This window comes from Triticum urartu, chromosome 5, assembly GCF_003073215.2.
Source record: "Triticum urartu cultivar G1812 chromosome 5, Tu2.1, whole genome shotgun sequence".
NCBI lineage: Eukaryota > Viridiplantae > Streptophyta > Magnoliopsida > Poales > Poaceae > Triticum > Triticum urartu.
Genome location: NC_053026.1, coordinates 183,482,295 through 183,553,418, shown reverse-complemented (window position 1 = coordinate 183,553,418; position 71,124 = coordinate 183,482,295). Strand labels below are relative to the sequence as shown.

The 71,124-nt window shown below is 44.9% G+C and overlaps 4 protein-coding genes and 1 non-coding gene across 17 annotated transcripts; 3 read left to right on the top strand and 2 right to left on the bottom strand.

The window, feature by feature from the left end:
- The first annotated feature begins 15,475 nt into the window (after window positions 1-15,475).
- On the top strand, window positions 15,476-20,265 carry LOC125508335 (stearoyl-[acyl-carrier-protein] 9-desaturase 5, chloroplastic-like). 12 transcript variants are annotated; one of them, XM_048673024.1, is made up of 6 exons: window positions 15,476-15,696; window positions 16,328-16,429; window positions 17,412-17,569; window positions 17,703-17,757; window positions 18,779-19,268; window positions 19,565-20,265. In XM_048673024.1, the coding sequence occupies exons 3-6, from the start codon at window positions 17,476-17,478 to the stop codon at window positions 20,123-20,125; spliced, it is 1,200 nt and encodes a 399-aa protein (XP_048528981.1). In that variant the 5' UTR covers window positions 15,476-15,696; window positions 16,328-16,429; window positions 17,412-17,475; the 3' UTR covers window positions 20,126-20,265. The 12 variants fall into 12 exon arrangements, with proteins under 12 accessions (XP_048528981.1, XP_048528982.1, XP_048528980.1 ...); XM_048673025.1 differs by having other exon boundaries at window positions 17,394-17,569; XM_048673023.1 differs by having other exon boundaries at window positions 15,476-15,731.
- A 2,581-nt stretch (window positions 20,266-22,846) lies between these two features.
- Window positions 22,847-28,227, bottom strand: LOC125508332. Its single transcript, XM_048673016.1, has 3 exons — window positions 27,790-28,227; window positions 24,998-26,765; window positions 22,847-24,433 (listed from the first exon to the last, which is right to left on the bottom strand). Exons 1-3 carry the CDS (start codon window positions 28,154-28,156, stop codon window positions 23,353-23,355), a joined length of 3,216 nt encoding a protein of 1,071 aa, XP_048528973.1. The 5' UTR covers window positions 28,157-28,227; the 3' UTR covers window positions 22,847-23,352.
- A 114-nt stretch (window positions 28,228-28,341) lies between these two features.
- LOC125508334 (phosphatidylinositol N-acetylglucosaminyltransferase subunit A-like) lies at window positions 28,342-32,515 on the top strand. 2 transcript variants are annotated; one of them, XM_048673018.1, is made up of 11 exons: window positions 28,342-28,495; window positions 28,583-28,639; window positions 29,070-29,204; window positions 29,615-29,860; window positions 29,933-30,187; window positions 30,485-30,639; window positions 31,278-31,368; window positions 31,460-31,576; window positions 31,685-31,788; window positions 32,043-32,133; window positions 32,210-32,515. In XM_048673018.1, exons 1-11 carry the CDS (start codon window positions 28,394-28,396, stop codon window positions 32,300-32,302), a joined length of 1,446 nt encoding a protein of 481 aa, XP_048528975.1. In that variant the 5' UTR covers window positions 28,342-28,393; the 3' UTR covers window positions 32,303-32,515. The 2 variants fall into 2 exon arrangements, with proteins under 2 accessions (XP_048528975.1, XP_048528974.1); XM_048673017.1 differs by having other exon boundaries at window positions 29,615-30,187.
- Window positions 32,516-38,756: 6,241 nt separating this feature from the next.
- On the bottom strand, window positions 38,757-42,204 carry LOC125508331. The gene is made up of 4 exons (XM_048673015.1): window positions 42,037-42,204; window positions 41,886-41,939; window positions 41,714-41,765; window positions 38,757-39,117 (listed from the first exon to the last, which is right to left on the bottom strand). Exons 1-4 carry the CDS (start codon window positions 42,132-42,134, stop codon window positions 38,944-38,946), a joined length of 378 nt encoding a protein of 125 aa, XP_048528972.1. The 5' UTR covers window positions 42,135-42,204; the 3' UTR covers window positions 38,757-38,943.
- Window positions 42,205-42,237: 33 nt separating this feature from the next.
- TRNAS-AGA lies at window positions 42,238-42,322 on the top strand. The gene has a single exon. It is a non-coding gene; the product is annotated as a tRNA-Ser (tRNA).
- Window positions 42,323-71,124: the final 28,802 nt, after the last annotated feature.

The following is a 71,124-nucleotide window of genomic DNA, read 5'->3' as shown; positions in this document are numbered from 1 at the left end:
GGGCCCCCTTCTTCCTCTTCTTCCTTGACCTCCTCCCTAGATGGGAGAAGGGTTTCCCCTCTGGTCCTTGGCCTTGGCATGGGAGGGGCGAGAGCCCCTCCGAGATTGGATCTGTCTCTCTGTCTCTCTCTATTTCTGCGTTCTCAGATTCTTCCCTTTCACCGTTTCTTATATTCCTGGAGATCCGTAACTCCGATTGGGCTGAAATTTTGACACGATCTCTATCCAGAAATTATCTTTCTTGCAGCGAAAGAAGGGCACCAACCGCCTTACGGGGTGGCCACGAGGGTCAGGGGCGTGCCTGACACCCTGGGGCGCGCCCCCCTACCTCGTGGGCCCCTCGAGCATCGTCTCGCGTGGATTCTTCTTCCCAAAAATCATATATATTCCAAAAAAATCTCCGTCAGTTTTTATTCCGTTTGGACTCTGTTTGATATGGATATTCTGCGAAACAAAAAACATGCAACAAACAGGAACTGGCACTGGGCACTGGATCAATATGTTAGTCCCAAAAATAGTATAAAAAGTTGCCAAAAGTATATGAAAGTTGAATAATATTGGCATAGAATAATCAAAAATTATAGATACGACAGAGACGTATCAAGGGACTAGTGCCCTCACTCATGTGAACCTGCTCCTCTGACTTGTTCTGACTGTCATTTTGATCAGACATAATGCAATCTCTGACAGCTGACCCTGTGAATAGATTACAGATGAGGTAGAGTGGATGAGCATCACAAAATACAGAGGTTTTTGCAAAAGAATGAATCAAAAACTTAGTTTTAGTTTTCCTCAGAAAGCATTTCGGATCAACCGATTTGTAAACTCGGTGATACTGAAGCAGCTGTTGGAACCTAAACTAGTGAACTCGGTCAGACCGAGTCACAGTTTGGTGGCACCGAGACTGCTAGGGTTTCACAAAGTCCTGAACTCGGTCACACCGATTTTCAATTCTCGGTCAGACCGAGAATCACATGTGCAATGGCCTGAGCCGAATCGGTGGTACCGAGTTCCACAACTCGGTTGGTCCGAGATGGTTTCGGCGGAAACCTAACCCTAAATTTTCAAATCATCTCTAATCTACGGAGTGTTTTGACTAGATAAGATAGTTTCAATCGTGGCAAGATTCATGGCGAACACAATGTGCTAGGAATCAGATAAGGATAGCACAGTGATCAAGTTCATACCCTAATTCAGCGATGAACTCGCTACGGCGGCAACGGCGGGGATGATTCCCGTTGACGGCGGCGGAGACCAGCGGCAGGAGGCAACTGGCAACAAGGAGGACGATCCGGAGACCCTGGAGGCAGAGTGGGCTAAGCGCGGGCGAAAGAGTTCGGAGAAAATTTCCAAAATTTTGCCCGTGGGTATATATAGCCCAACCCTGTCAGTGTGACCGGGTGGAATAACTCGGTGGCACCGAGATGCATAACTGTAAGCAGTTGCTGCAACGCGGTGTGACCGAAAAGTTCAAATCAGTTGCACCGAGATTGAAAACCTAGATCGACTTAGTGATCTCGGTATGACCGAAATGGATGAATCGGTCAGACCGAAACGCACAAAGAAGTTTTGGAAGTTTAAGTCTATGACGAATTGGGGACTCCGAGTGCTCCTCACACAGAGTGGTTCGAATCTGACTAGATCAAATTTTGTGATGTAGCATGAATAGAGTTTGAGACGAGAAAAGCATAGATAGCTAGAGAAGGTTCTTAGGCATTCTTGTCCATCCACTTGGCAAGAGAAAAAGAAACCAATCAATCAAAACAACAAGTGTATGTCCTTGAATGAGTAAATTATGCAACCAATATGCTCACACAATAAAATGGCAATTGAAATATGTGGCAAAGCATCCACAACCAATTCTAGCAACTATCAAGCAATTGGCGATGACTAGGTCATCTATATATGAGTATATTGACTTAGGAGTCAAATGAGAACATTTGATCATAGGCCATACTCATCGTTTAGGCACAAGTGGGGTTACCACTTTTACATAAAGCGTTGTTGTTTTCACACCATTAGAGTTGCTTTAGCTCAATTCTTAGAGTAAAGCTCCCCCTAGATGTGAGATCCCCCCTTAAGAGGGATGAACTAACCTTGGGTTTTGTCGATGATGACTTCATGTAAATGTTGAAGATGTGGATGCTCAATGTTGATGTAGATCATTTGGAGCTATCCTTTGGAGTGAGTTGCACTTTCAATACCTACACGGGTTAGTCCCACAAGGAACAAACAAGGATATCCATAGGCATAGAGTGATGCACACACAAGATGATGTCTATGAAAGCTTTAGGTTACCTTGTCCCTTGTATTACCAACAAGAGGGTTTGTGACTCCTTGAACTAGTGCAAGATGTGGAAGTTGATTGCACTCGTTCTTGCCAAAATGATAAGAGTGAAGTATGTTGGCGGAGTCACCCTCAAGAACTCTCTAGTTCTTCTTCTTCGGGATCCACACCATCTTGATGGGAATCCTCGGAGTTGTAGTTGTACTTGATGAAGTGGAACTTGATGTAGTCTTGGGAACCCACTTGACCAAGGCCTTAGGAGCTTCTTCAAATGCATCAATTTCCTCTTGAAGCTTGTCCTTGCCTTTTTGCTTGTGGTCTTGTGGTGAAAGATCATCTTGAGCTTGTGTCCCTTTGAAAGAAGTAGGATCATACTTCTCTTGTTGAGGAACAAACTTCGTCTTGGGGTATTGATCTTCTTCCCACTCAACTCCATTGGCATTGAACTTTCGTTCAAAACCAACACCTTGGTTCTTCCGATGCCTTCCTTGCTTGCGTACAATTTCCTCGAACTGCTTACTCCCAGCAAGGCTCTTGTAGACACCTTTCTCTATAATTCCCTTCAATAAGCTATTTTCTTGCTCAAGTGTAACTTGGCTAAGAGAATCATTAGTGGAATCAAGAGAACTACTAGAAGCAACAACATTGGATTTAGCATGATTATTGTTACTACTAGAGGAATAATCTTTCTTGTTCTTGTTACTAGGCTTGACTTGAGGCATGTAAGTGGATAAGAGTAAACGCTTGGCAATGTAAGAAGGACTTTTCTTGCGAAGATCATCATTGATTGCCTTCAAGAACTCATGCTCTTGCTCAAGGTTGAGCTTTTCAAAACGTAATTTCTCACGAGTCCTTAAAAGTTCTCGATGATCTCCTAAGATAGTTTCATGAGCTAACTTAAGAGTGTTTAGTTCTTTAGTTAGAGACTCAATCTTCTCCTTATCATTGTCATTCGTTTCATCTTGATTAGCATGATTAATTGATGTTTCATCATAGTATTCATCACTAGAGTTGTCAACAAGTAAATCATCATCACCTAACAAGTCATCTTCATCACTATTGAAATCAACATACTCGGGGTGTGATACCTTTGGACCTTTGGCCATGAAGCATCTTCCAATTCCTTCATTTGGTGAATCAAATATGTCGTAGGAGTTGGTTGACACAAGTGCTAGACCGGCAACACCTTCATCTTGAGTATATTCGGAGTCGGAGTGATAGCTTCTCTCGGAGTAATTGTCGGAGTCGGAGCCAGATACCCATTCACCAACATGAGCTTGATGTCTTCGTTTTGTGTAGCTCCTTGATGACTTGTCCTTTCTTTCCGAATCCTTGCTTCTCTGTGAGGGTCTTCGTTCATAATGATCATCTCTACTCCTTCTTTCTCTAGGTGGTGATTCTTCTCTTCTACTTCTTCTTTTTGGAGAATCTTCTCTTCTTTTATGGGGTGCCGTACACTCATTGGAATAGTGTCTAGACCTTCCACAATTGTAGCAGTTTCTCTCTTGACTAGAAGATCTTTTGTCATTGTAGGACCTTGACTTGGAGCTTCTCTCTTTGCTTCTACTCTTGTAGAATTTGTTGAAGTTCTTCACCATTAAGCTCAATTCTTCAGTGAAGGTTTGTTTCTCACTTGATGATGTGGGGGCTTCGCATGAGGCTTTGTAAGCACCACTTGATTTGTTGTGAAGTTCCCCCTTATCCTTGAGTGACATCTCATGAGCAACAATTCTTCCAATGACTTCCGTTGGCTTGAGATCTTTGTAATTGGGCATCATTTGAATCAATGTGCACACGGTATCATATTTTCCGTCCAAGGCTCTTAGAATCTTCTTGATGATGAATCTTTCGGTCATCTCTTCACTTCCTAAGCCGGCAATCTCATTTGTGATAAGAGCAAGCCTAGAGTACATTTCAGCGACACCTTCACCATCCTTCATTTTGAACTTGTCAAGTTGACTTTGAAGCACATCCAACTTGGATTCCTTGACGGAGTCGGTACCTTCATGCATGTCAATCAAAGTATCCCAAATTTCCTTTGCATTCTCAAGACGGCTGATTTTGTTGAATTCTTCGGGGCACAATCCGTTGAAGACGATATCACAAGCTTGAGCATTGTATTGTAGCATTTTCAACTCTTCCGCGGTGGCTTCACGATTCGGTTCTCTCACATCAAAGAATTCACCTTGCAAGCCAACACACACAATAGCCCAAACGGCGGGGTTATGTCCAAGAATATGCATTTTCATCTTATGCTTCCAACTAGCAAAATTAGTACCATCAAAGTAAGGACCTCTACGGTGATAATTTCCCTCGCTAGACGCCATACTCTCCTAGGTTGTGAAACCAAGGCTATGACCACCAAAAGCTATGGAAATCAAAGCAAATGGAGACCAAAGCTCTGATACCACTTGTAGGATCGAAAGTATGTCTAGAGGGGGGGTGATTAGACTACTTGACAAATTAAAAATCTATCCTTTTCTCAATTTTAGTCTTTGGCAGATTTTAGCTATCTTAGCGCAAGTCAAGCAATCTTAACACAATTCAAGCAAGCATGCAAAGAGTCTATGAGCAGCGGAAAGTAAAGCATGCAACTTGCAAGAATGTAAAGGGAAGGGTCTGGAGAATTCATACGCAATTGGAGACACGGATGTTTTTTTTCATGGTTCCGATAGGTGGTGCTATCTTACATCCACGTTGATGGAGACTTCAACCCATGAAGGGTAACGGTTGCGCGAGTCCACGGAGGGCTCCACCCACGAAGGGTCCATGAAGAAGCAACCTTGTCTATTCCATCATGGCCATCGCCCACGAAGGACTTGCCTCACTAGCGGTAGATCTTCACGAAGTAGGTGATCTCCTTGCCCTTACAAACTCCTTGGTTCAACTCCACAATCTTGTCGGAGGCTCCCAAGTGACACCTAGCCAATCTAGGAGACACCACTCTCCAAGAAGTAACAAATGGTGTGTTGATGATGAACTCCTTGCTCTTGTGCTTCAAATGATAGTCTCCCCAACACTCAACTCTCTCTCTCACAGGATATGGATTTGGTGGAAAGAAGATATGAGTGGAAAGCAACTTGGGAAGGCTAGAGATCAAGATTCATATGGTGGGAATGGAATATCTTGGCCTCAACACATGAGTAGGTGGTTCTCTCTCAGAAAATGTGTATTGGAAGTGTAGGTATGTTCTGATGGCTCTCTCCATGAATGAAGAGCGGGTGGAGGGGTATATATAGCCTCCACACAAAAACTAACCGTTACACACAATTTACCAATCTCGGTGAGACCGAATTGAGAAACTCGGTCGGACCGATTTAGCAAACCTAGTGACCGTTAGGATTTTCGGTGGGACTGAGACGCAACTCGGTACGACCGATATGGTTAGGGTTAGGGCATAACGTAATCTCGATGTGACCGATTACACAAACTTGGTGGGACCAATTTTGGTAATAAGCTAACCAGAGAGTTGGTCAGGTAAACTCGGTGGGACCGATTTGCTCATTTTGGTGGGACCGAAATGTTACAAAAGGGAAACAGAGAATTTACATTGCAATCTCGGTGGGACCGATCGCTCATCTCGGTAGGACCGAAACGTTACGAAGGGAAACAGAGAGATTACAACCCCATCTCGGTGTGACCGAGATCCTATCGGTGAGACCGATTTGCCTAGGGTTTGTGGCAGTGGCTATGACATCTGAACTCGGTGGCGCCGGATAGAAAGAATCGGTGGGGCCGAGTTTGACTTTTGGTTTAGGTCATATGTGGATGTGGGAAGGTAGTTGAGGGTTTTGGAGCATATCACTAAGCACTATGAAGCAAGAACCTCATCAAGCAACACCTCATCCCTCCTTGATAGTATTGGCTTTTCCTATAGACTCAATGTGATCTTGGATCACTAAAATATAAAATGTAGAGTCTTGAGCTTTGAGCTTGAGCCAATCTTTTTGTCCTTAGTATTTTGAGGGGTCCACTTTCCTCATCCATGCCATGCCATTCATTGAGCTTTTCCTAAAATATTAATCTTGGAATAATGTTAGCTCAATGAGCTATATGTTGTTAGGAATTACCAAAACCACCCAGGGATAGTTGCACTTTCACCCTCCCCATTTATAGCAAGAGAAGGCCAACTGGCACCTTCCATGATCACAGGTAATGATGGTTTTCCTTGCATGTCGCAGGGACTCGTCAAGTCGTGCAGTTGTCGAGGCAGCATGGGGAAGCAGAGACGCCCACATCCAATTAAACCACCACGCGTCAACCGAGGCTGCAGGCTTTGGGGGCCCGCGATGCTCCGTACTTGGCCCTTGGCTTCACCGCGAAGCCAAGCCCGAGCGCTCCTTGGGCCCGGGGGCTACTGTCGGCGTCCTGGGAATGGGGGTCCCCAGGCTTGCCTGCCTGCAGTCCGCGGCGTGGCTAAGCTAGCACGCCGTACGGCCCACCTTCATCAACAAGGCATCCAAGACCCTCGCGAGGGGCCAAGCCTCGCGAGGCGGATGACACAAGACCTCCTCTGGAGCGGCCTAGTTAGGCAGGCTCACGAGGAGCGGAGATATCAAGGCAAGGTGAACCTCGCGAGGCTCTCGTGACGTGAGCCATGACGATCGACACCAGGCGGGCGCCAGCGCGCACAGCGTCCTTGTTTCCTCTTTGGTGCTAAGGAAACCAGCGCAGACGAGGAGTACCGAGGCATCAGGCAAAGGTTGCCATTTTGGTGCAACAAGACCGAGACCAGAAGGACGGCAAGACGGAGGTCATCATGGAGCCCAAGACGGCGTCACCACCAGAGCCTTTGGCAGGCGAAGACCACTTTTGTCAGGATAGCTCATACTAGCTGTCCCACTTTAAATTTTCCCGCCATTGCTGGCTCCCTTCCCGCTCAAGATTTGGGAAGAGGACCAGGGCCTCTATAAGTAGGACTAGCTACCACCATAGGGCAGAAAAAGAGAGATCTGGGATCACTCTCACCCACACAAGTTAGCCAAGCACAAGAACACCTCAACCTCAGGAGGCTATTCTTCCCATTGTATTGTTCATCATCAGCCCAAGAGGCAATCCACCACCACCACACTGGAGTAGGGTATTACACCACAACGGTGGCCCGAACCAGTATAAATCTTGTGTCTTTCCGCGTTGCGAGTTCATCGAGTTCGTCCGCGAGATCTTATCAAGCTAGGGCGTAGATCGGTGGGAGGAAAAGACTTCGCGCGCACCCCAGTGTTCGAACCTTAAGAGTTTGCCGGAAACCCACATCCGACAATTAAGAATAAATGGATCTTCAAGAGGAAGACTGATACGTCTCCGTCGTATCTATAATTTTTGATTGTTCCATGCCAATATTATTCAACTTTCATATACTTTTGGCAACTTTTTATACTATTTTTGGGACTAACATATTGATCCAGTGCCCAGTGCCAGTTCCTGTTTGTTGCATGTTTTTTTGTTTCACAGAATATCCATATCAAACGGAGTAAAAACTGACGGAGATTTTTTTTTGGAATATATATGATTTTTGGGAAGAAGAATCCACGCGAGACGATGCTCAAGGGGCCCATGAGGTAGGGGGCGTGCCCTAGGGTGTCAGGCGCGCCCCTGACCCTCGTGGCCACCCTGTAAGGCGGTTGGTGCCCTTCTTTCGCCGCAAGAAATCTAATATCCGGATAGATATCGTGTCAAAATTTCAGCCCAATCGGAGTTACGGATCTCCGGGAATATAAGAAACGGTGAAAGGGAAGAATCTGAGAACGCAGAACCAGAGAGAAACAGAGAGATAGATCCAATCTCGGAGGGGCTCTCGCCCCTCCCATGCCATGGAGGCCAAGGACCAGAGGGTAAACCCTTCTCCCATCTAGGGAGGAGGTCAAGGAAGAAGAGGAAGAAGGGGCCCCCTCTCCTCCGGTGGCACCGGAACGCCGCCGTGGCCATCATCATCATCACCGCGATCTTCACCAACACCTCCGCCATCTTCACCAACATCTTCATCACCTTCCCCCCCTCTATCTATAGCGGTCCACTCTCCCGCAACCTGTTGTACCCTCTACTTGAAGATGGTGCTTTATGCTTCATATTATTATCCAATGATGTGTTGCCATCCTATGATGTCTGAGTAGATTTTCATTGTCCTATCGGTGGTTGATGAATTGCTATGATTGATTTAATTTGCTTGTGGTTATGTTGCTGTCCTTTGGTGCCCATCATATGATTGCGCGCGTGGATCACACCCTAGGGTTAGTTTGTATGTTGATAGGACTATGTATTGGAGGGCAAGAGTGACAGAAGGTTCAACCTAGCATAGAAATTGATGCATACGGGATTGAAGGGGGACCAATATATCTTAATGCTATGGTTGGGTTTTACCTTAATGAACATTAGTAGTTGCGGATGCTTGCTAATAGTTCCAATCATAAGTCCATAGAATTCCAAGTCAGGGATGACATGCTAGCAGTGGCCTCTCCCACATAATACTTGCTATCGGTCTAGTAAAGTAGTCAATTGCTTAGGGACAATTTCGCAACTCCTACCACCACTTTTCCACACTCACTATATTTACTTTATTGTTTATTTATCTAAACAGCCCCTACTTTTTATTTACATACTCTTTATTATCTTGCAAACCTATCCAACAACACCTACAAAGTACTTCTAGTTTCATACTTGTTCTAGGTAAAGCGAACGTCAAGCGTGCGTAGAGTTGTATCGGTGGTCGATAGAACTTGAGGGAATATTTGTTCTACCTTTAGCTCCTCGTTGGGTTCGATACTCTTACTTATCGAAAACTGTTGCGATCCCCTATACTTGTGGGTTATCAAAGACGGACGCTGATAGTAGTGTTACTATCTACAAAGCTCGAATTGTCGCAAAAACTGTTTTCGACAAATTCAAGGTGTTGACTACGATGAGATTTTCTCACTTGTATTGATGCTTAAAAGCCTGTCTGAATCATGTTAGCAATTGCCGCATTTTATGAAATCTGGCAAATGGATGTCAAAACTATATTCCTTAATGGATTTCTTAAAGTATAGTTGTATATGATGCAACCAGAAGGTTTTGTCGATCCTAAAAGTGATAACAAAGTGAGCAAGCTCCAGCGATCCATCTATGGACTGGTGCAAGCATCTCGGAGTTGGAATATATGCTTTGATAAAGTGATCAAAGCATATGGTTTTATACAGACTTGCGGTGAAGCCTGTATTTACAATAAAGTGAGTGGGAGCACTACAACATTTCTGATAAGTATATATGAATGACATATTGTTGATCAGAAATAATGTAGAATTTTCTGGAAAGCATAAAGGAGTGTTTGAAAAGAGTTTTTCAAAAAAAGACCTCGATGAAGCTGCTTACACACTGATCATCAAGATCTATAGAGATAGATCAAGACGCTTGATAAGTTTTTTCAAATGAGTACATACCTTGACAAGATTTTGAAGTAGTTCAAAATGGAAAAGTCAAAGAAGGAGTTCTTGCCTTTGTTGCAAGGTGTAAAGTTGAGTAAAGACTCAAAACCCGACCACGGCAGAAAATATAAAGAGAATGAAAAGTCATTCCCTATGCCTCAGTCAAAGGTTCTATAAAGTATGCTATGTTCTGTACCATACCTATTGTATACCTTAGCATGATTTTGGCAAGGGAGTACAATAGTGATCTAGGAGTAGATCACTGGACAGCGGTAAAAATTATCCTTAGAGGACTAAGGAAATATTTCTCGGTTATGGAGGTGATAAAAGAGTTCGTCGTAAAGAGTTACGTCGATGCAAGCTTTTGACACCGATTTAGATGACTCTAAGTCTCGATCTAGATACATATTGAAAGTGGGAGCAATTAGCTAGAGTAGCTCTGTGCAAAGCATTGTAGACATAGAAAATTTGCAAAATACATACGGCTCTGAATGTGGCAGACCCGTTGACTAAATTTCTCACAAGCAAAACATGATCACTCTTTGGGTGTTAATCACATAGCGATGTGAACTAGATTATTGACTCTAGTAAACCCTTTGGGTGTTAGTCACATGGAGATGTGAATTAATCACATAAAGATGTGAACTATTGATGTTAAATCACATGACGATGTGAACTAGATTATTGACTCTAGTGCAAGTGGGAGACTGAAGGAAATATGCCCTAGAGGCAATAATAAAGTTATTATTTATTTCCTCATATCATGATAAATGTTTATTATTCATGCTAGAATTGTATTAACCGGAAACTTAGTACATGTGTGAATACATAGACAAACTAAGTGTCACTAGTATGCCTCTACTTGACTAGCTCGTTGAATCAAAGATGGTTAAGTTTCCTAGCCATAGACATGAGTTGTCATTTGATTAACGGGATCACATCATTAGAGAATGATGTGATTGACTTGACCCATCCGTTAGCTTAGCACGATGATCGTTTAGTTTGTTGCTATTGCTTTCTCTACAACTTATACATGTTCCTATGACTATGAGATCATGCAGCTCCCAAATACCGGAGGAACACTTTGTGTGCTACCAAACGTCACAACGTAACTGGGTGATTATAAAGGTGCTCTACAGGTGTCTTCGATGATGTTTGTTGAGTTGGCATGGATCAAGATTAGGATTTGTCACTCCGATTGTCGGAGAGGTATCTCTGGGCCCTCTCGGTAATGCAAATCACTTTAAGCCTTGCAAGCAATGCAACTAATGAGTTAGTTGCGGGATGATGTATTATGGAACAAGTACAGAGACTTGCCGGTAACGAGATTGAACTAGGTATTGAGATACCAACGATCGAATCTTGGGCAAGTAACATACCGATGACAAAGGGAACAACGTATGTTGTTATGCGGTTTGACCGATAAAGATCTTCGTAGAATATGTAGGAACCAATATGAGCATCCAGGTTCCGCTATTGGTTATTGACTGGAGATGAGTCTCGGTCATGTCTACATATTTCTCGAACCCGTAGGGTCCGCACGCTTAACGTTCGGTGATGACCGGTATTATGAGTTTATGTGTTTTGATGTACCGAAGGTAGTTTGGAGTCCCAGATGAGATCGGGGACATGACGAGAAGTCTCGAAATGGTCGAGACATAAAGATCGATATATTGGACGACTATATTCGGACATCGGAAAGGTTCCGAGTGATTCGGGTATTTTTCGGAGTACCGGAGAGTTACGGGAATTCGCCGGGGAGTATATGGGCCTTATTGGGCTTTAGGGGAAAGAGAGAGGGGAGGTTGCGCGTCCCCCAAGGCCTAGTCCGAATTTGACTAGGGAGAGGGGTGGCGCCCCCTCCTTCCTTCTCTTCTCATTTCCCTTTCCTTCTCTCCTACTCCTACTACATGGAAGGGGGAATCCTACTCCCGGCGGGAGTAGGACTCCCCAGGGCGTGCCATAGTAGAGCCCCCCCCCTCCTCCACTCCATTATATACGGGGGAGGGGGCACCCCATGAACACACAAGTTGATCAGTTGATCTTTTAGCCGTGTGCGGTGCCCCCTCCACCATAATCCACCTCGGTCATATCGTAGTGGTGCTTAGGTGGAGCCCTGCATCGGTAGCATCATCATCACCATCATCATGCTGTCGTGCTGTCAGAACTCTCCCTCGAAGCTCTGCTGGATCGGAGTTCGTGGGACGTCACCGAGCTGAACGTGTGCTGAACTCGGAGGTGTCATACGTTCGGTACTTGGATCGGTCGGATCGTGAAGACGTACGACTACATCAACCGCGTTCTTATAACGCTTCCGCTTACGGTCTACGGGGGTACATAGACAGTACTCTCTTCTCTCGTTGCTATGCATCACCATGATCTTGCGTGTGCGTAGGATTTTTTTTAAATTATTGTGTTCCCCAACAAAAACGCTCGCGCATCTCGCCCCAGAAGGAGATCGATCCCGCGGGCAAGTTCAGGAGCCACGAGCGCGCGCCATCCTTGAGGGCCATGGGAAACCAGTTTGCCATGACCTTCTCGTCTTCGTTGGCTGCCTCGATGCTCAGCTCATAGAGCTGCAAAAACTCTGTGGGGTCGGGGGTGCCATCGTAGAGCGGAGGCAGGTCTGGCTTGAACTTTCCTAGCCAGACGATGGTGCGCAGCTCAGGAGTAAAGGCACGATAGCCTGCAGTAGTCACCGGAGCCCGTCACGGTGGCGGAGCCTGATCCTGATATCCACGCACCGCCATCGCCGGCGGCGCGCGGTCTTGACGTAACGTTGCTGGGAGCGCAGGAGCATTTTCTTGCGGCCTCGCGACTTCTTGGCAGCTCCCTTCTTTGTGCGCGGGCGCCCGGCGTGGCGGTTCACGCCGCGGGACCGCGCGCCTTGGTGCGAGGACGCCGTCTTGATGCAGAGGCGGCTGAGGCGCTCCGTGAGCCGCGCGCCTCGGTGCGAGGGCGCCGTCTTGATGCGGAGGCGACGGAGGCACTCCGTGACCTACGTCGCCTGCGGCTGGAGGTGGGCGAGGCAGCGAGAGGGATGGTGCAAGAGAGCCCCCGGCAGCACTGACAAGCTCGGTGATGCGGTCCAGCCAGTCGTCATAGAGGTCGTCGACCGGGCGCTAACGCGGTAGCTCGCGTGCCATGAGAAGCGCGGCCTGCACGTCCGCAGGCGTGACACGAGCGTGGGATGACAAGCCGGCTGGAGTCAGCGACGGGGTGGCGGTGCGTTCGTCCCGCGGCACGGAGGGGTGCAGCGATGAGACCTGCTGCTCGTTAGCCGTCGGGCCGGTGACGGCGTTGGCAGCGGGTGACGGAGAACGGCGGAGAGGTCCGCTAACGGGCGCCGTCTGAGCGACGCCGGTAGCGAGGGCGGCCCGACGCTCAGCACTGGCTCGGCGAGCGTTAGACATGGATGTGGTGGAGCAGTCGAGCGCGAATCAACGGAAGAAGGGCTTCAGCGCACCCCTACCTGGCGCGCCAAATGTCGGATTGTGGGTTCCGGCAAACCCTTGAGGTTCAAACACTAGGGTGCGCACGAAGATCTCTCTCTCCCTCGCTCGCTCATGCAACGATCTCTAGGCCTAACTCGCCAAACCCAAGGAACAAGTGACACGAAAGTTTATACTGGTTCGGGTCACCGTTGTGGTGTAATACCCTACTCCAGTGTGGTGTGGTGGATTGCCTCGAGGGCTGAGGATGAACTAATACAGTGGACAAACAGCCTTATGAGGAGAGGTGTTCTTGAGCTCGATGAGCTGGTGAAATAGCCTTGGTGGAGTGGATCCGATTCACATGAGACGATCCTTGACTACGGTAGTGGATAGCCCTATTTATAGAGGCCCTGGTCCTCTTCCCAAATGTTTAGGCGGGAAGGGATCCGAAGACGGTCAATTTCGAAGGGAGACAACTAATACAAGTTATCCTGACAAAAGGTGGTCTTCGCCTGCCAAAAGCTCTGGTGGTGACGCCGCCGTGGGCTCCGGGGTGACCTCCGTTCTGCCGTCCTGCTGGTCTTGGTCTTGTTGCACCGATATGAAAATCTTTGCCTGATGCCTCATGATTCCTCACATGTACCTGCTTCCTTAGAACCAAATAGAAAACTGGCATCTTGTGTCCGCTGGCGCCCGCCTGGCCTTCGTCGTCATGGCTCACGTCACGCGGACCTCGCAAGGTGCACCTTGCATATAGGGATGGCAATGGGTCGGGTTTGGGGCGGGTGGAGCTGGTCCACATCCAACCCATGACCCATCTTCCTACCCTCTGCCCATCCACCAAATTATCCATGGGCACAACTTGTGCCCATGCCCAAACCCGCTGGATACCCACATACCCACGGAGCTCCATGGGCATAGAAAAGTCAGCATGAAGCCTTCCCAAAGGTCAAATTAACTCATCATCATTCACTCACAAATGACAACATAAACTACATGCAAAAGTAGGCAACAAGTAATACAATGAGCCCTCAAGTGTGACATATCGGAGGTTGATTCTGTAGCATATAACTTATGGCACCAGTTGCATATTGCCTTCCATTTCCCATTGATTCGCTCTTTCTACTGTCACTGGCATATGGCCCCACATGTCATACATGTATCCATTGGATATCCATGGAGCACAAAATATAATCGTGCCCAACCCGACTGTTCGTGGCTATCCATATCCATGAACCCATGGGCAGAAATGCGCCCCATACCCTTGCCCAACTGGGTCGGGTATCCATGGGTAACCAGATCCATGGATAAAATTGCCATCCCTACTTGCATAGATATCTCCGCTCCTCAGGAGCCAGCCTAGCGAGGTTGTCCCGGAGGAGGTCTTGGCGTCGTCCGCCTCGCGAGGGTCTTGGGTGCTTGCTGGTGAAGATGGAACATACCAGACCGTTGGTGGAGCCACGCCCTGGGCCGCAAGCAGGCAAGTCTGGGTACCCCCGTTCCCAGGACGCCGACAGGGGGTACTGGACGGCGGCGAATGCGGTGAGGGCGTGCGCTGGGCGGGTAGCCATGCGGGAAGGTGATGTTGGGGTTGAACCCGCCGTGTGCGTCGCCGTCGGCGTAGCCAGTCGAGGGCGCGCACCCCCAGGGGTGTGTCGACGGCGAGAAGCCGGCCGGCGACCCGACGCTCTGCTGGCTCCAGGGAGCGTGCAGGCCGTGGCCGCCGGGTGGATTCATCATCTCCGCGCGAGACACCTCTTCTTGCTCCGCCGCACGAGACGCCTCTGCCTGCTCCGTCGCCGCCCTATCCCGGGCCCTCTTGGCGTTGAGCATGTTCTGCCGGTCGGTGCTGACAGCCTCCCGGCACTGAGCCTCCGCCTTCCAGTCGGCGTTCGACATGCCCGGTGGTTTGGACGGTGGCGCCCTCGGCTTCCTCTGCTTCGGTTGGGTGACATCGATAGCGGTAGCGGCATGAGGGGTCGTGTACTTCTTCGGCGGCGGCGGACGGATGGAGGGGAGATGGAGGAGAATGGCGGGAGAAGAGGGGCAGAAGGGAGGAATGGAGGGAAACGGAGACCCCCGGGGGTTTGGGTTCGGCTCGGGTTCGCCGGCTATTATTTCGGCCCAAACTGGCGATAAACAAGACCCTGGGACGCGACTGGACCGATTTTTCGATACCGACGCTTAAAAAAAAGCCGTGAGGGGCATATTAAAAGCGCGAGTGAAGATGCTCTAAGGAAGAAAAGAAAAACTAAAAGAAACCCGCGGATATAGCATTGTCCATGCGGTAGACAAATTACGTCAATCCGTTGAGATATGATATACGAAGTGAATATTTGGTACATACTCTCGAAAGAAAATTGCGAAACTCTTTGCCCCGTTTGGCGGCGGTGGGCAAATGGGTGCTCGCGTGGCCCTCGTGAGGCGCCGCCACCACCGCTCACCTTCCGCTACCCCACCACTCTCCCCGTGGACTCATTCCCTCGCATCTCCGGCTTAGGATCGGTCGGGCGCTCGCTCACCTCCCACAGTCCCTGACCAGGTGAAAGAGAAGAGGAGCAGCTGCGGTCCAGCCGTGGTGAATTTCTCCTCCTCCTCCTCGACAACACACAGGTGCTGTCGATGTCATGTGCTCGCTGATCGTCTTCCCGCGACGTCCGTCGGTTCCTGCTCGCCTCGGGCAACCGCTGTGTGTTGTTGCCTGTTGCTGCTGAGTGCTGGGCTGTAGTCTGTTTGCTGTTGATGTATGATTCAATCCAGTAGCATGTACAGTACTCCGGAGTACTCGTAATTAGCAAGTAATCCGGTATGCTGTTGATGAAATAAACATGTACTCCTGCATATATCCCCAATGGCTGTTGATGTACGATCCATGAAGCTCTGCTAATGAATTAGCTACTGGTGGATCCTAGGAAGAAAAAAATTGTTGCACAGAATGCCCAAGGGTAGTTATAAAACTGTTGCAAACGATGCTCATAGCAGCTCAAGAACAAGTGAAATTCACCTAGGCCAACCAATTCCATATTTAGGTATTTGCTGGGTTAAGTATTTGGTCCCCAAATTTTCACGCATTATGGTGGTGAGCTAAAACCATCATAAGCGAATTATTGCCAAATTGGTAGAAAAGGAAACATTAGTACTAAAAAAACACACACAGAGTTTATGTCTGGTTGGACCAAGTGGTTTCTGATCATGCATTCTTGATGCAGGTGCAAGCAGGAGGCGAACGCAAGCGTATGTTGGTGTGTAGAGGTGACCATTTTTGGCTTCTCAAGCAACCTGCAAGCACGCATCACACTATTTCAGTGAATGTATGTGTAAGCATCCTAAGAATACGTCCCACTGTGCAAAGGTTGTGTGAACATTGGTCACTCTACTCTTATCTAGGCTGGGCCGGCAATAGATTGAATGCAAATCAAATATTGATCTTCATGTGTTTGCAGGCATATTTTAATTATGATGATTACCAAATGATTCCTGCAGTTGTTTTGTTTCGAATGCGATTCTTGGATAGAGATTGAACTCGTACTCCAAACGAATGTACGCTGGGTCTGGTCGAACTGCAACATCTGCCTAATTTATTTTCACATTAAACGCAATTCAGCATTATAATACGATGTATTATGCTCATAAAACATGTAGATTCTAAATTACAATGACTTATGGCTGGTTAGATAGTCTACAAAAAAAACTCAATGTTCAATTTGAATTCGGAAAAGCATAGAGAGACGCTCCAAACAAGAAAATTTAGAATATACTCAAATTTATGTTCTATTGTCGGATTTTAGCACAAATTATTATTTTCTGTTCATGTTTGTGAAAATTTTATTTGCATTCTACAGGATTTGGATACTTCTTACTCCCTCCGTTCCACAATGTAGTGCGTATATATTTTTTCAAAAGTCAAAATTTACAAACTTTGACCATATTTATAGAGAAAAATAGGTACATCTAGAATACCAAATACATATCGTTGGATACATCATGAGCTATATTTTCATAATGTACATGTTTGGTATTTGAAATATAGATAGTTTTCTCTATAAACTTGGTCAAAGTTTGCTAAGTATGACTTTCAAAAAAATCTATATGCACAACATTGTGGAACGGAGGGAGTACTATTTATTTCTGCACCTACCTGTAGGTTACTCTGTCATACTAGATATCTTTGTGTTTCAAGAGCTTGTATTCAAATTTCTGAAGGGCGTATTTTCCCCCCACGCTAGAGGAATATATATTGGCGTATTTGGGACTCAACTAACTTTAATCCCGTAGGAACTGTTTCTTTTTCAGTGCAACAAAAAGAGGTTGAAAACCTTGCACAAGCCGTCAGGTCAGAAGTAACAAGAAAAACAAAATGAAATCAGTCTCCTCTCCTCCATTTAGTACTAGTACTAGTCCGACTACTAGTACTCCACTCCAACTGCTCACTCTACCTCCCACCTCAGCTTGTACGTAAGTGTGGGCAGAATCAAAGTATTGCCAAACTCTAAACTCAGCGTTGAAAGTGATGTTGGTGGATTGATAAGTTGATGTATCTAATGGCATACATGCCTTCCTGCGGCACCTTCCATGCACCTTTAGTGTCTTCTTGCCTGAGGAGGAAATTCACAGTGGTGGCCACGGCTTCCAAGGCCAAGTGAGTTCTGTTCTTCCTCTTCATCATGCAAAAACTTTGTGGTTGGTTATATATTCCTGTTCTGTTCTTGAATCTTGCTCGGAGTGCTTGTGTCGGCTCCGTGATCTTGGTTGAGCTGATATTTTGCTACTTGGACACCAGAGATGGCGAGTGGTTATTCTGTCTTGGGAATGAATGAATCTTTGATTTTTCCAACGGGCTTCCTGTAGGTTCCCTAGATTGAACTGAATTTGGTCATAAAAGAATATGTTCATTGTTTTCGGTCATTTATCTGTTTGCTGATGCTTTTATCATCGTAATCTTGCTTTAATGTACTTGTGGATATTGGAGAGTCGAGTTTTGAGAAATTTTCACTCTATGCCTTATTTCAAGCTGATTTGGTTATTGACAAGTAGTTTTCTCTTCTATTTTTGTTTTGTTTTGTTTACGGAGCGAGCTATTATTTCTTGCATACAGTGTTTTTTTGCTTTGTTGTCTTTGGACAGATGTATGTTTAAATCCTACAGTTCAGTTGCATGGCATGCAACTTTTGTGTATGCCCTTTTTTTTATTTTGTTAGTTGAATGATTGTGAGAAGCAGATTGGGTGTTATTTGCATTTTTTTTTGCTGGTCTCCTGCTCGGTTCTGTAGTCGTGGAGGCCAGATCACTCACCTGCAGGCCATGGCATTCAAAAGGCGTGAAGTACTAGTGTAATGAAGTTACGTGCTTGAGCTCATTACGTTTTCCTCTTGCATGTAGTTGCAAATAGCATGCCATGCTGCTCGAAAAGAGTATCTGAGTAGCATCGATGATTTATTTCATGGAAATTAGCACTTAGTTTTGGACCCATTGGCACAGCTCACAAGCTCTTGAATTTGCATGAACTAGTGTAAATTTGCTGGGAGTAAAAACATACTAGGTCTTTCATCAATCTGGATAGTCTTTCTTTTTCGAGCTTTAATCTGATTATTTAGTTGTGTTATATTACCCATTTTCCCATTACTCTTGTGCATTATAAGTTACTTTGTCTGCTTACGAAGGGTTGGAACTCCCAAAAAGGCCTCCACTCAAGTCCGATTCACGCAACCATTCCCACCTGAAAAGAAGGAAATTTTCGATTCATTGGAACGCTGGGCAGAGGAAAACATCCTGGTCCTGTTGAAGCCAGTAGAGAAATCATGGCAGCCGCAGGACTACCTGCCAGACCCTTCCTCGGATGGATTCTATGATGAAGTCAAGGAGTTGAGGGAACGGGCCAAGGAGATCCCGGATGACTACTTGGTCTGTCTGGTTGGAGACATGGTCACTGAGGAAGCACTCCCTACTTACCAGACAATGCTCAATATTCTCGATGGCGGTGTCGGCGACGATACTGGCACCAGTCCAGCCAGCTGGGCTGTCTGGACGAGGGCATGGACGGCCGAGGAGAACAGGCACGGTGATCTCATGAACAAGTACATGTACCTCACTGGGAGGGTTGATATGAGGCAGATTGAGAAGACCATACAGTATCTCCTTGGTGCTGGAATGGTAAGCACGCACTTGGTGTCTGATTCCTGAATTTCCTTTTTTATCTCAACCTCCATTTTTCTTGCTTCCTTTTTGCTGTCAAAGAAGGGAAGGTAACAAAATTGCTATTGTCGAATAACATTTGGGACCCTTGCTGTATTTATTTATTTTTATAATTGGTTCACAAAATTAATCACAAGGATTACAATTATGTCCCGAATGGGGAAAGACCCACAATTTGTCAACATATGCATACACTTGCTAGTTGAATGGAGTGCCATTTTGTTGTTGTAAGTTACCTTGTGCTCTTCTTGTAGGATCCAAAAACCGAGGGCAACCCATATGAGGGTTACATCTACACATCTTTCCAAGAGAGGGCAACCTTCATATCTCACGGCAACACTGCAAGGCACGCCAGGAAGTACGGGGACCTGAAGCTGGCTCAGATATGTGGCACCATCGCGGCCGACGAGAAGCGCCATGAGACGGCCTACACCAAGATTGTGGAGAAGCTCTTCGAGGTCGACCCCGACTACACGGTGCTGGCCTTCGCCGCCATGATGAGGAAGAAGGTCACGATGCCCGCCCACTTGATGTACGACGGGCAGGACGACAACCTGTTTGAGCACTTCAGCGCGGTGGCTCAACGGCTGGGCGTCTACACCGCCATGGACTACGCCGACATCCTCGACTTCCTGGTCCAGAGGTGGAACGTGGCCAACCTCACTGGGCTGTCCGGGGAAGGGAGGCGGGCTCAGGATTTCCTCTGCTCACTGGGACCAAGGTTCAGGAAGCTGGAGGAGCGAGCTCAGGGCAGGGCGAAGCAGTTACCGGTTGTTCCTTTCAGCTGGATCCATGGCCGGCAAGTGCAACTTTGAGTGGCATTGCTAAACAATTATAAGACAATTTGTTCTTCTTATTTTCAAAATATGAAGCAACTGTTGACTTGTACTACTATAAACATATCTACTCTGCATGTGCCAAAGAAGCTTAAAATAACATAATTATATCATGAACACATCCAGACTTTTTGTTTGTTTGTTTGTTTGTTTGTTTGTTTCAGTTGTCCATTTTGAATATTGGATTTGGACATGTATAGTCATCTAAGAGCATCTGCAGCAGCTCCCATCTACCCAAATGTTTTTTGGTGATCACCTAAAAAACTTCTCATCTTCCCCTAATAACCAAATTGACATTGGCGGGAGCCAACCACCCGAGACTTCATGCCACGGCACGCCCGCAGCCATGGCTGCCTCACCGCCGACCATTGTAGAGAGAGGGGATACAGGCTAAGTACTCCCTCCGTTCCAAATTACTCGTCGCAGAAATGGATGTATCTAGAACTAAAATACATCTAGATACATCCATACCCGCGACAAGTAATTCGGAATGGAGGGAGTATATGTGAAGTTGTATTGGGGATATGCTGCGGCTACACACCTTTCAAACCCAATAAATTTATTACGAGAGCCCCAATAAGCATTTATAGGGGAAGGTTTTTTGGAAAGCTGCTGGAGATGCTCTAAAATTTGACTAGTTCTCGACAGTAACATGGGCAATATCAGGTGCTCCCAAGCCTCCTGTGCTCCGGTCATACAAGCCCACGTGGGTCGTTGGATCTCAGATGAAGGGTTAGGGATGGAGCTGCTAAACTTGCACATAATTACTGGACTCTTGCGGAGTTTTCTGCAAAATTGCGAGAGCTCGATCCAATGGCCGAGCTCCTTCGGGAGCACCTGATATTTCAAAAACTCTGAGCCCTCACAAAGGGTACATCTTTACAAAGTAGGCGAACTCCGAGCCAAGTGGTTGAAGGTTATCAAGTGACTTTTAATCGTTTAGAAAATGCACACCTTCAAGAGTAACAGAGCAAAACAAAGGCATTTGGCAGAACTCTTGAAAAGATCTTTCATCAAAGCTTTCTTCAAGAACACATACCCGTAGGATCTCTCTCACAAAAAGGATATGGATGATGTAAGAGGAGAGAAACTTTGTGGTGATTCAAGAAGAAGAAAGGAGCTTGATCTTCAAAGAATCATGCAAGTGTTATTAGAGAAATTTGGCCATAAGCCATTTGGTAATTTGTTGAAAAGGAGGGGGGTCCACCTGCCATTGAAACTACCACAATGTTCTTGGGACCACCCACAATTTTCTTTCTTTTTTTTCTTGCCTGGGGACTCTGTGGACTTAAACTTGTGCCATTTGGAATGGAGTGAAATGGAATGAGGTGGTGAGTTGCTTTCCACAACTAAGGGGATATGCAAGTCTACATATAGAGAGTGGCAGAAATCTAGTCATTACTTGAAAAAGTAAGTAGCGCAGAAGTAACATAGAAATCATCTCGGAACTAATGGACACATTCAAAAATTGAATGGACAAAGCATGTCTAGGAAACCTTAGAGAAAACATTATACTCGAAAGTACCGGGGTAAAAAGAAGCGAAGATTCCTGACATAAAAAAGGTGGCTCTTTTTTTGCAGGAATGGGATAGACTTAGAAGTACTGAGTAAAACAAACTTCTTAGTAGTACCATACTAAACTAAATAGTTCTCAACAGAAAAATAGTGGATAAATACCATGTCACAACTCAAAAAAATTGGACTTATACCATGATTAGATACAAAGACAAACCGAAATGGCTCGAAAGTGTCGTGGACAATGTTATGCTCGAAGGAGTCAGAGCTAACAAGAAGGGTTTTCAGTAAAAACACGGCTCACTAGAACAAACATGGACGGTAGTTCCAACCTATGACCATAATTGTCGAGAAGGGTTAACTCACTCTATATGGGCTCGGTAGTACCGAGTAGAAAAACACAATGGTACTGGGGGTGTTTAAAAATATAGATAAAGTGGTTAACGTGAATTCTTTTAGGAACTTTAGATCTTTACTGTGGATCTTGTCTTGGAATTCAAACCAACTTGCGGTTGCTTGTGCCCCCCAATTGATGCCACTAATCAACAAAAACCCAATAGCAATTACTTCAATAGCAATGGTCAATGTTATGCTGCGCCTTCACACAGTAAGGCCAACCTAAAGAAACAACAACTCTCCATAAACCAATATAAGAGCGTTTGGATCACTATTTAATGATTTAAATGCTCTTATATTAGTCTATAGATGAAGTACGTACCTAGTTGTAGCATTGTCAAAATAACCACCTGCTCAGGAAAAATATTAGAGTTTCATTTGATCATCAGCTGTCATTTCGTCGTCCGAGTGTGTGTGTGTGTATGACGCAGGCACCTGTTGCCCTTTTTTTTGACGGGTAGGCACCTGTTACCTTTACTACTAACTAACACTCCCATCGTAAACTAATATAAGATCGTTTAGATTACTACGTAACATAGTAATCTAAACAATCTTATATTAGTATGCAGACAGAGTACTATTGTGATGGGTCATCCAAGTCCGTCCATCCACAGATCCAACAAGAGCATCTCTGATGGTCCACGGGCATAGTAACAAAGGTGGGCGCAAAGAACTTCTACGGCACAAGGCTAACAATAAGATTTCACACGCACCAAACCAAGCTTTTGATTACCAAAGGCAACACTGGTACCCTAAAAAAACAAAGACAAAGGCAGCACTGGTAACTCAAGACCAATCAACTGCGTATGTTGACCAAATCAAATACAGTCAACCGACGTAGCGAAAATATAAGAATCAGCAACAAAATATTGCAGTTGCAACAAGCCAACTGGAAACAACTATTTTTCTCTGACCCGATGTAGAAACTCAACCTTATCATATAGTACTCCCTCCGTATTAAAATATAAGACGCTTTGGTAGGCCCAGCGAGGCCTACGAATCGCAGTGCTCCAGTTTATTCGATACTAGTGAACCCTCAGCAAACTAAAAAGACCATGCTAAATGAAGCTCGTCGGGTTAGCCTTACAAGAATAATATAAATACCCTCTAAACTAAGGAGATGAAATGTATATGGCCGCCGCGCCGCCCAACATGTCGTGCTGATTTGAGGAGCTGACGACGAACATAATCGGGACGAGGAGCATGCCAGCTATCAGTATGGCAACGGGGTAGCTGCTGCAATTTTGCCGCTCAAAGAGAAAAGGAAAACAGGCGCTGCTGCGATTACCAGCTCATCAATTAGACGCCTTTGCGCCTCGAGCTTTCTGCAGACTGCCCAAGACGCTGTCCACAAGCTTATCCTTGCTTTCATCCTCTTCCAAGTCTGATGAAACAAAGGAATACTGCTTCTGTGTCTGCTGCTGCTGCCTTGTGGCCCTCAGAGTGTCAAGGTAACCTGGACTGCTCCTGGAACAATCCATGACCCCGTCAATCTCTTGATGTTTCTTGCCAGAGCCATCCTTGCTGCCGTTCCAGGAATCAATGATTTTCAGGAGCGAGCTCTGCTCAGCGCCTCTTCTGGGCTCTTGCTCTGCTTGATTCTCATCGTCAGAGAAATCGTCTTCTGAGCAGGTGGGAGGCCGGTAGCAAGTTTCTTTATCAACCCCTTCAGCAGTTTTGGCAGTGGCAGATACAGGACCAAGTTCCCCCCAGATGGAATCATCGCCATTACTTTGATTTCCATCGCCCTTACTGCCACCCTGATCATTCCCATTTTCTGCAGGCAGAACCCTTGGAAATTTTACCCTTATACCAGGCATAATCTGCAACAGTGACTCAATGTCTGCATACCCAAGCTTCTGGTGGTCAAGCTCGTACCCGTGCTTCTGAGCAAAATGACGCTTGAAAATGCTGATGTTAAATCCATATTTGTATTGCACGAGAAGGTCCTTCAATAGCTTGTGGCAATCAGACAATGTTTCCTCCCTGTTCGGAGTCCTGTTTGTCCTACCTTTGTCACCACCATATTTACCCTGCTCCAATGGCTTGACATTAAAGAGAGAACTCAGATCAAACTTGCTAGAATTTGGTGGAGTGGATGTTGTGCTAGAATTTGGTGGAGTGCATGTTGTGCTAGAATTTGGTGGAGTGCATGTTGTGCTAGAATTTGGTGGTGTGCTTGTTGTGCTAGAATTTGGTGGAGTGCGCGTTCTCTTTTGAGGGAGTGTAAGACGGAAAGGAAAATCGCTAGAAGGAGTTTCCTCGATCCATTTCTTTTCTGAAAGTAACAAATGAACCAGATGACTGACATCTTTCTCGACAAGGCCTTTGAGAGGCCAACAATCTAAATTCTGCAATCCATGTACCAACTCCTCCCTGCCAATAAAAGAATCATGTAAGAATAGTCACTCTTAAAGTGATCGAGCCAAACATGATTTGTAGTATTAGCTTATGTGAATCTGGGTTGGATCCATTTGTTTGCCTGTATTAGTTCTGGAGTAGACAACACATGCTCATGAAAGATATAGGTGCTCCGACTACTAAACTAACTATTTGAGCAACAATATTTACTACAACATGATCATAACACATCCAAACAAATTAATGTGAAGTTTTAAAGCAGCAAGGCAAAATTGCAGAACTATGTTATCAGGCTACAAGACCTCATGCAAGCAAACCTATCTATAAATGGGCATATTTGTTGGCAGCACAAGATATAAATCTGTTGGCAATGAATGTTATTTCCTTCTCCTTAGTTGAACTGGACAATCTACATACTGTATATTGTTTCAGACACACAAACAGAAATACTATAAATCTAAAAAATATTTTACATGCAAGACTTCACTGGTAAAATCTTCAACACTTTCTGTTTATAATAAGTAAGAACTGAAGTGACTACAAGGCATGAAATAAAATTATCAGTGTTAAAAGCTTTACCTTGTCTTTGCTTTCGAAACAAGCTCAGACCCAATGGGCTTCGATAGCTGTTTCCCTAGAACATCCCAAAAGTAAAATCTTGTGAATATTTTATTAACTACTTGCTGCTCATTTCCACAAGTTGAAGCCTTCAAAGATTGAGATTCCTCAATTATGTCTGTCTTTACTTCATCAATGCCATTTTTCATGGCTATACTGTTATCTCCATCCAATTTTCCAAATTTCCACCACCGCATTACCCAACTAAAAAAGCCCTTACTCATCTTGGAGGTATCACCTCCATCTTTACACAATGGAACAGATGCAGGTCCAGTAGATGGTTTCGAGTTCTGGAGAATAGGCGGATCCCTCTTTAACTTTTCTGTCTCTTCTGCATGTTTTTCAGAATGGTTATGGTCAGACAAAGTTGAAAAGTTAACAGTCATCGCTGCAGAGCCATCTGTTACATCTGAACTTCTGTTCTGGGAAGAGGTCTTATGGATCCTATTCAAAAGCCTGCTACGTTGATCAGTATTGCAATCTTGCTGAGGAGTTCCCAAATCAGCGACTTCAGCAGAAGTGCCTTCATGACATGGAGAAACCTCATGATTAGCACTCTCAGGGCCATTCCATAGTACCCAGATCCTTTTTAATAGTCCGTCACTGTCAACAGTATTTTCCACCCCTAAGAAAGAGGGAGTTCCAGCGGCATCAACTTCCTTGTGGTTGGCAGATGATTTTGGCCTTGTGGTTGGCCTTTTTAATAGCCCATCACTGTTAACAGTATTTTCCACCCCTAAGGGAGAAGGAGTTCCAGGGGCATCAACTTCCTTGTGATTGGCAAGTGATTCTGGCCTTGCATTCATATCAGCTGCTGGGCACACCTTTTGATCCTCAGGTAAGACATCTTGTGGGGAAGATGATACAGCAGATGCAGCTGGGTTCTCAGATACAGTCTGCTTGAAGCTTCTGTCCCCGATGATACTTTGAGAACTTAGGGTTTTACAGTTTTGTTCAGGAAAAGAAGTGGACACGGAGGATGGAGGCTTCTTATCATTGTGTGTTGCTCGACCGCAGTTATTGTCCTTGACATCACTTTCAACAGAACTCAGGGGCTCAAAACATTGTTCAGCAGGTTCCAGTAATTTTTTGTTCACCCCAACTACACATGGCTCTCTTAAAGCAGATGAACGAGTAACAAACTTCACAATATCTGGCATTGATAGGAGAAGGCAAGACAACTTTTTGTGGCCAAAGAAATCATTACCAAGAGGCACATTGTTCTTTTTGAGTTGTTGAAGAAGAATTGAAAGCTTGACCCCACTAGGATACGAATTCAGTGTCTCTCGTATCCCATCAACCACATCTTTGGGGACTGCAGTAACTGCATTTTTGGGATTATGGCATAATTTTGCATCAGATGGTACTGGTGTTGCAATGGTTTCTTCTGATTCAGCTTCCACGAAGGGGTCGTCAAGGGCTCCTTTGTAGTGACCATACCAAGATCCAGATAAACCATCTGGTGGGTGGTTAAAACGCTTTGGTGAGAAATTTTCCCCTTTCACTAAAGCTTCCCAAGGCCACATAATCGTCGCTGCATTGCACAGTACACTGGTAGTTTTACCAGGACAAGCAAGTAGTATGTTATAGTTGCTCATTCGCAACCGATGCAAAATGTTGGCGAAATCTTTATCCCCAGATATGAGGAAAAAATGAGCTGGTGGAGGGTTCTGAGCAATCCAGTAGACAAGATCAGCCATAAATGACCGATCAGAGCTGTTCTTTCCACCTACATTATTGAAATAGCATTGTTAGTATTACAAGAGAAACCACAATAGCACATCAGCAAAGAATCTGAAAAGGAATAAAAGATAATACAGAACGCCAAATTTGAAGAAATTCGAGAGAACCAATGAGGATGCTAATATTGTTACTTAACAATTGTTAGCAAACAAACTCCTAGCACCCCAATCCAAGCTTCAAAATACTAGTTCATCATATCGGTCTGGTCTTAACAGACTGATACGACAACAATATCATCTGACATGACCGATACTGCGGCGGATATGACCGCTACAATAGCTGCAAAATCCTATATCTAGACCAATTCCACAATGCCATTCATGCAGTGAACTGTCAACCTAATCACATGATAGCAGAGTTGCCTAAAATTGAGGAAACATCGCTCCAGCACTGCCTAATATTTTATCGATCCAAAATATGTATTAAGAAACATCATGAATTTTCCCCATAAAATTTGAAGGAATGACTTACAGATTACTACGAAACGAATGATAAAATCCATATAGGTTATGCTTCTATAAGATCATCAAGCAGTGAAGATGTTATCAAATCTAGTGATTGCAAATCAAATAATCATTTCTCAGAGTCCTCTAATGTTGCTACGCTATAAAAATGAAGCACATTTCCCACAAATCTGAAGCAATATCAAAGCAAAGTCCTAACCTTTCTGGTGCTAAAGAAAACACACACACGCGCGCACACATGGTTTCCGTTGTTCAATTCGACTCTATGCAACCCAAGTGTGTTCCATCCTGTCAAAGTAACTCATTCGTGGTATTCAATTATGTGAATGAAATAGTACAAATAAACAAAACTACACCGTGCAATTCATGACCGTCAATTCAAGCATACGTACTAACAACGCAAAAAACATGGCAATGCATCGCAAACGAGCAGCAGCAGTGAATCACAACAAGCGAAATGCACATGATTTTTTTCCCCAAATAATAGAGAATCGCACAGAGAGAAGGGAGTGTAACGGAATAGGAGATGGGACGGGAGGACGCAACTGCTTGGGACGTGGGAGATGACGACGCCGGTGGCAACGAGCGCCTCCTGCGCGGCGCGGGAGAGCTGGACGACGTCCCCGAAGGCGGTGATGGAGAGCGGGCCGCGGACGCCGGCGGCGCGGAGCGCGGCGGAGACGCGCTGGGCGACGCGGCAGACGTTGACGTTCTGGGGGACGTGGCAGTTCTCGAAGTCCCACCACACCGACACCTTGACCGCCTTGCTCTCCTCCTCGTGCTGCCGCCGCCAGCCGGGGCCTCCCGCCGCCTCCGACGCCGAGCTGAGGCGGCGGCGGTGGGCGTGTCCCTGGTAGCGGCAGAGGTGGGCGCCCGCGGAGGGGAAGCGGCGGAGGAGAAGCTGCGGCGCCATGGCTGGGGGTTCGGATCGGCGCCGCCTCTCCCTCTGGGCCGGGGTGGGCTTGCGGTTCGTGCCAGGGTTTTGTTAAACCCCTTTTTAACAGCAGTCGAAAAACGGCCACCGTCCGATGCGCTCCGGACGGCTGTGATCTGGCGGAATGGTCACACCACTCAGCGGTGCCAAACGCATTTCTCTCTGTGTGTTTTTTGAGCACAAAAACGCATTTCTCTCTGCTAGCCATCCCGGTGGATGCCCGCTTATTCCCTGGGCCGGATCATCAACCCCTCCAAAGCTCCTGTCCGCTCCGGCGACGGCGACGGCGGTTGCCTTCCTCCTCCTCCGTCGACAAAGGTTGGCCAGCCCCCTGTTCCTCCTCTTCCACCTCCCTTTGCTTATCCGTCTTCATCCGGCACCACACTGATGAGCTCGTTGCTCCAGATCCACCAACGCCAGCACTGCCTCATCCTCTTCTTTCAGCTACTCGTCACATCACCGGTGAGCACAGCCTCCTCCTATCCCCTGGATCTTGCAAGCAAACCTCTAATTTATTTTGGTTGGCAATAAACATTAGATATTTGATACCTTATCATGTTCAAAATTATTATAATTGGAGTTGTGGCCGCCGGTTTTGGCTGCACCTGCGAGTGTGATCTCCTGTATGTCTCTAGGTCTACGTAATTTGAGTTGTTTTTTACCTGCAAACCCCCGTTTGGGAGCATTGAACTGTTACGTTGGTTTCTTCTCAGTAATGGAACCGGGGATTTAAATCCATGTTTATCTAGTACTACAAAATATATTGTATAATTTAAAACCTTTCATGCTCAATTCTTTTCCCAATTACGCTAGTGATTAGTCATGGTGTGCCAATATTGTAAAAATAAATAAGATGAATTGGTTATATGATACATAACTTATGTTATTTCAGATTTCACACGCAATGGATGGGCAAAGCAGAAAGCATAGGATTTTGATGGTGTCCGACTTCTTCTTCCCAAACTTTGGTGGTGTGGAAAGCCACATCTATTATCTATCGCAGTGCCTCCTTAAGCTTGGCCATAAGGTTTTTCCCTAATAAACTACTCTTTATTATCCTGCTTTCGTCATTTATGGTTCAAGAATGTAAGATAAGCTACTGGATATGCACTTCATTCGTCCACTCTCATCAGTCGAACAGCGGAGACAGGCCCCAGGCAGCCTGGGCCGTGAGGCCCAGCTCTGCTACAGTGCACGAAGGCGGCCTGGGGCCTGGCACATTCCTGGCACCGCCACTGCTCATCACTCTGTATGAATGCATCATTTTTACGGGATTTTTGGAGCATGCACATATACCGAGTTTCTGTTTGAGGATGTACTGCTTGGGAGACCTTACCTTCTTATGAACACAATGAGCATAAGTCTGTGCAAAGTAACTTATGCTACTATTTCTGGGTTGTACAAACTTTTGAGCGAGTTCAATTTGTTATTCTATAGGTTGTTGTCATGACACATGCATATGGAAAACGTTCTGGAGTACGATATGTTACTGGCGGCTTGAAGGTTTATTATGTGCCGTGGAGGCCATTCCTGATGCAGAATACACTACCTACATTATTCATGACATTTCCAATCATAAGGACAATTCTTATTCGTGAGAGGATATCTGTTGTGCATGGACATCAGGCATTTTCAACACTGTGCCACGAAGCGTTGATGCATGCTAGGACGATGGGGTACAAAGTTGTCTTCACAGATCACTCGCTTTATGGTTTTGCTGATGTTGGAAGCATTCACATGAATAAGGTGCTGCAGTTTACTCTTGCAGATATTGATCAGGCCATATGTGTGTCTCACACAAGCAAAGAGAACACTGTCTTGAGGTCAGGGATATCTCCGGACAAAGTTTTCATGGTTCCTAATGCAGTGGATACTGCAATGTTTACTCCCTCCTCCAACCGCTTAAGCTGTGATGAAATAATTATCATTGTGATAAGTAGATTGGTATATCGAAAAGGTGCTGACCTTCTTGTTGAAGTCATTCCAGAAGTATGCCGTCTATTTCCAAAGGTGGGTGATAGCTAGTAACTACAGCACTCTTTGCATGAGCCATGCATGAGATAGGAAAAGTTTAACTGCATGTATGTTAAAGGTGGGACACGTTCGTAATTCAGCATATAGGCATACTATTTTCATCACTGTCATCCTTTCTGGTCTGATACATATAATAAATTGCCTGACAATTCAGCTTGATAGAATGTTTTGGTTCATATGTTATCATCTTGCATCTTTACTTTCTTACTCTATGTTGTTTTGGATTTATAGTGGATTATGTTCCCTCAGTCAATAAATCTATGGATTTGTCAGGTTCGCTTTATTGTTGGAGGTGATGGTCCAAAACGTGTGCGACTTGAAGAGATGAGGGAGAAGTTCTCCCTTCAGGATAGAGTTGAGATGTTAGGGGCTGTACCTCATGCTCAAGTACGATCTGTTCTGATATCTGGTCATATATTTCTGAACAGGTACCTTTCTGAGTTTTCATTCTTTCATGTTCAAAATATCTAGATTGTTGGTTATATATGTGCCTTTTTCTGTTCTTACTGTATTTTTACTTTACTGTCTATTATTGTATACTCTGGTGTGTTGAAATAGTCTTGTCAGGTTCCTTTAAGCTTTTTGTTGCGACAAAGGAAGTTGCTTTTACTACACTGTCCATTGAATTCTAAAAACCCAAGGCGTCTGTGGCAATGATCACTAACATTAACAGAGTAGCCAAAATTGTCATATTGGAACATTTGAAATGATTAGCGCTCTCCTTGAACAGATACTTTGAGCCGCTTTGGATCTTTGTGGTCATATTTGTACCAGATTATTGAATTGTTGCTGTGTGCTTCTGGTTCTTCCAACATGCATGTAGAATATCATTTGATAAAACATACTGATGTTGTGGGAGTATTTCTTGTGAAATTATAAGTATATGTTTCATGGATCTAATGCAAACAGAAAGAAAAGAGCTTTTGGTTTCGTTTTTATTTTCACTTAATCCTAATATTATTTGGAAACTAGAAGGTGTATAAGTTAACCTTGTTTATGACAATTGTGTGGAGTGCAATTAACTATAACAATACTGAGACATGAAACTTGACCTTTGCTGTTGTAGTTCGCTTACAGAAGCATTTTGCATAGCCATTCTGGAAGCAGCAAGCTGTGGGCTTTTGACAGTAAGCACTAGAGTCGGAGGGGTTCCAGAGGTATGCCCTTTTATGATTTCAAAGTTTCTTTTGTAGAGAGCCATGAATTTCAGCTATTTGGACAATTTGCTGACAAATTACTCCTTTTCAGGTTCTACCAGATGACATGATAGTACTTGCAGAACCAGATCCAGAAGATATGGTACGGGCTGTGAGGCAAGCTATCGACATACTTCCTGGTATAGATCCCCAAATTATGCATCGCCGGGTGAGTTTCAACTCTATGCACCTAGCTGACCTTACTGCACCAGCTTTTTTAGTAGAAAATTGACATGCAAGTTCTCTTGGGCTTATTCAAATCTAATGTGCATTGTAGATGAAAAAACTCTACAGTTGGGATGATGTGGCCAAAAGAACAGAGATTGTCTACGATCGTGCAATGCAGTCATCAAACACTAATTTGCTAGATCGTCTTCCCCGGTGAGTATAAGGCAGAACACGGACTGTAAATTCATCTTATGTCACTCATTTCAGAGTAGTTATAGCTGAAGATAGGTTTTTCTTTTGGATCGCCACCTGTCCTTACATATATTGTATGTCAAAGTGCTAACTCTCCATTTTCTATATTTCATATAATGATTAGTTCTACTGGTCAAAGTGTGGGCAATAGCACCACAGTTTTGCATGCAAACGTGAAAGGAAGTCACTGACGTTGTGTTTCCGTAATATTGTAGATACCTCACATGTGGAGCTTGGGCAGGCAAGCTGTTTTGCCTCGTTATGATCATAAATTACCTTGTGTGGTGCCTTCTAGAATTCCTGCAGGTATTTTTTTTTTACCTTGGCATTTCTTATTTTCTGGAGATTGATGAGATTATAACGGGGTTTCTCTCCCTCTCAGCCTGCTGAAGGTATTGAAGAAGTCCCAGATATAGGGCCACTGCACATTCATTCGGATTCAGTAGATGACCAGTGCGAAGCGCAACGAAATTGAACTGTTTTGCAACCATTGTGGCATGGATCATATCGGAGGTCGTGATATCTATTTTAGGCTGGCTCTGACTCTGGAATTACTCTCGGTGTTTCCTGGTCCTGTAGTGACTGTTTTGAGAACAAGTCTTTGGCGAATGAGATAACTATGAAATCATTTCATCACACCAAATACTGGAATTTACAGTCATGTTGCATAAAGTTAATGGTGTGAGTACTTGATGTCATTGCCAACTTTTCGTCTGATGTGTCTCTTGTTTCAAGAGTGAATTGCAGAAAACATCGACATCGAAGGCTAGGCAGTGGCGTAGCTAGGGGGTGGCCATGGACCACCCTGGAATTTCCCCATAGCGTGTATATAATGTAGTAAAATAAACATTTCTTTGAAAAATAAATAACTTATGTTAATATTTCTATTAATGGACCACCTTGGTGTATTGGGCTGGCTACGCCACTGAGGCTAGGGTTGCAGAAACCACACTTCTACGGTCTTGTGCCAAAAACCACATTCTAAGGCTAATTTTTGGCAAGAAGCACTAGTCCAACGGGAACCATCTGTTATAATCATGCTCAAAATGGGCTAAGCTGTTGACTGGTGGTTTCTGCAAAAAATTAGGCTCAGCACAAAACCGTAGAAGTCTTCAATGTCATTGTAAGGGAAAATATATTTAAAAATGTTCACAAATTTAAAAATGTGTCTATCGATCAGCGTAGGAGCACGTTCAAGTGTGAATAAGCACAACCGCAGCCCACAACTGATCCACTCCTTAACATGTGGGGCCACAAATGCAAAATCTTCCTTGATGCACCAGAAGGCTCCATTCGTGGGGAGAACTTGAGAGATTTTGAAGTTTGTTTTGTCCTGAATTTGGCTCGCACAGAACATGGGGAGTTTGTGTTGATTTGAGCAATTGATTCTTCTTGTTCTTTTTTCTCTCTTGAGATAGCTCCCGCTCTTTTCAAAACCTCAACGTATCTGTGAAGTTAGAATTGGACGTGACATCACATGTGAAGTTAGAAATTCAACGTGTCTTGTATAACTGCACAATGCATGGAGAAACACCGTGCTGCTTTCAGAGGCGACCTCAAAATGATATCTGAAGCAGTTATAAGGTATAACTATTTATCACCCTTCCAATTCAATCCAACATTTTAGGTTTCGAAGTAGATTTTGTGCAATAACTAGTGGCCAGAGCACAACGGCGCCTCTCAGTCGGCACAGGTCCGAACCTCAATTTCGACGTGTGTCTCACTGTCTCTCTTAATTAAAAATGCCATCGGGGCTCCTCCCGCTACTGGTCTAGTTTTCTTTTAGTTGTTGCTACATCTCATTTTCAAAACTACTTTATGAGTTTCAAAAAATGTAAAATATACATTGTGAACCTGTCGAAAATCATTGAAAAGTGCGACTTATAAGGTGTGACCCTGGAGTGAACATTTACTAATTTCATAACTAGGAAATGATGCAGTTGAGAAAGAAAAGTGCAGTTGAGAAAGAAAGTGATACTCCCTCTGTGCATTTCTTTAGAGAGTACAAATTATTGGCCCCCTTCCTGTTGGGGAACGTAGTAATTTCAAAAAATTTCCTACGCACACGCAAGATCATGGTGATGCATAACAACGAGAGGGGGAGTATGATCTACATACCTAGTAGATCGACAACGGAAGCGTTTGGTTGATGTAGTCGTACGTCTCCACGATCCGACCGATCAAGCACCGAAACTACGGCACCTCCGAGTTCTAGCACACGTTCAGCTCGATGACGATCCCCGGACTCCGATCCAGCAAAGTGTCGGGGAAGAGTTCCGTCAGCACGACGGCGTGGTGACGATCTTGATGTGCTACTGCTGCAGGGCTTCGCCTAAGCACCGCTACAATATTATCGAGGACTATGGTGGCTGGGGGCGCCGCACACGGCTAAGGAATAGATCACGTGGATCAACTTGTGTCTCTCTGGGGTGCCCCTGCCTCCGTATATAAAGGACCAAGAGGGGGAGGCCGGCCGGCCACATATGGCGCGCCAGGAGGAGTCCTACTCCCTCCGGGAGTAGGACTTCTCCCCCAATCCTTGCTGGAATAGGATTCATGAGGTGGAAAAGAGAGAGAGAGAAGGAGGAGGGCGCCGGCCCCCTCTCTCCTTGTCCTATTCGGACTAGGGGGGAGGGGCGCACGGCCCAAGCCCTGGCAGCCTCTCCTCTTCTTCCACTATGGCCCATTAAGGCCCATATAGCTCCCGGGGGGTTCGGGTAACCTCCCGGTACTCCGGTAAAATCCCGATTTCACCCGGAACACTTCCGATATCCAAACATAGGCTTCCAATATATCAATCTTTATGTCTCGACCATTTCGAGACTCCTCGTCATGTCCGTGATCACATCCTGAACTCCGAACAACCTTCGGTACATCAAAATGCATAAACTCATAATATAACTGTCATCGTAACCTTAAGCGTGCGGACCCTACGGGTTCGAGAACAATGTAGACATGACTGAGACATGTCTCCGGTCAATAACCAATAGCGGGACCTGGATGCCCATATTGGCTCCTACATATTCTACGAAGATCTTTATCGGTCAGACCGCATAACAACATACGTTGTTCCCTTTGTCATCGGTATGTTACTTGCCCGAGATTCGATCGTCGGTATTCCAAATACCTAGTTCAATCTCGTTACCGGCAAGTCTCTTTACTCATTCTGTAATACATCATCCCGGAACTAACTCATTAGTTGCAATGCTTGCAAGGCTTAAGTGATGTGCATTACCGAGAGGGCCCAGAGATACCTCTCCGACAATCGGAGTGACAAATCCTAATCTCGAAATACGCCAACCCAACATTTACCTTTGGAGACACCTGTAGAGCTCCTTTATAATCACCCAGTTACGTTGTGACGTTTGGTAGCACACAAAGTGTTCCTCCGGCAAACGGGAGTTGCATAATCTCATAGTCATAGGAACATGTACAAGTCATGAAGAAAGCAATAGCAACATACTAAACGATCGGGTGCTAAGCTAATGGAATGGGTCATGTCAATCAGATCATTCACTTAATGATGTGATCCCATTAATCAAATAACAACCACTTGTTCATGGTTAGGAAACATAACCATCTTTGATTAACGAGCTAGTCAAGTAGAGGCATACTAGTGACACTTTGTTTGTCTATGTATTCACACAAGTATTATGTTTCCGGTTAATACAATTCTAGCATGAATAATAAACATTTATCATGATATAAGGAAATAAATAATAACTTTATTATTGCCTCTAGGGCATATTTCCTTCACTTCCAAGCTTTTACAAGTCAGTTGTTAGCTCAACCTATTTGCAGAGTCAACAAGACTCACAATGGTCTTTATGGGGAAGATACTGCTAAGAGCATCTTCAGCTGCGCCCCCAATAGGCCCTCCCCAGGCGATCTTTCAGCATCGGCGCCCAAAAATCGGTCCAGTTGTGTCCCCGGGAGGCCGTTTTTCGCCGGTTTGGGCCGAAACTGGCGCCGGCGGATCCAGGCCGAACCCTGTGCGCTACGGGACGCCCGAGGGCGCAGGGGCGAGCGTTTTTGGTGCGAAAGAGGGTGGGCCTGCCGAGTCAGAGAGATGCCGCTTCGTCATCCTCATCGCCTCGGTTCTCGCGGGAATCAATGCGAAGGCTGCCGCGCTGCCGCGCCGGTTAGCCTCCATTGATGCCTCACGGGCGACACAGTGAAGGCGTCGCGAGCGCGCGTCCCGCCCTCTCCTGCCACGCGTCGTCCGGCATGCAGCCCGTCGCCGCCGCCCGTGAGCCTAGCTGCGGCTATAATAGGCGAGCTCCCCGCCGGTGGACGCCACAGCTCTCATTCCCCCCCTCTCCGGCATAGAAAGCAACACTCTTCCCTCTTCCCGTCGACGAAAAGATGGCCGAGAGGTTCCCAGGCGACGGCGCGGCGGCGAACGGCTTCGGGCGCCGCCACCTCCAGGAGCTGGAGGCGCGCCTGCTCTACGAGGCCGAGTACCCGGCGCCCTCGGACATGCGAGTGCCGGGGGCGTGGAGGCTGAGCGCCGGCCGTGTCCCGGTGCCCGAAGGGGCGGCGCAGGCGCAGTGGGCCGAGATCGCCCGCATCCGCTCGTCCCTGACGGAGGAGCGGCGGAACGTGCCGCGCTACGCCGCCGGCAGCCACATCCTCTGGACCATGTACTTTGAACGCCGCCGTGAGGAGCAGATCGCCTCCACCAACGGCGTCATCCCCCGCGGCCGTCTCAATGCCGACGGGCGACGTGAGTGGTGGGCCGTGCCAGGCCGCACCCTCGAGGCCGTCCTCGACCACATCGAGACCGGCAGTGTGCCGCGCCTCGAGTACCCGTCGCGGCTGTCCTTCTCTCGCCGCCGGGGTAGCTCCTGGACGCCGCGGCGGATGGAGCCGGAGGAGACGCCGCTCGGGCGCCGCACCCGCAGCGGCGTCCTCGTCATCAACGAGGGTGACCGGCCCTCCCCGCGCGGCTCCCTCCGCCTGGTCCGGCCGAAGCTCGAACCGGGGCTGCTCCCAGTGAAGCCGGAGCATGTCGAGATGGTGGCCCCCGACGACGAGTCCGTCCTCAAATGGGCGAAGGAGGACTACGTCCGGGAGCAGGTGCGCCGCCAGTGTCGGGCGTACGCGGAGCTCCAGGCCCGGTGCCGCGGGCGCGAGGAGGGTGGCGTCATCGTCCTTGACAGCGACGAGGAGGGTGAGGCTGGGCCGTCCTGCGCCCCACCGCGCGTCGGCGACCCTGGCCAGGGCTGCAGTAGGGACCGTGGCGGCACAGGCGAGGCACGCGACGACGACGACGACGGCGGCGACTACACCCACTTCTATAGGCTTCTCAGCATGTAGACGACGACGACCGTGGCGGTTAGGCGTAGTTTCTCGTAGTTTAGGCGTAGTTTTCGTGTTTTCATGTTTTCTATACAAATTTCAATGAAATCTCACCGAGTTCGTGTTAAAATCGCCGAGTTTGCATATATTTGTACGGACTATCGCCAAAGCCGGGGCGACCTATAGACTGACGACTGGGAACAAAATCGCACCCACACGCCGATCAAGCGCCGGCTCGCCCCAGGTGGCTCCTTTTCGACGCCCTGGGGGCTGAACGACTGGAGATGCTCTAACAAACAATACTCTGTCCACATGTCAACAACTAGACTATACTGTGTACAACATGTAAATACCGAGCCATATACCAAAATAGGATCTCAAGAGCATGAGTCAAGACCGATAAAGAGAGCAGATCCGCTTGAACCCTATTCAAAGTTACGGACCCCAAGTGTGACTTTTTTTTGAAACTTTCGATCTATTCATTTTCAATCATGTAGTACAACAAAATCTAGCGATGATTACAAGCATTGAAGCGGGTCGAGTGCATGCCACCGTCATCGTCCCTCACTAATCGGACAAAATCTTGTTGTAGTAGACAATTGGAAAGTCGTCGTGTTAATGTCTCGAAGGACACCACCCAAATAAAGACGAACATAGACTGGATCCAAACAAATCGATCAAAGACCAACACCGATCGAATCTCGCAAGATCTGTCAGTGACACACCACCACACTGCCCTACGACGACACTAGAGGCGGGGAGGAACTTTTTCCATCACCAGGAAGCCGCCGCCACCGCCTTGCCCCCCTAAGGGCATGGCCAATGCTCCAGCATGGACTAGTGCCCCAGCTGCCACGTCTGTCTGAAAGAGCCCAGCTCAGCGAAAGGTGTTGCCTGCAGACCAAAGGTGATGCTTGCAGAAGAGCCAGCCTCCTCATGTGAAAAGCAAAGAGAGAGAAGAGAAAGAGGAGTATGCACAGAAAAAGCAAGAGAAGCCCCGGTGTGCTTGACGTAGGAAAGGAACAGAGTCACTGGAAAATCTGGACCATAGACTAGTGCCTCCATTGCCCAGAATATTGCAAGACCGTGGTTTCATTCCTTCAGGCTTGCATGGATTCACTGGGGCATATGCATGATGATGCCTCCACCGTACATGCGCAGGAAACAAACCCTAACCGAAAACTTGTAACTAAAAATGGAGTTGAAGCCCTCCAGGCAAGAGTCGGGTCCACCGTGCCTCTATATCCCTAAGGCCTGCCTCTATAGCCCTAAGGCCACCAGAGACGAGGCAAACAGCGGCAGCGACAAGGGAGACAGGGAAACCTAATTGCCTTGTTGCCCAAAGACGTGAGGCAACAAACAAAATGCTCGTGGGTGTATCAATAGTTTTTAGTATGTTGGTAGGAACATGTCTAACATCTAGAATGAAAATAATGTGTGTGTCCCTGAAGCTCAGCAAAACCAAATGTATCTGTGCACGGATGCAGAATCAACGCATCAAACAAATGTGTTTGTGCACAGATTCCGAAGACATAAACAATATGCCATCCATGTGAGTGCAGTTTTTGTGTGTTCCCGGTATTTTAGGGCACACAAAAAAAAGCCCTCAACCCAAGCAGGACGAGAAATTAATCCAAAAAGTATTGAGAAGGATAATATCAGAGATACACGGAAGTAATAAAAACCAATTGCACAAGACCAGGCGAAATCTTGCTAGCATTTCAAGATTTTGACCATGCTATCTTTCGGACATTGTTAGGAAGCCACGCGTGTTTCGCCGACAGAACTGACTTGTGCATTCTTTCCATATTCCGCTTACAGAGTACTACATGGTATTAACTTGGTATCAGCTACGACTCCAGATTGCTCAAGTCCGTCGAACCAAGTTTGTTGCTTCCTATGCAATTGCAGGTGAGGAAGATATGCCAGTGGGGAGAAAATGTCAGGGCGTTTAAGAGCTGCGCTAACTGAATCGGTTGCATAGTCAACCTGTAAAAGAACACAAGTCCAGTAGTTAGCTACTGGTTGGTTAAGCTTCTGTACAGGGGTATCTGAGAAAATGACAAGAATGCATTGCATTGGTAACCTAATCGAATGGCATGTTAAATTTAATTTAACTAATGGACACACATGTGAAAGTTGTGTGCTTCAGCATCTACATTGACAACAATATTGTCGAGTATTATTACGAAACAATGACTAAAATGCGCAAATGATCTGCATGGTTGATGACATGAATGGTCAACTAGCAATATTCAATATTCATGGAGAAAAAGGATCATATTTGTCTTATAATGTTTACAACTTTGTGTATGGTACATATAAAGTACTACTCACTCCGTAGTGATCTAAACGCTCTTATATTTCCTTACAGATGGAGTAACATCTACCACAATCTGACCACAATAATGTCCTTCAGATATTAACAGGACAACATATACATTTAGTTCTTGGGCAAAGACATGGGTAGAAGTTCTGTTGATACTGTATATTGGGCAAAAGCATGGAGTCATACATTTTGTAAACTGGTGACATATAAATGGAATTAGCAGATGCCCAATTTGCTTTTCATCAACATATTGAGTCAAAGTTAAAACAGCTGGCCTGAAAAGCACGTACTGACTAACAAGGAGCAACTGAAAAGGGAGTACTGCATCATCTAAGCTAGCGTAGTGACTAGTGAAGGAAAAAAAATGTAATCCAACCAAGTTGATCCAGAAGAAAAAGGTCTAATTTTTGTCCCTCAGCCATTAACACGTCTTATTGCAACCCAAGTTTGAATACATTTAATTTTCCCCCTAAATTCTCAATACCGGTGCAGTGACTTGAAGGTGTGATCAGGGGCCAAGCCAGTGGTGGGACAGGCGTATTAGGGCTGGAGGTGGATGAGCAACTAGATGCAGTAGTGGCAGACCAAGGGTTTCTTGCGATCTGCCACCATGGATAGTACCGTTGGCGACAATGGGATTTGCGGTGGCAGGCTGGGTGGTAGTGATGGCAAACTTCTTCAGGTGCACTGGCACTGTAAGTATCTTCTGAAAGTTGGTTGGCAGCTGCCATGGATAATGGCAGCAGTGTCCATGGTGAAGACTGAAAAGAAAGATAGTGTCCATAGAGTGGAGAGGCTGATAAATGGATCCATTTGTTTAATACATAATGTTCGTTTGCTGATTCACCACCTATATACTTACTAGTCAATAGCATGCCACATCATAAAAACCACAAATGAGCCGGCATCGGGATCTAATTGGATGGTGTTGATATATGAGGGTGCAGATAAAATGATGTTCTAACAGAAGAGGGAAGTTAAACACTGGCAATAGTTGAGAGTTCAAGATTAAACTTTCCCAAGATGAAACATGAATATGAGTATCAGCCTCTCCACTATGTATCTCTATCTGTCTCCCTTTTCTCTATCTGTCTCCCAAGATGTTAAAGATCTGTTAATCTTTAGTGAACATTCACCAAATGAAACAAGAATATGAGTATCTTTAACCTCAGAAGAAATTCAATTGAAAATTGTTGAGTCGTGTGGTGTTCTGGTTATTATGAAAAAAAGACTAAGATTAATTTCTAATTTTAAATAGAATTAGAATTTTTCTAATTCTTAACTATGTATGTCCACCGATTATCTCTTAACAAGTTAACATCATCCCATGCTGACAAGCCAGCCCAGCTAATCTCTTGCTTCTTTTAATGCCAAGTACGAAAGATGATCGATGAGTCTGCCACGGCACTACAATATAAGGTGCGAAAGACTATGGAAACTACACTGATGGTTACTACCTTTTTTTGTGAGGGATTGGTAACTAACTACACTACGAAGCAAGTATTTTTTTTAGTAAGAGATATAGTTAGGTTATGAAGGACGGGCGTCATGCAGTGGTAGTCTCTCCACTTGTGGCCTGGTGGTCCTGGGTTCAAACCAACCTCCTTGCAGAATTACTATGCAAGGGTAAGACTGTCTAGAAATTCCCTTCCCTAACCCCACCTTGTGTGGGAGCTTTCGGCACTGGGTACGCCCTTTATATAGTTAGGTTAACTTACGTATATGTGCAATATCACAACGCAACCTACTTTTGTAGGAAAGATAACCTACGTATTGTTAAAATGTTCATTGGGTACTTCACTTTTGTGAACTTACTAGAACATAATTTTGAAAGCAACCATAGGATCATATCTTGTGCACATAGTATATGTTAAATCTAATCTTGTGAGCTACAAATGATACGCAAAATACTCTGACTGTAAACCTAAGAATCCTAACAAATCTGGAAACCAAGTGAAACGTTGACTGTAAACACCAAACAAAAAACTACTACAGTAGTAATGACAGTGGAAAACTCTGCTTATCTGATCCTACCAAGTATCAAACCAAGTAACTAATAACAAAATCATTCGAGAATCAATCAATCAGGTCACTGGGTGGTTTCTAATCTTAGGTTTACAGTCAGCTCGCTCAAAGCCCATCAAAGGCCGAATTGAGCAAGCAACCAAACAAAATTATAATTCGGCTAAGCTATTCGCAAGAAAATAAAAAAAGAATCAGCACGCTCGTGTTTCTAATCTGTACAAAGTCGTTTACCGAATATGCGGCCGCGCTCATCAGCGACTGAGCCATCGGGAGTACGCAGAACCTGGAACACAGGAGTGAGCAAAGAATCAGGACACGTGGACATTGGGGGTAAAATTTAAGGACTTGGAAGAAGGCCGCCGTAGTGTGCTGGAGTGCGGGCGGACGGCGAGCGAATACCAACATTCCCCTGCCACCGGAGAGGGCGGCGACGGCCGGGTCCGTCCATTCGTCGAAACTGAGGGGCGGAAGCAAACGAGAGGGTGAGCCAAAGCGCAGCGGGAGCAGAACCAGGAGAGAGAGGGTAAAAGGGTTAGAGGTCGGTATACTCGTACATCCATCCGTAGCGCCGGTCGAATACGAGGCGGCGCTGGCGGCGGCGGAGGTCAGGACGCGGCGGATTGGGGGAGGAGGAGGCTTCTGCTGCCGCCATACTCTTCGATGATAAGTTACAGCAGTAGAGGATGGCCTTGTCCTCTTAATGATGGGCACGCTGTCATAGATATTAGAAGTAAAAAGATTAAATGAGCATATGAGTGGTCGTGCCGGAGTGGTTATCAGGCATGACTAGAAATCATGTGGGCTTTGCCCGCGCAGGTTTGAATCCTGCTGCCGACCACGTTTCTTTTGTTTTTTTATGTATGCATTTTCTTTTAAATTTGCTGTTTATGTTTTAGTCCATAAATTATTATAATTATCTTTTTAATTTTTTGTTTATGTTTTAGTCCATAAATTATTTTAATTGTCTTTTTAGTTTGTTGTTTATGTTGTAGTCCATAAAAAATACTTTAATTAAGAGTGTTATTCTATGTATTTTGTTCCATAACTAACATCTTTGTAAAAGAAAATTCATCTATTATAATATTTGCTTACCGTTGGAGGACTGGCGTCACAAATGTTTTAGTCTATGGAATATTTTTTATCAAGAGTGTTATTCCATAATGCTTAGCTTTGAAGTGTTGGTGTTAGGAATATTTGTGCCACCTTCAGGTTCGAATCCTGCCGACCACGTTTCTTTTGTTTCTTTATGTATGCATTTTCTTTTAAATTTGCTGTTTGTGTTTTAGTCCATAAATTATTATAATTATCTTTTTAATTTTTTGTTTATGTTTTAGTCCATAAATTATTTTAATTGTCTTTTTAGTTTGTTGTTTATGTTGTAGTCCATAAAAAATACTTTAATTAAGAGTGTTATTCTATGTATTTTGTTCCATAACTAACATCTTTGTAAAAGAAAATTCATCTGTTATAATATTTGCTTACCGTTGGAGTACTGGCGTTACCAATGTTTTAGTCTATGGAATATTTTTTATCAAGAGTGTTATTCCATAATGCTTAGCTTTGGAGTGCTGGTGTTAGGAATGTTTGTGCCACCTTCAGGTCCGAATCCTGCCGACCACGTTTCTTTTGTTTTTTTATGTATGCATTTTCTTTTAAATTTTCTGTTTATGTTTTAGTCCATAAATTATTATAATTATCTTTTTAATTTGCGGTTTATGTTTTAGTCCATAAATTATTTTAATTGTCTTTTTAGTTTGTTGTTTATGTTGTAGTCCATAAAAAATACTTTAATTAAGAGTGTTATTCTATGTATTTTGTTCCATAACTAACATCTTTGTAAAAGAAAATTCATCTGTTATAATATTTGCTTACCGTTGGAGTACTGGCGTTACCAATGTTTTAGTCTATGGAATATTTTTTATCAAGAGTGTTATTCCATAATGCTTAGCTTTGGAGTGCTGGTGTTAGGAATGTTTGTGCCACCTTCAGGTTCGAATCCTGCCGACCACGTTTCTTTTGTTTTTTTATGTATGCATTTTCTTTTAAATTTTCTGTTTATGTTTTAGTCCATAAATTATTATAATTATCTTTTAAATTTGTTGTTTATGTTTTAGTCCATAAATTATTTTAATTGTCTTTTTAGTTTGTTGTTTATGTTGTAGTCCATAAAAAAATACTTTAATTAAGAGTGTTATTCTATGTATTTTGTTCCATAACTAACATCTTTGTAAAAGAAAATTCATCTATTATAATATTTGCTTACCGTTGGAGTACTGGCGTTACGAATGTTTTAGTCTATGGAATATTTTTATCAAGAGTGTTATTCCATAATGCTTAGCTTTGGAGTGCTGGTGTTAGGAATGTTTGTGCCACCTTCATGGGAGTCTCGGAGAGCAGTCGTACCTTCTATATTCGGTAATTGGGGAAGGAGAGTTAATATTGAAAGTGTTGTCTAAACATGCAACAATCGTGATCCAATCTGATAGCTCAACTAAAATTGATGTAATGATGGACCAGTCGCTGGACCAGTCCTGAATATGGACACCTCATGTTAGAGATACAATCATACAAAACAACTCATGAAACTGTGTGAGTTTATCCCTTTGAAAATCAAGCGAAATCAAGAATAAGGTTGTTCATAGTCAAGCTAATTTGGGTTGTTCTGGAGGTAACACAGTTTGATGGTTGTGACGTGTTCAAATTTTGTTTCAGAGTATGTACTAGTAGATTGTGACACTATTAAATGAGGAATAAAACTCGCAAATCCTCTGCAAAAAATATCGATGGAGCGGGTTACCCGTCGTTTTGTGTCTGTGAGACAGGTCAGCATGTGTTCCAATGTGTTTATGCTCTTGTTGAATCTTTATGACAAAGAGTGGTAGTTTTTATGCTTGTGTTCTCATGACGACTCCTTGTGTGGTATTTTTTATGCATATATGCTCTTTATTGACTCTTTGTTTGCTGAATGAATTAATACTGTTCATGATATATTTGATTGCCTCATGATGAATTGTTTTTACAAGTTATGGGGGTTAATCTTACCACCTCAATCAAAATGGTCACCAATCTTATCTTTCACTCATTGCTAGCCCAAACTCTAAATTGGTTATCCTCCGACCATCTTTCATCCTTGCAATGTAACAGAATGTTGGCTCATCCAATCCACCCAATCAAATAGAAAAGGTGGTTATCCTTAGCCAGCTTGACGGATACCCTCAACCACTCAAACATGTTTTGTAACCAATGGCGGAGCCAGAGCTTCTATGGAGCCTAAGCAAGTTGAGCCTAAGTTCGAAGGGGTATTTTGGATACTCTAGATACTAAAGTGAAAAAATAGCACCTAAATTCTGAATCACAAATCCACCTTGATAATAAAGTGAAAATATAAACACAGTACTCATATAAATTTAATTCTAAAGTTATGTAACATATAATATATCAACATTTCTTTCCCTTTTACTAGCATAAAGACCACAAACTACATTAAGAAAATATGGATTGTATGAGGCAACCAGAAGGTAGAAATATTGCAGGAATACCTCCAAATAATGGTCCGCAAGTTGCCAGATTATTACATATTTGTCTTGATGTAGTGCCCAACAACCAACAAATATAAATGTTCTCTAGTCATGATTATCCCTACTGGAAATTCCTTATCCCTAAGTCTATCAATCCCCAACCCAAATCAGTTATTCAATTAAAAATCTTACTAAAGGAACCGTCAAGGAGGAGAATGAGGGGTTGAGGGAACGAATAGAATGGCCTTCGTTCGCCATCGGCCACACACCTAGGCCAAATACGAGTCTCCACTCGCTGCTACAGCTACAATGGAAGTTAACTGCGCTAGGCTATGAGACGGTGACATGTCCAACACAGCTTTACCCTGGTAAAAACCAGCATACAAAGGTGCTCCGCCCGTAGTATTATTGCCTTGGTCACTGCCATAGAGCCAACGAGCACAGGCAAATGCCTAGGACTGTCGGGCACTTGCTCGGCCCCTGCTTGTAACCAAGCATGCACTTAATGATCTTAATACCCAAAATTAACTTGATGGAATTGGAGTTTTGTCGATTAAGGTTTTTGTTTTTAGTCAATGAGCTTAATATATGTGTATACTTTTTGTACACATTCTTTAATTAAGGGTGTTATTCAAAATCTTGGTTCTATTTTTTTGATCTAAACATCATTTTTGTTCTCCTATTTTTTAGTCAATAGTTTTTTTCTTTATGCATGTTCTACTCAATTATGATTATCCTCTATTGCATAAATTCTTTGATGAAGAGGTTTACTCAACAAATTTTGTTCTAGTTGTTTATCTAACTCCATCATTTTTATCAATATTTGGAGCTTTGGGTGTTGACCTAGTGCCATGCGAGCGACGAGAGGTTTGATGCGGGGCACCCCATGGACATCACCATGGACCGTGCACCAACGCCCGCCCACTGCCCATCGCCCAAACTGTGTGGCCTGAATTCGGCCGCATTGTCCGACTGGATGCCTGCGTGCAGTTTTTGGCCGAAGTGCCATGCATCTTTTCCCATACCTTACCCCTTCAAACTTAGTCTATATATACCGTACATGTGCACTTTATAGGGTTAGCAAAGCATATGTAGACAAATTAAGAGAGTTGTGCTCATCTATCATCTCCTCTTGAAGTCCAAGGCCTACTTGAAGAAGAAGAACTCCAAGGGGTTAACCAAGACCTCCATCTCCCCTTGAGATTTGGGGAAGACCTACCTATCAAAACCTCAACTACCTGCAGGTATTGGGAAGCACTACCTTGTGCCCATTTCCTTTTGTTGTGAATGGATCTATGTGTATCTTGACTTGAATCTTGCTTGGAAAGCACATGTGTAATGGGATCTTGTTCTTGAGTGGTTTCCCTTTGTGATTTACTAGTCGAATGCCCGTGCGTTGCCACGGAACAACAAACTTATATAAAGATACATTGATCAAAAGATCATTGTACTTGATGAGCACGAGTGTAGCATGCATCACTCAGACGAATATCTACTTTTCCTATAGGGGCAATCACCTCATGTCGCTCAAGTCTATTTCCTTGCCCACATGTTATATTAGGTTTTCCTAAGTCAAACTTCTTATAGTGCAATTTTATTGGGCATCATAGGTGATGATATTATTTTCTATTAACTTGCTCAAAGGCAAACATGTTTGGCCTGAGACAACCAATGTGACTTACATTCTCTAAAGGATCACTGGTACGCGTCGGTGCTATACAACGGTTTTTAACCTCTTTCCACGACGACATTTGGAACCGTCGCCAAGTAAGTGTGGGCGATAGGGGGGTCCTTCCTACACGACCCAGAAATCGTCGGGGATAGGCCCTCCCGGGACACCAAATGAGCTTGTGTGCGATCGGGCGAGGCACCGAAACCCAATCATTTCCGTAGGTATGTACTGAAGGAAATATGCCCTAGAGGCAATAATAAAGTAGTTATTTATATTTCCTTATATCATGGTAAATGTTTATTATTCATGCTAGAATTGTATTAACCGAAAACTTAGTACATGTGTGAATACATAGACAAACAGAGTGTCCCTAGTATGCCTCTACTTGACTAGCTCATTAATCAAAGATGGTTAAGTTTCCTAGCCATAGACATGTGTTGTCATTTGATGAACGGGATCACATCATTAGAGAATGATGTGATGGAAAAGACCCATCCGTTAGCTTAGCATAATGATCATTTAGTTTTTTTGCTATTGCTTTCTTCATGACTTATACATGTTTCTCAGACTACGAGATTATGCAACTCCCGAAGACCGGACGAACACCTTGTGTGCTACCAAACGTCACAACGTAACTGGGTGATTATAAAGATGCTCTACAGGTGTCTCCGATGGTGTTTGTTGAGTTGGCATATATCAAGAATAGGATTTGTCACTCCGTGTATCGGAGAGGTATCTCTGGGCCCTCTCAGTAATGCACATCACTACGAGCCTTGCAAGCAATGTGTTTAATGAGTTAGCCACGGGATGATGCATTACGAAACGAGTAAAGAGACTTGCCGGTAACGAGATTGAACTAGGTATGATGATACCGACGATCGAATCTCGGGCAAGTAACATACCGATGACAAAGGGAACAACGTATGTTGTTATGCGGTTTGACCGATAAAGATCTTCATAGAATATGTAGGAGTGAATATGAGCATCCAGGTTCCGCTATTGGTTATTGGCCGGAGATGTGTCTCGGTCATGTCTACATAGTTCTCGAACATGTAGGGTCCGCATGCTTAACGTTCGATGACGATTTGTATTATGAGTTTCGTGCTTTGATGTGCCGAAGTTTGTTCAGAGTCCCGGATGAGATCACAGACGTGACGAGGAGTCTTGAAATGGTCGAGACATAAAGATTCATACATTGGAAGGCTACATTCGGACACCGGAATGGTTCGGGTCGTTTCAGATAAATTTCGGAGTATCGGGGGTTACTGGACCCCCTCCCCCAGGAAGTTATTGGGCCTCATGGGCCTAGTGGTGGAAGAGAGGAGGCCGGCCAGGGAGTGGCGCGCGCCCCCTAGCCCAAACCAAATTGTACTAGGGTTGGGTAGGCGGCCCCCCTTTCCTTCTCTCCTCCTCCTCATCCCCTCCTTCTCCTACTAGGAATAGGAAAGAGGAGGGGAATCCTACTTGGGCTGGGGAGTCCTAGTAGGATTCCCCACACCTGGCGCATGCCCCTTGGGCCGGCCACCTCTTCCCTTCCCTCATTTATACACGTGGCCAGGGGGCACACCATAGACACACAAGTTGATCTTTTAGCCGTGTGCGGTGCCCCCTCCACAGTTACACACCTTGGTCATATCGTTGTAGTGCTTAGGCGAAGCCATGCGTCGGTAACTTCATCATCACCGTCACCACGCCGTCGTGCTGACGGAACTCTCTCTCGGCCTCAACTGGATCAAGATTTCGAGGGACATCATCGAGTTGAACGTGTGCTGATCACGGAGGTGCCGTGCGTTCGGTACTTGGATCGGTTGGATCGCGAAAACGTTCGACCACATCAACCGCGTTACTAAACGCTTCCGCTTTCGGTCTACGAGGGTACATAGACACACTCTCCCCTCTCGTTGCTATGCATCTCATAGATAGATCTTGCGTGATAGTAGGTAAATTTTTTGAAATACCGTGTTCCCCTACAGTGGCATCCGAGCCAGGTCTATGCATAGATGTTATATGCATGAGTAGAACACAAAGAGTTATGGGTGTTAATAGTCATACTGCTTACCAGCAATGTCTTACTTTGATTTGGCGGTATTGTTGGATGAAGCGGCCCAGACCGACATTACATGACCGCGTTCATGAGACTGGTTCTACCGACGTGCTTCGCACACAGGTGGCTAGTGGGTGTCTATTTCTCCAGCTTTAGTTGAATCGAGTTTGACTACGCCCGGTCCTTGTTGAAGGTTAAAACAACACACTTGACGAAAAATCATTGTGGTTTTGATGCGTAGGTAAGAACGGTTCTTGCTAGAAGCCCGTAGCAGCCACGTAAAACATGCAACAACAAAGTAGAGGACGTCTAACTTGTTTTTGCAGGGCATGTTGTGATGTGATATGGTCAAGACGTGATGATATAAATTGTTTTATGAGATGATCATGTTTTGTAACAGTTATCGGCAACTGGCAGGAGCCATATGGTTGTCGCTTTATTGTATGAAATGCAATCGCCATGTAATTGCTTTACTTTATCACTAAGCGGTAGCGATAGTCGTAGAAGAAATAGTTGGCGAGACGACAACGATGCTATGATAGAGATCAATGTGTCAAGCCGGTGACGATGGTGATCATGACGGTGCTTTGGAGATGGAGATCAAAGGCACAAGATGATGATGGCCATATCATATCACTTATTTTGATTGCATGTGATGTTTATCCTTTATGCATCTTATTTTGCTTTGTACGCGACAGTAGCATTATAAGATGATTTCTCACTAAATTTTAAGGTATAAGTGTTCTCCCTGAGTATGCACCATTGCTACAGTTCGTCGTGCCGAGACACCACGTGATGATCGGGTGTGATAAGCTCTACGTTCACATACAATGGGTGCAAGCCAGTTTTGCACACACAGAATACTCGGGTTAAACTTGACGAGCCTATCTTATGCAGACATGGCCTCGGAACACTGAGACCGAAAGGTCGAGCGTAAATCATATAGTAGATATGATCAACATAGTGATGTTCACCATTTAAAACTTCTCCATCTCACATGATGATCGGACATGGTTTAGTTGATATGGATCACGTGGTCATTTAGATGACTAGAGAGATGTCTATCTAAGTGGGAGTTCTTAAGTAATATGGTTAATTGAAGTTTAATTTATCATGAACTTAATACCTGATAGTATTTTGCATGTCTATGTTGTTGTAGATAAATGGCCCGTGCTACAGTTCCTTAGAATTTTAATGCGTTCCTAGAGAAAGCTAAGTTGAAAGATGATGGTAGCAACTACACGTACTGGGTCCGTAACTTGAGGATTATCCTCATTGTTGCACAGAAGAATTACGTTCTGGAAGCACCGCTAGGTGCAAAGCCCGCTGCAGGAGCAACACCAGATGTTATGAATGTTTGGCAGATCAAAGCTGATGACTACTCGATAGTTCAGTGTGCCATGCTTTACGGCTTAGAATCGGGACTTCAACGACGTTTTGAACGTCATGGAGCATATGAGATGTTCCAGGAGTTGAAATTAATATTTCAAGCAAATGCCTGAATTGAGAGATATGAAGTCTCCAATAAGTTCTATAGCTGCAAGATGGAGGAGAATAGTTATGTCAGTGAACATATACTCAGAATGTCTGGGTACCACAACCACTTGACTCAACTAGGAGTTAATCTTCCTGATGATAGTGTCATTGATAGAGTTCTTTAATCACTGCCACCAAGCTATAAAAGCTTCGTGATGAACTATAATATGCAAGGGATGGATAAGACAATTCCCGAGCTCTTCGCAATGCTAAAGGCTGCGGAGGTAGAAATTGAAGGAAATATGCCCTAGAGGCAATAATAAAGTTATTATTTATTTCCTTATATCATGATAAATGTTTATTATTCATGCTAGAATTGTATTAACCGGAAACATAATACATGTGTGAATACATAGACAAACAGAGTGTCACTAATATGCCTCTACTTGACTAGCTCGTTGATCAAAGATGGTTATGTTTCCTAACCATAGACATGAGTTGTCATTTGATTAACGGGATCACATCATTAGGAGAATGATGTGATTGACTTGACCCATTCCGTTAGCTTAGCACTTGATCGTTTAGTTTGTTGCTATTGCTTTCTTCATGACTTATACATGTTCCTATGACTATGAGATTATGCAACTCCCGTTTACCGGAGGAACACTTTGTGTGCTACCAAATGTCACAACGTAATTGGGTGATTATAAAGGTGCTCTACAGGTGTCTCCGAAGGTACTTGTTGGGTTGGCGTATTTCGAGATTAGGATTTGTCACTCCGATTGTCGGAGAGGTATCTCTGGGCCGACTCGGTAATGCACATCATTATAAGCCTTGCAAGCATTGCGACTAATGAGTTAGTTGCGGGATGATGTATTACGGAACGAGTAAAGAGACTTGCCGGTAACGAGATTGAACTAGGTATTGAGATACCGATGATCGAATCTCGGGCAAGTAACATACCGATGACAAAGGGAACAACGTATGTTGTTATGCGGTTTGAGCGATAAAGATCTTCGTAGAATATGTAGGAGCCAATATGAGCATCAAGTTTCCGCTATTGGTTATTGACCGGAGACGTGTCTCAGTCATGTCTACATAGTTCTCGAACCCGTAGGGTCCGCACGCTTAACGTTTCGATGACAGTTATATTATGAGTTTATATGTTTTGATGTACCGAAGGTTGTTCGGAGTCCCGATGTGATCACGGACATGACGAGGAGTCTCGAAATGGTCGAGACATGAAATTGATATATTGGAAGCCTATGTTTGGATATGGGAAGTGTTCCGGGTGAAATCGGGATTTTACCGGAGTACCGGGAGGTTACCGGAACCCCCCGGGGACTTAACGGGCCTTAGTGGGCCTAGGTGGAAGAGAGGAGAGGCGGCTAGGGCTGGGCCACGCGCCCCGCCCCCCCAGTCTGAATAGTACAAGGAGAGGGGGGCGGCGCCCCCCTTCCTTCTTCTCCTCCACTCTTTCCCCTCCCAAGTCCTAATCCAACTAGGAAAGGGGGGGGGGAGTCCTACTCCCGGTGGGAGTAGGACTCCTCCTAGCGCGCCTCCTCCCTGGCCGGCCGCACCCCCCTTGCTTCTTTATATACAGGGGCAGGGGGCACCCCATGGACACAACAATTGATTGTTTTGATCTTTTAGCCGTGTGCGGTGGCCCCCTCCACCATAGTCCACCTCGATAATACTGTAGCGGTGCTTAGGCGAAGCCCTGCGTCGGTAGAACATTAACATCGTCACCACACCGTCGTGCTGACGAAACTCTCCCTCAACACTCGGCTGGATCGGAGTTCGAGGGACGTCATCGGGCTGAACGTGTGCTGAACTCGGAGGTGTCGTACGTTCGGTACTTGACCGGTCGGATCGTGAAGACATACGACTACATCAACCACGTTATGCTAACGCTTCCGCTTTCGGTCTACGAGGGTACATGGAAAACACTCTCCCCTCTCGTTGTTATGCATCACCATGATCTTGTGTGTGGGTAGGAAATTTTTAAAATTACTACGTTCCCCAACAGTGGCATCCGAGCCAGGTTTTATGCGTAGATGTCATATGCATGAGTAGAACACAAGTGAGTTGTGGGAGATATAAGTCATACTGCTTACCAGCATGTCATACTTTGGTTCGATGGTATTGTTGGATGAAGCGGCCCGGACCGACATTACGCGTACGCTTACGCAAGACTGGTTCTACCGACGTGCTTTGCACACAGGTGGCTGGCGGGTGTCAGTTTCTCCAACTTTAGTTGAACCGAGTGTGGCTATGCTTGGTCCTTGCGAAGGTTAAAACAACACCAACTTGACAAACTATCGTTGTGGTTTTGATGCGTTGGTAAGGACGGTTCTTGCTAAGCCCGTAGCAGCCACGTAAAACTTGCAACAAGAAAGTAGAGGATGTCTAACTTGTTTTTGCAGGGCATGTTGTGATGTGATATGGTCAAGACATGATGCTAAATTTTATTGTATGAGATGATCATGTTTTGTAACTGAGTTATCGGCAACTGGCAGGATCCATATGGTTGTTGCTTTATTGTATGCAATGCAATCGCCCTGTAATGCTTTACTTTATCACTAAGCGGCAGCGATAGTCGTGGAAGCATAAGACTGGCGAGACGACAAACGATGCTACGATGAAGATCAAGGTGTCGCGTCGGTGACAATGGTGATCATGACGGTGCTTCAGAGATGGAGATCACAAGCACAAGATAATGATGGCCATATCATATCACTTATATTGATTGCATGTGATGTTTATCTTTTATACATCTTATCTTTCTTAGTTTGATGGTAGCTTTATAAGATGATCTCTCACTAAATTTCAAGGTATAAGTGTTCTCCCTGAGTATGCACCGTTGCCAAAGTTCGTCATGCCCAGACACCACGTGATGATTGGGTGTGATAAGCTCTACGTCCATCTACAACGGGTGCAAGCCAGTTTTGCACACGCAGAATACTCAGGTTAAACTTGACGAGCCTAGCATATGCAGATATGGCCTCGGAACACTGAGATCGAAAGGTCGAGCGTGAATCATATAGTAGATATGATCAACATAGTGATGTTCACCATTGAAAACTACTCCATTTCACGCGATGATCGGTTATGGTTTAGTTGATTTGGATCACGTGATCACTTAGATGATTAGAGGGATGCCTATCTAAGTGGGAGTTCTTAAGTAATATGATTAATTGAACTTTAATTTATCATGAAGTTAGTCCTGGTAGTATTAGCATATCTATGTTGTAGATCAATAGCTCGCGTTTAGCTCCCCTGTTTTATTTTTGATATGTTCCTAGAGAAAACTAAGTTGAAAGATGTTAGTAGCAATGATGCGGATTGGATCCGTGATCTGAGGTTTATCCTCATTGCTGCACAAAAGAATTATGTCCTTGATGCACCGCTAGGTGACAAACCTATTGCAGGAGCAGATGCAGATGTTATGAATATTTGGCTAGCTCAATATGATGACTACTTGATAGTTTAGTGCACCATGCTTAAACGGCTTAGAATCGGGACTTCAAAGACGTTTTGAACATCATGGACCATATGAGATGTTCCAGGAGTTGAAGTTAATATTTCAAGCAAATACCCAAGTTGAGAGATATGAAGTCTCCAACAAGTTCTATAGCTAAAAGATGGAGGGAATAGCTCAAGCAGTGAGCATGTGCTCAGATTGTCTGGGTAAAACAATCGATTGAATCAAGTGGGAGTTAATCTTCCAGATAAAATAGTGATTGACAGAATTCTCTAGTCACCATCACCAAGTTAGTAGAACTTCGTGATGAACTATAATATGCAAGGGATAACGGAAACGATTCCCAAGCTCTTCGTGATGCTGAAATCGACGAAGGTAGAAATCAAGAAAAGCATCAAGTGTTGATGGTAAACAAAACCACTAGTTTCGAGTAAAGGGACAAAGGGAAGAAAGGTGAACTTCAAGAAGAACGGCAAACAAGTTGCTGCTCAAGTGAAAAAACCCAAGTCTGAACCTAAGCCTGAAACTGAGTGCTTCTACTGCAAAGGGACTGGTCACTGGAAGCGGAACTACCCCAAGTAATTGGCGGATAAGAAGGATGGCAAAGTGAACATAGGTATATTTGATATACATGTTATTGATGTTTACTTTACTAATGTTTATAGCAACCCCTCAGTATTTGATACTAGTTCAGTTGCTAAGAATAGTAACTCGAAACGGGAGTTGCAGAATGAACAGAGACTAGTTAAGGGTGAAGTGATGATGTGTATTGGAAATGGTTCCAAGATTGATATGATCATCATCGCACACTCCCTATACTTTCGGGATTAGTGTTAAACCTGAAATAAATGTTATTTAGTGTTTGCGTTGAGCATAAATATGATTTGATCATGTTTATTGCAATATGATTATTCATTTAAGTTAGAGAACAATTGTTGTTCTATTTACATGAATAGAACCTTCTATGGTCATACACACCAACAAAAATGGTTTGTTGGATCTCGATCGAAGTGATACACATATTCATAATATTGAAGCCAAAAAGATGCAAAGTTAATAATGATAGTGCAACTTATTTGTGGCACTGCCGTTAAGGTCATATCGGTGTAAAGCGCATGAAGAAACTCCATACTGATGGACTTTTGGAACCACTTGATTATGAATCACTTGGTACTTGCGAACCGTGCCTCATGGGCAAGATGACTAAAACGCCGTTCTCCGGAACTATGGAGAGAGCAACAGATTTGTTGGAAATCATACATACAAATGTATGTGGTCCGATGAATGTTGAGGCTCGTGGCGGGTATCGTTATTTTCTCACCTTCACAGATGATTTAAGCAGATATGGGTATATCTACTTAATGAAGCATAAGTCTGAAACATTTGAAAAGTTCAAAGAATTTCAGAGTGAAGTTGAAAATCATCGTAACAAGAAAATAAAGTTTCTACGATCTGATCGTGGAGGAGAATATTTGAGTTACGAGTTTGGTCTACATTTGAAACAATGCGGAATAGTTTCGCAACTCACGCCACCTGGAACACCACAGTGTAAAGGTGTGTCCAAACGTCGTAACCGTACTTTATTAGATATGGTGCGATCTATGATGTCTCTTACAAATTTACCGCTATCATTTTTGGGTTATGCTTTAGAGACGGCCGCATTCACGTTAAATAGGGCACTATCGAAATCCGTTGAGACGATGCCTTATGTACTGTGGTTTGGCAAGAAACCAAAGTTGTCATTTCTTAAAGTTTGGGGCTGCGATGCTTATGTGAAAAAGCTTCAACCTGATAAGCTCGAACCCAAATCGGATAAATGTGTCTTCATAGGATACCCAAAGGAGACTATTGGGTACACCTTCTATCACAGATCCGAAGGCAAGACATTCGTTGCTAAGAATGGATCCTTTCTAGAGAAGGAGTTTCTCTCGAAAGAAGTGAGTGGGAGGAAAGTGGAACTTGATGAGGTAACTATACCTGCTCCTCTATTGGAAAGTAGTTCATCCCAGAAACCAGTTTCTGTGACGCCTACACCAATTAATGAGGAAGTTAATGATGATGATCATGGAACTTCTGATCAAGTTACTACTGAACCTCGTAGGTCAACCAGAGTAAGATCCGCACCAGAGTGGTACGGTAATCCTGTTCTAGAAATCATGCTACTAGATCACGATGAACCTACGAACTATGAAGAAGCAATGGTGAGCCCAGATTCCGCAAAATGGCTAGAGGCCATGAAATCCGAGATGGGATCCATGTATGAGAACAAAGTGTGGACTTTGGTTGACTTGCCCGATGATCGGCAAGCAATTGCGAATAAATGGATCTTCAAGAAGACTGACGCTGACGGTAATATTACTGTCTACAAAGCTCGACTTGTTGTGAAAGGTTTTCGACAAGTTCAAGGGATTGACTACGATGAGACCTTCTCACCCGTAGCGATGCTTAAGTCTGTCCGAATCATGTTAGCAATTGCCGCATTTTATGATTATGAAATTTGGCAAATGGATGTCAAAACTGCATTCCTGAATGGATTTCTGGAAGAAGAGTTGTATATGATGCAACCGGAAGGTTTTGTCAATCCAAAGGGAGCTAACAAAGTGTGCAAGCTCCAATGATCCATTTATGGACTGGTGCAAGCCTCTCGGAGTTGGAATAAACACTTTGATAGTGTGATCAAAGCATTTGGTTTTATACGGACTTTTGGAGAAGCCTGTATTTACAAGAAAGTGAGTGGGAGCTCTGTAGCATTTCTAATATTATATGTGGATGACATATTGTTGATTGGAAATGATATAGAATTTCTGGATAGCATAAAGGGATACTTGAATAAAAGTTTTTCAATGAAAGACCTCGGTGAAGCTGCTTACATATTGGGCATCAAGATCTATAGAGATAGATCAAGACGCTTAATTGGACTTTCAGAAAGCACATACCTTGACAAAGTTTTGAAGAAGTTCAAAATGGATCAAGCAAAGAAAGAGTTCTTGCCTGTGTTACAAGGTGTGAAACTGAGTAAGACTCAAAACCCGACCACGGCAGAAGATAGAAAGAGAATGAAAGTCATTCCCTATGCCTTGGCCATAGGTTCTATAAAATATGCCATGCTGTGTACCAGATCTATTATATACCCTACACTCTTTTCGGCAAGGGAGTACAATAGTGATCTAGGAGTAGATCACTGGACAACGGTCAAAATTATCCTTAGTGGAATAAGGATATGTTTCTCGATTATGGAGGTGACAAAAAGGTTCGTCGTAAAGGGTTACGTCGATGCAAATTTTGACACTGATCCAGATGACTCTAAATCTCAACCTGGATACATATTGAAAGTGGGAGAAATTAGCTAGAGTAGCTCCGTGCAGAGCATTGTTGACATAGAAATTTGCAAAATACTTACAGATCTGAATGTGGCAGACCCGTTGACTAAACTTCTCTCACAAGCAAAACATGATCACACCTTAGTACTCTTTGGGTGTTAATCACATAGCGATGTGAACTAGATTATTGACTCTAGTAAACCCTTTGGGTGTTGGTCACATGTCGATGTGAACTATGGGTGTTAATCACATGGTGATGTGAACTATTGGTATTAAATCACATGGCGACGTGAACTAGATTATTGACTCTAGTGCAAGTGGGAGACTGAAGGAAATATGCCCTAGAGGCAATAATAAATTTATTATTTATTTCCTTATATCATGATAAATGTTTATTATTCATGCTAGAATTGTATTAACCGGAAAACATAATACATGTGTGAATACATAGACAAACAGAGTGTCACTAGTATGCCTCTACTTGACTAGCTCGTTGATCAAATATGGTTACGTTTCCTAACCATAGACATGAGTTGTCATTTGATTAACGGGATCACATCATTAGGAGAATGATGTGATTGACTTGACCGTTAGCTTAGCACTTGATTGTTTAGTTTGTTGCTATTGCTTTCTTCATGACTTATACATGTTCCTATGACTATGAGATTATGCAACTCCCGTTTACCGGAGGAACACTTTGTGTGCTACCAAACGTCACAATGTAACTGGGTGATTATAAAGGTGCTCTACAGGTGTCTCCGAAGGTACTTGTTGGGTTGGCGTATTTCGAGATTAGGATTTGTCACTCCGATTATCGGAGAGGTATCTCTGGGCCGACTCGGTAATGCACATCATTATAAGCCTTGCAAGCATTGCGACTAATGAGTTAGTTGTGGGATGATGTATTACGGAATGAGTAAAGAGACTTGCCGGTAACGAGATTGAACTAGGTAGTGAGATACCGACGATCGAATCTCGGGCAAGTAACATACCGATGACAAAGGGAACAACGTATGTTGTTATGCGGTTTCACCGATAAAGATCTTCGTAGAATATGTAGGAGCCACTATGAGCATCCAGGTTCCTCTATTGGTTATTGACCGGAGACGTGTCTCGGTCATGTCTACATAGTTCTCGAACCCGTAGGGTCCGCACGCTTAATGTTTCGATGACAGTTATATTATGAGTTTATATGTTTTGATGTACCGAAGGTTGTTCGGAGTCCCGGATGTGATCACGGACATGACGAGGAGTCTCGAAATGGTCGAGACATGAAGATTGATATATTGGAAGCCTATGTTTGGATATTGGAAGTGTTCCGGGTGAAATCGGGATTTTACCAGAGTACCGGGAGGTTACCGGAACCCCCCGGGGACTTAACGGGCCTTAGTGGCCCTTGGTGGAAGAGATGAGAGGTGGCTAGGGCTGGGCCGCGCGCTCCTCCCCCCCAGTCCAAATACGACAAGGAGAGGGGGGCGGCGCCCCCCTTCCTTCTTCTCGTCCACTCTTTCCCCCTCCCAAGTCCTAATCCAACTAGGAAAGGGGGGGGAGTCCTACTCCCGGTGGGAGTTGGACTCCTCCTGGCGCGCCTCCTCCCTGGCCGGCCGGCCCCCTTGCTCCTTTATATACGGGGGCAGGGGGCAACCCATGGACACAACAATTGATCGTTTTGATCTTTTAGCCGTGTGTGGTGCCCCCCTCCACCATAGTCCACCTCGATAATACTGTAGCTGTGCTTAGGCGAAGCCCTGCGTCGGTAGAACATCAACATCGTCACCACGCCGTCGTGCTGACAAAACTCTCCCTCAACACTTGGTTGGATCGGAGTTCGAGGGACGTCATCGGGCTGAACGTGTGCTGAACTCGGAGGTGCCGTACATTCGGTACTTGATCGGTCAGATCATGAAGACGTACGACTACATCAACCGCGTTGTGCTAATGCTTCCGCTTTCGGTCTACGAGGGTACGTGGACAACACTCTCCCCTCTCATTTCTATGCATCACCATGATCTTGTGTGTGCGTAGGAATTTTTTTGAAATTACTACGTTCCCCAACAGAAATCAAGAAGGAGCATCAAGTGTTGATGGTCAACAAGACCACTAGTTTCAAGAAGAAGGGCAAAGGGAAGAAGGGGAACTTCAAGAAGAACGGCAAGCAAGTTGCTGCTCAAGTGAAGAAGCCCAAGTCTAGACCTAAGCTTGAGACTGAGTGCTTCTACTGCAAAGGGACCGATCACTGGAAGCGGAACTGCCCCAAGTATTTGGCCGATAAGAAGGATGACAAAGTAAAAGGTATATTTGATATACATGTTATTGATGTGTACCTTACTAATGCTCGCAGTAGCGCATGGGTATTTGATATTGGTTCTGTTGCTCATATTTGCAACTCGAAACAGAGGCTACGGATTAAGAGAAGATTGGCTAAGGACGAGGTGACGATGCACGTGGGAAATGGTTCCAAAGTCGATGTGATCACGGTCGGCACGCTACCTCTACATCTACCTTCGGGATTAGTTTTAGACCTGAATAATTGTTATTTGGTGCCAGCATTAAGCATGAACATTATATCTGGATCTTGTTTGATGCAAGACGGTTATTCATTTAAATTAGAGAATAATGGTTGTTCTATTTATATGAGTAATATATTTTATGGTTATGCACCCTTAGTGAGTGGTCTATTTTTTGAATCTCGATAGTAGTGATACACATATTCATAGTATTAAAGCCAAAAGATATAAGTTTAATAATGATAGTGCAACTTATTTATGGCACTGTTGTTTAGGTAATATTGGTGTAAAGCGCATGAAGAAACTCCATGATGATGGGCTTTTGGAATCACTTGATTATGAATCACTTAATGCTTGCGAACCATGCCTCATGGGAAAGATGACTAAGACTCCGTTCTCCGGAATAAAAGAGCGAGCAACAGACTTATTGGAAATAATACATACTGATGTATGCGGTCCGATGAGTGTTGATGCTCGTGGCGGGTATCGTTATTTTCTAGCCTTCACAGATGATTTGAGCAGATATGGGTATATCTACTTGATGAAACATAAGTCTGAAACATTTGAAAAGTTCAAAGAATTTCAGAGTGAAGTGGAAAATCACCGTAACAAGAAAATTAAGTTTCTACGATCTGATCGTGGAGGTGAATATTTGAGTTATGAGTTTGGTCTTCATTTCAAACAATGCGGAATAGTTTCGCAACTCACGCCACATGGAATACCACAGCGTAATGGTGTGTCCGAACGTCGTAACCGCACTTTATTAGATATGGTGCGATCTATGATGTCTCTTACTGATTTACCGCTATCGTTTTGGGGTTATGCTTTAGAGACGGCTGCATTCACGTTAAATAGGGCACCATCGAAATCCGTTGAGACGACACCATATGAACTGTGGTTTGGCAAGAAACCCAAGTTGTCGTTTCTTAAAGTTTGGGGCTGCGATGCTTATGTGAAAAAGCTTCAACCTGATAAGCTCGAACCCAAATCGGAGAAATGTGTCTTCATAGGATACCAAAAGGAGACTATTGGGTACACCTTCTATCATATATTCGAAGGCAAGATATTTGTTGCTAAGAATGGATCCTTGTTGGAAATATGCCCTAGAGGCAATAATAAATTGGTTATTATTATATATTTCCTTGTTCATGATAATCGTTTATTATCCATGCTAGAATTGTATTGATAGGAAACTCAGATACATGTGTGGATACATAGACAACACCATGTCCCTAGTAAGCCTCTAGTTGACTAGCTCGTTGATCAATAGATGGTTACGGTTTCCTGACCATGGACATTGGATGTCATTGATAATGGGATCACATCATTAGAAGAATGATGTGATGGACAAGACCCAATCCTAAGCATAGCACAAGATCGTGTAGTTCGCATGCTAAAGCTTTTCTAATGTCAAGTATCATTTCCTTAGACCATGAGATTGTGCAACTCCCGGATACCGTAGGAATACTTTGGGTGTGCCAAACATCACAACGTAACTGGGTGGCTATAAAGGTGCACTACGGGTATCTCCGAAAGTGTCTGTTGGGTTGGCACGAATCGAGACTGGGATTTGTCACTCCGCGTAAACGGAGAGGTATCTCTGGGCCCACTCGGTAGGACATCATCATAATGTGCACAATGTGATCAAGGAGTTGATCACGGGATGATGTGTTATGGAACGAATAAAGAGACTTGCCGGTAACGAGATTGAACAAGGTATCAGGATATCGACGATCGAATCTCGGGCAAGTATCGTACCACTAGACAAAGGGAATTATATACGGGATTGATCGAATCCTCGACATCGTGGTTCATTCGATGAGATCATCGTGGAACATGTGGGAACCAACATGGGTATCCAGATCCCGCTGTTGGTTATTGACCGGAGAACGTCTCGGTCATGTCTGCATGGTTCCCGAACCCGTAGGGTCTACACACTTAAGGTTCGCTGACGCTAGGGTTATAAGGAATAGATATACGTGGTTACCGAATGTTGTTAGGAGTCCCGGATGAGATCCCGGACGTCACGAGGAGTTCCGGAATGGTCCGGAGGTAAAGATTTATATATGGGAAGTCCTGTTTTGGTCACCGGAAAAGTTTCGGGTTTTATCGGTAACGTACCGGGACCATCGGGAGGGTCCCGGGGGTCCACCAAGTGGGGCCACAAGCCCCGGAGGGCTGCATGGGCCAAGTGTGGGAGGGGACCAGCCCCAGGTGGGCTGGTGCGCCCCCCACAAGGGCCCAAGGCGCCTAAAGGGGAGGAGGGGGCAAACCCTAAGGGCAGATGGGCCTTAGGGCCCATGCCTGGTGCGCCTCCCTCTCCCCCTCCCCTTGGCCGCCCCCTAGATAGGATCTAGGGGCTGCCGCCACCCCTAGGGAGGGAACCCTAGGTGGGGGCGCAGCCCCTCCCCTTCCCCTATATATACTTGAGGTTTGGGCTGCCCAAGACACACGAGTTCCTCTCCTTCTTGGCGTAGCCCTACCCCTCTCCCTCCTCGTCTCTTGCGGTGCTTGGCGAAGCCCTGCTGGAGTACCACGCTCCTCCACCACCACCACGCCGTTGTGTTGCTGCTGGATGGAGTCTTCCTCAACCTCTCCCTCTCTCCTTGCTGGATCAAGGCATGGGAGACGTCACCGGGCTGTACGTGTGTTGAACACGGAGGTGCCGTCCGTTCGGCACTAGGATCATCGGTGATTTGGATCACGACGAGTACGACTCCTTCAACCCCGTTCTCTTGAACGCTTCCGCGTAGCGATCTACAAGGGTATGTAGATGCACTCTCCTTCCCCTTGTTGCTGGTCTCTCCATAGATAGATCTTGGTGACACGTAGGAAAATTTTGAATTTCTGCTACGTTCCCCAACAGTGGCATCATGAGCTAGGTCTATGCGTAGTTACTATGCACGAGTAGAACACAAAGTAGTTGTGGGCGTTGATTTTGTTCAATATGCTTACCGTTACTAGTCCAATCTTGATTCGGCGGCATTGTGGGATGAAGCGGCCCGGACCGACCTTACACGTACTCTTACGTGAGACTGGTTCCACCGACTGACATGCACTAGTTGCATAAGGTGGCTAGCGGGTGTCTGTCTCTCCCACTTTACTCGGATCGGATTCGATGAAAAGGGTCCTTATGAAGGGTAAATAGCAATTGGCATATCACGTTGTGGTTTTTGCGTAGGTAAGAAACGTTCTTGCTAGAAACCCATAGCAGCCACGTAAAACATGCAAACAACAATTAGAGGACGTCTAACTTGTTTTTGCAGGGTATGATATGTGATGTGATATGGCCAAGAAGAATGTGATGAATGATATGTGATGTATGAGATTGATCATGTTCTTGTAATAGGAATCACGACTTGCATGTCGATGAATATGACAACCGGCAGGAGCCATAGGAGTTGTCTTTATTTATTGTATGACCTGCGTGTCATTGTACAACGCCATGTAATTACTTTACTTTATTGCTGACCGGTAACCATAGTAGTAGAAGTAATAAGTTGGCGAGACAACTTCATGGAGACACAATGATGGGGATCATGATGATGGAGATCATGTTGGGGAACGTTGCAGAAAACAAAATTTTCCTACGGTTTTACCAAGATCCATCTAGGAGTTCATCTAGCAATGAGTGATCGGATTGCATCTACATACCTTTGTAGATCACGCGCGGAAGCGTTCAAAGAACGGGGATGAGGAAGGCGTACTCGACGTGATCCAAATCACCGGAGATCCTAGCGCCGAACGGACGTCACCTCCGCGTTCAACACACGTACGGTCAGCGTAACGTCTCCTTCTTCTTGATCCAGCAAGGGGGAAGGAGAGGTTGAGGAAGATGGCTCCAGCAGCAGCACGACGGCGTGGTGGTGATGGAGCTGCAGTACTCTGGCAGGGCTTCGCCAAACACTATGGAGGAGGAGGAGGTGTTGGAGAGGGAGAGGGAGGCACCAAAGGCAAGGGTGAGAGGTCCTCCCTTCCCCCCACTATATATAGGGGGCCTAGGGGGGGCGCCGGCCCTAGGAGATCCAGTCTCCTAGGGGGGGGGTGGCGGCCAAGGGAGGAATCCCTCCTCCCCAAGGCACCTAGGAGGTGCCTTCCCCTTCTAGGACTCTTCCTTTAGGGTTTCCCCACCCTAGGCGCATGGGCCCTAGGGGGAAGTGGCGCCCCAGCCCACTTTGGGCTGGATCCCTTCCCACTTCAGCCCATGGGGCCCTCCGGGATAGGGGGCCCCACCCGGTGGATCCCCGGGACCCTTCCTATATATAATTCTTTACCGGACCATTCCGGAACTCCTCGTGACGTCCGGGATCTCATCCGGGACTCCGAACAACATTCGGGTTACTGCATATACATATCCCTACAACCCTAGCGTCACCGAACCTTAAGTGTGTAGACCCTACGGGTTCGGGAGACACGTAGACATGACCGAGATGACTCTCCGGCCAATAACCAACAGCGGGATCTGGATACCCATGTTAGCTCCCACATGTTCCTCGATGATCTCATCGGATGAACCATGATGTCGAGGATTCAAGCAACCCCGTATACAATTCCCTTTGTCAATCGGTATGTTACTTGCCCGAGATTCCGATCGTCGGTATCCCAATACCTCGTTCAATCTCGTTACCGGCAAGTCACTTTACTCGTACCGTAATGCATGATCCCGTGACCAGACACTTGGTCACTTTGAGCTCATTATGATGATGCATTACCGAGTGGGCCCAGTGATACCTCTCCGTCATACGGAGTGACAAATCCCAGTCTTGATCCGTGTCAACCCAACAGACACTTTCGGAGATACCCGTAGTATACCTTTATAGTCACCCAGTTACGTTGTGACGTTTGGTATACCCAAAGCACTCCTACGGTATCCGGGAGTTACACATGATCTCATGGTCTAAGGAAAGGATACTTGACATTGGAAAACTCTAGCAAACGAACTATACGATCTTGTGCTATGTTTAGGATTGGGTCTTGTCCATCACATCATTCTCCTAATGATGTGATCCGTTATCAATGACATCCAATGTCCATAGTCAGGAAATCATGACTATCTGTTGATCAACGAGCTAGTCAACTAGAGGCTTACCAGGGACATATTATGGTCTATGTATTCACACGTGTATTACGATTTCCGGATAATACAGTTATAGCATGAATAAAGACAATTATCATGAACAAAGAAATATAATAATAATTTATTATTGCCTCTAGGGCATATTTCCAACAGTCTCCCACTTGCACTAGAGTCAATAATCTAGTTACATTGTGATGAATCGAACACCCATGGAATTCTGGTGTTGATCATGTTTTGCTCTAGGGAGAGGTTTAGTCAACGGATCTGCTACGTTCAGGTCCGTATGTACTTTACAAATATCTATGTCTCCATCTTGAACATTTTCACGAATGGAGTTGAAGCGACGCTTGATGTGCCTTGTCTTCTTGTGAAACCTGGGCTCCTTGGCAAGTGCAATAGCTCCAGTGTTGTCACAGAAGATCTTGATCGGCCCCGACGCATTGGGTATGACTCCTAGGTCGGTGATGAACTCCTTCACCCAAATTGCTTCATGCGCTGCCTCCGAGGCTGCCATGTACTCCGCTTCACATGTAGATCCCGCCACGATGCTTTGCTTGCAACTGCACCAGCTTACTGCCCCACCATTCAAAATATACACGTATCCGGTTTGTGACTTAGAGTCATCCAGATCCGTGTCGAAGCTAGCGTCGACGTAACCTTTTACAACGAGCTCTTCGTCACCTCCATAAACGAGAAACATTTCCTTAGTCCTTTTCAGGTACTTCAGGATATTCTTGACCGCTGTCCAGTGTTCCTTGCCGGGATTACTTTGGTACCTTCCTACCAAACTTACGGCAAGGTTTACATCAGGTCTGGTACACAGCATGGCATACATAATAGAACCTATGGCTGAGGCATAGGGGATGACACTCATCTCTTCTATATCTTCTGCCGTGGTCGAACATTGAGCTGAGCTCAATTTCACACCTTGTAACACAGGCAAGAACCCCTTCTTAGACTGATCCATATTGAATTTCTTCAATATCTTATCAAGGTATGTGCTTTGTGAAAGACCTATGAGGCGTCTTGATCTATCTCTATAGATCTTGATGCCTAATATATATGCAGCTTCTCCAAGGTCCTTCATTGAAAAACTCTTATTCAAGTAGGCCTTAATGCTGTCCAAGAGTTCTATATCATTTCCCATCAAAAGTATGTCATCTACATATAATATGAGAAATGCTATAGAGCTCCCACTCACTTTCTTGTAAACACAGGCTTCTCCATAAGTCTGCGTAAACCCAAACGCTTTGATCATCTCATCAAAGCGAATGTTCCAACTCCGAGATGCTTGCACCAGCCCATAAATCGAGCGTTGGAGCTTGCACACCTTGTCAGCATTCTTAGGATCGACAAAACCTTCTGGCTGCATCATATACAATTCTTCCTTAAGGAAACCATTAAGGAATGCCGTTTTGACGTCCATTTGCCATATTTCATAATCATAGAATGCGGCAATCGCTAACATGATTCGGACGGACTTCAGCTTCGCTACCGGTGAGAAAGTCTCATCGTAGTCAACCTTAGCGACAAGCCGAGCTTTATAGATGGTCACATTACCATCCGCGTCTGTCTTCTTCTTAAAGATCCATTTATTTTCTATGGCTCGCCGCTCAACGGGCAAGTCAGTCAAAGTCCATACTTCGTTTTCATACATGGATCCTATCTCGGATTTCATGGCTTCTAGCCATTTGTCGAAATCCGGGCCCGCCATCGCTTCTTCATAGTTCGAAGGTTCACCATTGTCCAACAACATGATTTCCAAGACAGGGTTGTCGTACCACTCTGGTGCGGAACGTGTCCTTGTGGACCTACGAATTTCAGTAGGAGCTTGATCAGAAGTATCTTGATCATTATCATTAACTTCCTCTCTAGTCGGTGCAGGCACCTCAGGAACATTTTCTTGAGTTGCGCCATTTTCTGGTTCAAGAGGTAATACTTCATCAAGTTCTACTTTCCTCCCACTTACTTCTTTCGAGAGAAACTCTTTCTCTAGAAAGGACCCATTCTTGGCAACAAAGATCTTGCCTTCGGATCTGAGGTAGAAGGTATACCCAATAGTTTCTTTAGGGTATCCTATGAAGACGCATTTTTCCGATTTGGGTTCGAGCTTTTCAGGTTGAAGTTTCTTGACATAAGCATCGCATCCCCAAACTTTTAGAAATGACAGCTTAGGTTTCTTCCCAAACCATAATTCAAACGGTGTCGTCTCAACGGATTTCGACGGAGCCCTATTTAAAGTGAATGCGACAGTCTCTAATGCATAGCCCCAAAAAGATAGCGGTAAATCGGCAAGAGACATCATAGGTCGCACCATATCTAATAGAGTGCGATTACGACGTTCGGACACACCATTACGCTGAGGTGTTCCAGGCGGCGTGAGCTGTGAAACTATTCCACATTTTCTTAAGTGTGTGCCAAACTCGTGACTCAAGTATTCTCCTCCACGATCTGATCGTAGGAACTTGATTTTTCTGTCACGTTGATTCTCAACCTCACTCTGAAATTCCTTGAACTTTTCAAAGGTCTTAGACTTGTGTTTCATTAAGTAGACATACCCATATCTACTCAAGTCATCAGTGAGGGTGAGAACATAATGATAGCCACCGCGAGCCTCAACACTCATTGGACCGCACACATCAGTATGTATGATTTCCAATAAGTTGGTTGCTCGCTCCATTGTTCCTGAGAACGGAGTCTTGGTCATTTTACCCATGAGGCATGGTTCGCACGTGTCAAATGATTCGTAATCAAGAGACTCTAAAAGTCCATCTGCATGGAGCTTCTTCATGCGTTTGACACCTATGTGACCAAGGCGGCAGTGCCACAAGTATGTGGGACTATCATTATCAATCTTACATCTTTTGGTATTCACACTATGAATATGTGTAGCATTACGCTCGAGATTCATTAAGAATAAACCATTCACCATCGGAGCATGACCATAAAACATATCTCTCATATAAATAGAACAACCATTATTCTTGGATTTAAATGAGTAGTCATCTCGTATTAAACGAGATCCTGATACAATGTTCATGCTCAAACTTGGCACTAAATAACAATTATTGAGGTTCAAAACTAATCCCGTAGGTAAATGTAGAGGTAGCGTGCCGACGGCGATCACATCGACCTTGGAACCATTCCCGACGCGCATCGTCACCTCGTCCTTCGCTAGTCTCCGCTTATTCCGCAGCTCCTGCTTTGAGTTACAAATGTGAGCAACTGCACCGGTATCAAATACCCAGGAGCTACTACGAGTACTGGTAAGGTACACATCAATTACATGTATATCACATATACCTTTCGTTTTGCCGGCCTTCTTGTCCGCTAAGTATTTGGGGCAGTTCCGCTTCCAGTGACCACTTTCCTTGCAATAAAAGCACTGAGTCTCGGGCTTGGGTCCATTCTTTGGCTTCTTCCCGGCAGCTTGCTTGCCGGGCGCGGCAACTCCCTTGCCGTCTTTCTTGAAGGTTTTCTTACCCTTGCCTTTCTTGAACTTAGTGGTTTTATTCACCATCAACACTTGATGTTCCTTTTTGACTTCTACCTCTGCTGATTTCAGCATTGCAAATACTTCAGGAATGGTCTTTTCCATCCCCTGCATATTGAAGTTCATCACAAAGCTCGTGTAGCTCGGTGGAAGCGATTGGAGGATTCTGTCAATGACTGCGTCATCCGGGAGATTAACTCCCAGCTGAGTCAAGCGGTTATGTAACCCAGACATTGTGAGTATGTGCTCACTGACAGAACTATTTTCCTCCATCTTACAGCTGAAGAATTTGTCGGAGACTTCATATCTCTCGACCCGGGCATGAGCTTGGAAAACCATTTTCAGCTCTTCGAACATCTCATATGCTCCGTGTCTCTCAAAACGCTTTTGGAGCCCCGGCTCTAAGCTGTAAAGCATGCCGCACTGAACGAGGGAGTAGTCATCGGTACGTGCCTGCCAAGCGTTCATAACGTCTTGTTCTGCAGGGAGAACAGGTGCATCACCTAGCGGTGCTTGTAGGACATAATCTTTCTTGGCAGCTATGAGGATGATCCTCAGGTTCCGGATCCAGTCCGTGTAGTTGCTGCCATCGTCTTTCAGCTTGGTTTTCTCTAGGAACGCGTTGAAGTTGAGGACTACGTTGGCCATTTGATCTACAAGACATATTGTAAAGATTTTAGACTAAGTTCATGATAATTAAGTTCATCTAATCAAATTATTCAATGAACTCCCACTTAGATAGACATCCCTCCTGTAATCTAAGTATAACATGATCCGAGTTAACTAGGCCGTGTCCGATCATCACGTGAGACGGACTAGTCAACGTCGGTGAACATCTTCATGTTGATCGTATCTTCTATACGACTCATGCTCGACCTTTCGGTCTTCTGTGTTCCGAGGCCATGTCTGTACATGCTAGGCTCGTCAAGTCAACCTAAGTGTTTGCATGTGTAAATCTATCTTACACCCGTTGTATGTGAACGTTGGAATCTATCACACCCGATCATCACGTGGTGCTTCGAAACAACGAACTGTCGCAACGGTGCACAGTTAGGGGGAACACTTTCTTGAAATTATTATGAGGGATCATCTTATTTACTATCGTCGTTCTAAGCAAACAAGATGCAAAAACATGATAAACATCACATGCAATCAAATAATAATAGTGACATGATATGGCCAATATCACATAGCTCCTTTGATCTCCATCTTGGGGCTCCATGATCATCTTGTCACCGGCATGACACCATGATCTCCATCATCATGATCTCCATCATCATGTCTCCATGAAGTTGCTCGCCAACTATTACTTCTACTACTATGGCTAACGCGTTTAGCAATAAAGTAAAGTAATTTACATGGCGTTTCTCAATGACACGCAGGTCATACAAAAATAAAGACAACTCCTATGACTCCTGCCGGTTTTCATACTCATCGACATGCAAGTCGTGGTTCCTATTACAATAGCATGAACATCTCATACATCACATATAGATCATTCATCATTCATCACAACTTTGGCCATATCATATCACAAAGCACTTGCTGCAAAAACAAGTTAGACGTCCTCTAATTGTTGTTGCAAGTTTTACGTGGCTGAAGTAGGGTTTTAGCAAGAACATTTTCTTACCTACGTGAAAGCCACAACGTGATTTGTCAACTTCTATTTACCCTTCATAAGGACCCTTTTCATCGAATCCGCTCCAACTAAAGTAGGAGAGACAGACACCCGCCAGCCACCTTATGCAACTTGTGCATGTTAGTCGGTGGAACCGGTCTCACGTAAGCGTACGTGTAAGGTTGGTCCGGGCCGCTTCATCCCACAATACCGTTGAAGCAAGATAAGACTAGTAGCGGCAAGAAAGTTGACAACATCAACGCCCACAACAAATTGTGTTCTACTCGTGCAAGAGAACTACGCATAGACCTAGCTCATGATGCCACTGTTGGGGAACATTGCAGAAAACAAAATTTTCCTACGGTTTCACCAAGATCCATCTAGGAGTTCATCTAGCAACGAGTGATCGGATTGCATCTACATACCTTTGTAGATCACGCGCGGAAGCGTTCAAAGAACGGGGATGAGGAAGGCGTACTCGACGTGATCCAAATCACCGGAGATCCTAGCGCCGAACGGACGGCACCTCCGCGTTCAACACACATACGGTCAGCGTAACGTCTCCTTCTTCTTGATCCAGCAAGGGGGAAGGAGAGGTTGAGGAAGATGGCTCCAGCAGCAGCATGACGGCGTGGTGGTGATGGAGCTGCAGTACTTCGGCAGGGGTTCGCCAAGCACTATGGAGGAGGAGGAGGTGTTGGAGAGGGAGAGGGAGGCACCAAAGGCAAGGGTGAGAGGTCCTCCCTTCCCCCCACTATATATAGGGGGCCTAGGGGGGGCGCCGGCCCTAGGAGATCCAATCTCCTAGGGGGGGCGGCGGCCAAGGGAGGAATCCCTCCTCCCCAAGGCACCTAGGAGGTGCCTTCCCCTTCTAGGACTCTTCCTTTAGGGTTTCCCCACCCTAGGCGCATGGGCCCTAGGGGGAAGTGGCGCCCCAGCCCACTTTGGGCTGGATCCCTTCCCACTTCAGCCCATGGGGCCCTCCGGGATAGGTGGCCCCACCCGGTGGATCCCCGGGACCCTTCCGGTGGTCCCGGTACAATACCGGTGACCCCGAAACTTGTCCCGATGGCCGAAATAGCACTTCATATATATAATTCTTTACCTCCGGACCATTCCGGAACTCCTCGTGACGTCCGGGATCTCATCCGGGACTCCGAACAACATTCGGGTTACTGCATATACATATCTTTACAACCCTAGCGTTACCGAACCTTAAGTGTGTAGGCCCTTCGGGTTCGGGAGACATGTAGACATGACCGAGACTGCTCTCCGGTCAATAACCAACAGCGGGATCTGGATACCCATGTTGGCTCCCACATGCTCCACGATGATCTCATCGGATGAACCACGATGTCGAGGATTCACGCAACCCCATATACAATTCCCTTTGTCAATCGGTATGTTACTTGCCCGAGATTCGATCGTCGGTA

Excerpts from the sequence above, each read along its gene's own strand:
- LOC125508335 (XM_048673024.1), top strand. The coding sequence starts at position 17,476 with ATGAAATCAGTCTCCTCTCCTCCATTTAGTACTAGTACTAGTCCGACT. Across the intron at positions 17,758-18,778 it reads GCCACGGCTTCCAAGGCCAA|GGTTGGAACTCCCAAAAAGG; the intron begins GTGAGTTCTGTT and ends CTGCTTACGAAG. Across the intron at positions 19,269-19,564 it reads ATCTCCTTGGTGCTGGAATG|GATCCAAAAACCGAGGGCAA; the intron begins GTAAGCACGCAC and ends CTCTTCTTGTAG.
- LOC125508332 (XM_048673016.1), bottom strand. The coding sequence starts at position 28,156 with ATGGCGCCGCAGCTTCTCCTCCGCCGCTTCCCCTCCGCGGGCGCCCAC. Across the intron at positions 26,766-27,789 it reads CATCTCCCACGTCCCAAGCA|GTGGAAAGAACAGCTCTGAT; the intron begins GTTGCGTCCTCC and ends TCAATAATGTAG. Across the intron at positions 24,434-24,997 it reads GTTTCGAAAGCAAAGACAAG|GGAGGAGTTGGTACATGGAT; the intron begins GTAAAGCTTTTA and ends TTTTATTGGCAG.
- LOC125508334 (XM_048673017.1), top strand. The coding sequence starts at position 28,394 with ATGCCCGCTTATTCCCTGGGCCGGATCATCAACCCCTCCAAAGCTCCT. Across the intron at positions 31,369-31,459 it reads GAGTCGGAGGGGTTCCAGAG|GTTCTACCAGATGACATGAT; the intron begins GTATGCCCTTTT and ends ACTCCTTTTCAG. Across the intron at positions 32,134-32,209 it reads GCCTTCTAGAATTCCTGCAG|CCTGCTGAAGGTATTGAAGA; the intron begins GTATTTTTTTTT and ends TCTCCCTCTCAG.
- LOC125508331 (XM_048673015.1), bottom strand. The coding sequence starts at position 42,134 with ATGGCGGCAGCAGAAGCCTCCTCCTCCCCCAATCCGCCGCGTCCTGAC. Across the intron at positions 41,940-42,036 it reads GACCGGCGCTACGGATGGAT|TTTCGACGAATGGACGGACC; the intron begins GTACGAGTATAC and ends TCCGCCCCTCAG. Across the intron at positions 39,118-41,713 it reads TGAGCGCGGCCGCATATTCG|GTTGACTATGCAACCGATTC; the intron begins GTAAACGACTTT and ends GTTCTTTTACAG.